This window comes from Lygodium microphyllum, chromosome 17 (genome assembly GCF_053477565.2).
Source record: "Lygodium microphyllum isolate KBCC chromosome 17, Lygodium_microphyllum_v1.1.10, whole genome shotgun sequence".
Classification (NCBI taxonomy): Eukaryota; Viridiplantae; Streptophyta; class Polypodiopsida; order Schizaeales; family Lygodiaceae; genus Lygodium; species Lygodium microphyllum.
The window spans coordinates 10,611,607-10,683,695 of NC_141151.1; the positions used below are offsets into that span (position 1 = coordinate 10,611,607).

The 72,089-nt window shown below is 40.5% G+C and overlaps 1 protein-coding gene and 1 pseudogene across 1 annotated transcript; one reads left to right on the plus strand and one right to left on the minus strand.

Moving 5' to 3' along the window:
• The first annotated feature begins 3,296 nt into the window (after window positions 1–3,296).
• On the plus strand, window positions 3,297–60,388 carry LOC148021564 (deneddylase). The gene is made up of 8 exons (XM_087696990.1): window positions 3,297–4,078; window positions 4,196–4,381; window positions 4,559–5,035; window positions 23,565–23,675; window positions 23,778–23,948; window positions 24,034–24,381; window positions 59,513–59,633; window positions 59,711–60,388. Exons 1-8 carry the CDS (start codon window positions 3,527–3,529, stop codon window positions 59,827–59,829), a joined length of 2,085 nt encoding a protein of 694 aa, XP_087553116.1. The 5' UTR covers window positions 3,297–3,526; the 3' UTR covers window positions 59,830–60,388.
• On the minus strand, window positions 36,204–37,626 carry LOC148021565 (uncharacterized; annotated as a pseudogene).
• Window positions 60,389–72,089: the final 11,701 nt, after the last annotated feature.

Consider the following 72,089-nt stretch of genomic DNA (forward strand, 5'->3'; position numbering starts at 1 on the left):
AGCACCTCTAGACACACACATGAGCACGTGTGTGCACACACGCACACATACACACAATGCCTTGAGTTGAATCCTTTATGCTACCAATATGAACCAAAGCATTACTTCACTTAAAACATGCCTAAATGTTGGATACCCATCTTTAAATATAATTTTGAAAAATGCAAAAACCATTGTGACACCAATCAAAATTTACTATAACTAGTGGCATCAAGTACTATACATAGAGTTCAAGGATGCACAATGCCAAGTATTTGTTTGAATCCTAAGAAAATATGCATATGTTGTTTGCAAAATCTATTCCATTCGTGTACGATGAGAATATCAAAGTGGACCTAGTTTTGGTAATGTTGACATACAATTGCTAACAAAGACTTCTTGGTGAACCATGAACAAACCATTAGACACATTTACATCCCCGAACTTGCTCTTAACATCCTTCAACACTATATCTTACTACTATATTATTTTCATTGTAGGTTTGGAAAGCCTTGAACCTCCAGAGGGCTTCCCGAATCTTTTTTTTTCAATTAAAACCCCCTCCCTTCCCCTCCCCTCTCCTCTCTCTCACATGTAATCTCTCCTTTTCTATTCCCCCTCCCCTTTTTAATTAAAAGCTGATTTTCCCCCTCCTCCTATCTCTCTCTCTCTCTCTCTCTCTCTCTCTCTCTCTCTCTCAAATTAAAACCCCCTCCCCTCTCTCTCACTTATAATCTCTCTCTTTCTTTTCCCCCTCCTCTTTTTAATTAAATTCCTCCCCCCTGCCCCCCCTCCTCATGTGTAGGGCCTAGGTTTTCTCTCTCTCTCTAAATCAAAAGTTTCACTCACTCACTCACTCTCCCTTAGATTAAACTTTTTAATTTAAACTTTTTATTTAATTAAATATTTTAAAAGTTTTTTAATTTAAATATTTGTAGATAAATTTTCGCACACTTTGAGAGGGAGATAAAAAAAGAAAGAAGGATTAAAAAAAGAAGAAAAAGAAAGAGAAAGAGACGAAGAGAGGGGGCAAAGTGAAAACAGAATAGTCTTTTTAAAATTAAACACCAGTTAATATAGTTTTTGACTTATAGAGAGAGATAGAGAGAAAGTATATAATTTGAAAGAGAGAGAAAATTAGGGGAGAGAAAGAAAATTAGAGAAAATAGAGTGAGAGAAAAAAACTTGAAAGAGAAAGAGAGAGCAAAAGAAAAATAGAGAGAGAGAGAGAGAGAGAGAGAGAGAGAGAGAGAGAGAGAGAGAGAGAGAGAGAGAGAGAGAGAGAAGGAAAACATAGAGAAAGAGAATTATAGAGAGAGAAAATATAAAATTTAAGAGAGAGAGAGAGAAAAAGAAAAAAAGGAAAAGAGATGAAAGAGAGGGGAGAAGAAAAGGGGGGAGAGAGATAGAGAGAGAAAAGAAGAGAGATAATTAAAGAGAGAGGAAATATAAAATTTAAAAGAAAGAGAAAAGGAAAAAAAAGAGAGAATGAAGAGGGAGAATAAGAAAAAAGGAAAAAACAGGAGAGAGAAGGAAAAGAGAGGAGAAAGCGAGGAGAGAGAGAAGAAAAGCACAGAGAGAGAGAATGAGAAGAAGAAAGAGGAAAAGAGATAGGGAAAAAGAAGGAAGAGAAAAGTCTTTTTTAAATTTAAATATTTTTTGAGAAGGGGGGAAAGAGAGAGAGAAAATATAAAATTTAAAAGAGAGAGAGAGAAGAAAAAATAAAAGTAAGAGAAAGGGGGCGGAGAGAGAGAGCGAGAGAGAGAGAGAGAGAGAGAGAGAGAGAGAGAGAGAGAGAGAGAGAGAGAGAGAGAAGGATAAAGACGAGAAGAAGAGAGAGAACATGAACATAAAGAGAGAATTATATATAGGGAAAAGATGAAATTTACATACTTTAAGAGATACTGAAGGGAGAGAGAGAGAGAGAGAGAGAGAGAGAGAGAAGAAAACAAGGAAAATTAGGAGAAAGGGGAGGAGAAGAAAAGGGGAGAGAGAGAGAGAGAAGAAAAGGGGAGAGAGAGAGAGAGAAAAAAAAGGAGAGAGAGAAGAAGAAGAGAGAGAATATGAACATAAAGAGAGAGAATTATATATAGTAAAAAGATAAAATTTACATACCTCAAGAGCGTGAGAGGGGGGAAAAAGAGAGAGAGAGAGAGAGAAAGAGAGAGAGGTGGAAAGAGAGAGAGAGAGAGAGAGAGAGAGAGGTTAAAGAAAAAAAAAAATAGAGAGAGAAAAATGAGAAATGGATTGTTGAGCAAAGTTGTGCGATAGCATGTCAACTTTGCTTCCTGCTTCCAAGCAACGAAGCTGCCGTGAAGCGGCCTAGCGTTTCATGCATACGAAGCACATGCGGAACGGTAGTCAATATGAATACATGATCTACACATTTATACTAACCAAAACATAGTATGATGAATATGCTATTGCTACCAACAATATAGGCCATTTGTGAAAGACCATGTTGCATGGCCTCCCATAAAGGAATTATAAACTTTGCACTAGGGATATAATACTCAATATAAACAAGTTATACATAACACAACAACAATCAATTATGGATAATTTGTGTGCAAATGAAAATTAATGTGTATCAACCACCTCCTAACTTGACAAACATTGTACAAATACTAAATAAAATTCTCAAGAAAGTCTTCATGGATGATGAATGTTTCATTGCTTCGAGTGACTTGAATATTAGCTAACTAGCTTCATCAGTACACACAACACCTTAGAAGTTATTGTCCCAATATAAGCGGTAACTAATCACATATGGATTACTGTTCTAGATCATTTTATTGATACATGTCTTCAATAATGAACACTTGATTGCATGTGTGTGAGTACAGACCATCTATCATGGTTTCATACAATGAAACCCCAAACTAAAGAGGAGAAACTTTGAAGAATTAAGAAGTGTCTCGATTTGCTAGGTAGCTTCATCGATACCACTTGTAATATTTTTTTAAAACCATATTTTAAAACAATGTGTCCCCTATTTATTAATTCTTTAGGTACCCTCTTTATAGCCCATACAAGAAGAGTTGATTTGCTCTTAAGAATTGAAGAGCCTATTCATATGCAAATAGTGGTGCAATGGATGCTTGCTGGAGTTTCTTCGCAAGTCTTATGCTCGGATGAGCATGATTTAGCAAACTTTTCCTCAAAGGGCAAAATTGATAGCCAAGAATATGAAGACTTTAGAAGCGAGCTTCTCATGCAACGCACCTTGAAAGTTGATGCCTTAATAGTTGCTCTAAAATGCCTTTCAGTTCTAATGTGTGAATACCGCTATGGCAACACCTTGTAACTTAAAAGCCTGTACCTTAAACGAGAAGAGAAACAATTGCGAGTAATAGGCTAGATTGGTTAATGACATGCTTTGTAGGAAGGAGCAATGGCGGCCTCTCTCCTCCTCGTGCATGTGTCCCTCTGCACGTTACCGAGCTCCATGCATAGGTCAAGGTCAGATGGAAGTCACGCGATAGCCAGGCCTCCTGCAAAATCATACACACAGTAATGTCCGTTTGGACAGTCTTCGGAAGGAGCCATGGTGGCCTGCGTCTTCCCTGCGCATGTGTGCCTCTGCAGGTTACCAGGCTCGGTGCAGCGTGGAAGCATCAGAACTGCTGAGAACAACCACTGCGTTGTGGAGACTTCTCAGCATTTGTTAGTGCACTCAAGGCCTCATCGCCTAGCAAGGAAAATCAGGTGGCATTCGCATTGTAACCGAGCAGCAACACACCCTAATCCAGCTGCTGCTGCTTGGAATAGTGACGATACGCAGGATTTGTCCGATACAGAGAACAGCGCGGACTTCTCCGGGTTCGTGGATGGCACATGGGATTCTGGAAATGACGACGAGATGCTCGCATTGATCACAGGACTTGGAGATTATCTTCCCATAGTGCGGACTTACAGAAATGATTTGTGCACACTGGAAATTTGTGGCTGTGCCGCACGTGCACGAGTCCTTGCTGCAATGGCATCCGATCGAAGCTTTACTGCAGCCAGAGATTTGTTTGTGGGGCGTCGCTTAACTGTATTACAAACCGTTCTTCCTGGTACTTCGGGGGATCATAGTACTGTGTCCACAAAGCTTGTAAGCTGCACTTCTGTCTGCGTGTATTCACCAGAATTGGTGAAGGATGAAATTAACGTAAACATTTCTTCTTTCAATGGTCTTTCAGCCGAAAAATGAGCTCTCATTCGTTTGCAGTTTGCTCCCAGTCTCTCTATTGTGGAAAAAGCCAAGAACTTCTCACTGCCAAACGGGGTTGATGCTGGGGAGTTTGTGCATAAGTTCTTTGAAGCCGTCCAGATGGTGGAGCTTTCAAAATTTTACATTGAGTTTCATTCTCCTGGTACAAGGAGGGATATGAGTGCACTTAAGCAGGAAGAGATGGTGAGAGCATTATCTGATTACGTGGTGAAAAGAATAAAGGACTGAAACTCTTTACATAATCATTCTGCTTATCCTTTGTTTGCGACTTCTCATTCTCTGTCCCCAGCCTTCAAAAAGAAGTGGTTGTAAAGTGGTGCCGTTCTTGCTAATCAAAGTTCTCTGTTTCATAAACCATAGGTGCAAACGATGTGCAGTTTCGAGGCCTCAAGTAACAGTGCTCTGGATGCATTTGGCAAAGCCATTGCAACGTATGCCATCTTTTGTAAGAAGAAAAATGCTTGTGGTCAGGCTCTTCCTGGCATTTTCAGAAAGCTGTGGAGGAAACCAGAATGGGTTCCTAGTTCGAAGGCACCTGTGAAGCTATCTATGCTTTCGGCTGAAGAGGTGCAAAGCCAAGTCAAATATATGCTTGAGAGAGTCACTGGAAAGGATGGGGGCAGATACACTAAGCCCAACCACTCCTGGTGGCCAGCTCCTGCTTTGGCATTGTCCTCTAGCAAAGGTCTTCTTGATGGTGTTACCGAGAACTGGATTATCGAGAATGTGCCTATGCATAAACTACATATTGACCTGGGTCTGTTGGATGGGAAGCTTACAAGAGATTCTCAAAGTACGGAACCAGTAAACGAAATTTTGCTGACTCATGCACAATTGGTACTTTCTTAATAATCTTGGCTCAAATCTAAACAATGATTAGAGATTGGATAACAAATGCTAATAGTATGACTTCTGTTTGCACCTCATTTAATATGCTCAATTTAGGTGTTTGTTAGGGTAATTACATTTTCTTTGTCGTCTAGAAAGTTCAGCTGCAAAATTGACAGACTTTTGGCTTGTAAGCATAATAATACTTGTGCAGGCACGTGTGTGGAAGCTAGGGCAGTTAAAATATTTGCCTTCTTATTGGAGATAAGGGTTCAAATCCCATGGGCTGCTTCATGGGTCCAGAAACTGCTTTCTTTGAAGTAAACCGATGAACATCTTAGTGGGTAATATATCAGAAATTACTATCTACACGTAAGCATCATTATTACCTTGTAGCAACCTGGGCCATATCTGTAGTATATGAGTAAGTATGCTCTGGAATTCATCACTTATGTGCTGTGCTATTGACATGTGGCAGGCTTTTCACTAGAGTGACTTGAATAGCTACGCATCAGTGGAGGATTGGGTCTCAGTGCATATTGAATTGGAAATAATCTCTCATGAATGTGATGGCCACCCATTAGTGGACAAATATGCCTGCCTTGTACATTGAATCTCTGGAATGGCTTGTGCAACTTCCAGTGTTGACTTGATGGCCAGCCCTGCAAGGGAAGAGAGAAAATTTTCTGACCTTGGTTTCTCAAATTCATATGCAGGGCCCAGGCAGTTCTTTGCCAAAATCTCAACACAGTAAAGTTAGCTGCATACAGTGAGCGAAATTATTGCAGAAATCCTTCTAAATTGCAATGGCAGTAGATGAAGTTGCCTAGGGCTGTTGAGGTCCCAAGCGACTTTGAATACAGAAGTAGATGGCTGAAGAGGCTGTTTCTAGCTGAGATGATGGCTGACGTGGCTTTGGGATGTATCACTTCACCTCTGGATGCGTGCAACTGCTGGTTCTGGTCCTTGCTTTTTGCACTCAAACTTTCGAGTTTGGCCTTCCAACTTTCTAGTGTTTGTCAGCATTATTTCATGAGTTTAGCTTCTCACAAAACTTTTTAAGTATAATAAATTTTCTTTAAAAAATAGGGCTTGGACAGTGTCTATACTACATATATGGGATCTCGAGACTTAGATGCTTCTTTGACCTCCAAAGATGGGGCTTGGATGTTGTCAAAGCTACATAGATGGAGTCTTGAGACCTGAAAGTGTACGATCCAATTCATGCAAATGTCCCCTCCCTTTTTTATGGAGACTTGATCAAATATCTTCTTTGACCTCCAAAGGTAGGCCTTAGATGTTGTCAATACTCCATATATGGGATATTGGGACTCGAGATCGTACTATCCAATTTATGCAAATGTCTTCTATTCAATTTTTTTTTTTTTTTGGGGGGGTGGGTTGATTTTCGTGGGGGAGAGATCGAATATTTGACCTCCAAGATTGATTCCATCTAGAATCAAAAATTGAGTGAAGAGTCGCAAAACATAGATGGATCACTTAGCCACAATTTCAGGTTTATGCATAATTTATGATTAGAGTTTTTGCTTGGTTTTCATGAAAAAATCAACCCTAAGACAACACATGCAGTAAAAGGTCAAGCATGTCTTTATGAAAATATATGATCCCTTCAGCCACTTAATTGTCATTCAACTCCACATGTGGAAGTCCAATGATGTGAACATAAATCCTTTAGGCCTTCCAGGATTGATTCATAATCACACAGTCCAATTGTGCACAGCTCGTTCAATGTTGGGCAAAACAATCCAAAGCCATTATTAGGGTTTGCTAATTAGGCAGTCCATCCATATCTCACCTAATTTGTGTGCGCGATGAATCAATCCTTTCAAGACATTTTTGCAAACAACACACCTTACTTTCTAACCCTTTTTGGACAAAACATGGATGTTTTGTTGCTAGGCCACATAACACAACACATTATGGCATCAGTGTGTGAACTATCCCTTCTATCCCAGCCCTAACCCTAACTTATCCCTACAAGAGGTGCTGTCCACTTTCAGTTACTAGATTGCTACCAATCTCCATGCCCTCTTGCTGGTCACTCCATGCCCACTGCTGCTGATCTCTTCACCTTCCTGCTGCTGCACCAACATTAGTGACTGTTTGCTGCACTTTGCCATCTTCAGTGGCCTGTCCTCTCTGGTTGCTTCTTGATGCCATCATATCCAGCCATTGCCATCATTTGCAACATGTCCTCACCTTCAGACTGCCGTTACAGCAGTGTTCCTGTTGCAGCACCTGTTATACATTGTAATCACTATCATTCACAGCCTTTCAACTGCTGGTTGCTGCTTAGCGCTTCAGTTGCAGCAGGTTTGACACCAGCTGCTATCATGACAGTCACGTTTGTGTGTATCAGCAGTCCAGCAGTTGTCTTGGACAACACACCCTCTCCATCAGCCACTTGACGCCTGCATTTGGTAGTCCAACCTCTCCTCTTGCTTGTGGGCAGCTTTTGAGTTGCTGCAGTTGCTTATTTTAGTCAAATCTTTCTGAAGGTCTGTTGCGTTTGCTGTCAATTGCCACATTCCCTCATCCTCGGAGACTTCACCCTTATTCTTTGGCATTGAGAGATGGTGTCACGGTGGTTTGCTGCGTTTGGGATCTGTTTGGAGGAAGACATACTCTTCAGCATCCCTCAACTTGCTCCAAGAAGCAGTGAGTGTTAGACAACTTCTGCTCTATTGGGCTTGTTGGTTGTACTGGGCTTATGCTCATTATACTATCATGTCATTCTTTGGGTGATTGTGTACTTCGCTGTCAACCAAACTGTTTGAGCTCATTTGTTCGTGAGAGTTGGCTGACATAGTATTAGAGCTAGATACTTAAGGGCACCTAACTCATTGTGAGCACTAGGTTTACTAGCAACCATGGACTAACTCATGATGTCCCAGCTTGAATCACCCAAGCTCTCACCTTTTGAGCAATGGCTATCAAGATTTGTCATAAGAGAGTGAAATGACACTAAAGCAGAGGATGGATATCCTTGTATCTGAGTTGCTTTGGGTAGATGTCTAGGGGGCATGAGGGGGATACCCAACATTGCCATCTTGGGGGGAGACAGGTGTGCACACTTGCAAGTGGGTGTGAGGTATGGTTGCATATGGTTGACATTTTTAGCAATAGAGTATTGGGGTGCAACTGAAGATGTTCCACGCAGGAAAGCATTGCCTATATATGTCGTCTCAATGAGTTATGACATGCTGGCCATGGTGGTCTTTATGGAAAAATCTGGGATTTCCTTGACCAGCCCACAACAATACTTCTCAATTTGCTTCAAAAGGGGGACAGCACAATAAGAAGTGACCAACAACAATAACTTCTTATTGTATTGCTCCAAATTCTTGCATTGTGATGTATCCAACTTATTCCAAGCAGGCATAATATCCACTTCAAAGGTGCTCGCCAACTAATTAAAAGCGAACAATTGCTTAAATTGTACCCACGTTGATGATGCTCCAGCTTATATCAAAATTGTGAACTACCATTGCAATGCATTCCCTTCTAAAAATGTGACTGTCTTTTGGATCTTAGAGGATTTGGTGAAGGTACCTCTTGAGTATGTTGCATCAAACTACTAATGGCTGCAAAAAGGGTGGTACATTTGCTGTATTTGCAGTATGAACAGCACCATATGAAGCATTTGCATGACGAGCATTCATTCCTTGAGCCCCATACACACTAGGGGATACAAATGCATTACCATACATGCTACATTGTGCCCTAGGCATCATGCTAACATTTCTATACAGTATGTTGCATCGAACTACTAGTGGTTGCAAAAAGGGTGGTACATTTGCTGTATTTGCAGAATGACCAGTTCCATATGAAGTGTTTGCATGACGAGCATTCATTCCTCAAGCCCCATACACACTAGGGGATGCAAATGCATTACCATACATGCTCCACTGTGCCCTAGGCATGATGCTAACATTTCTATACATAGGGTTTTGCATTCCAATTGCCAATGCCCGGAAACATTGGGTTTTGCATTCCATACATTGGTTGCTGCATACCATATGGATTCATACCATACATCCCAATATTTAGTCCTTGGCGAGCCATTGTATGGAAGATAGTTACACCACCAAAGTATCTTCTATTAAGTGAAGAATCATTACCCACTGATTACCTCTAAAACAGCCCCACTGTAGTAATTTACCTGAAGTTTCTTTAAATGGGGAGCAATTCTAGAGAGTTTCTATGTCCCACATTCAAAAACCTAATTTGGGAGGATCCTTTTGTATCTTCAAATAGATAGCATATCTACCATTTAACTCTATCCTTGTGAAACCAACCTTCTTTCTGTGGATGGATGGTAATTTCCTAATTACAACTTAGTTACAGCAGTAATATTTATTACAAAACTGAGAAATGCAAATTAACTTACAATCTTGGACAATGGACATCTTGTTGGCTCAAAAGTAGCGCCCCTTTCGGTATTTATTTAACTTAATTGAAGAAGAAGTTGATGTACAATGGGATTCTCCCAATCCCTTTTGGTATTCCAACTCTTCTTATTATCTAAAATGACCAGCAAGTCTTCAGTCTGATATGCCCCTCGATTCGGGCAGTCAATTGGCCTTCATTTGCTTTGATGGAGATGGAAAATGCCTCAAATCCATTGATTTGTTGGTCCCTCCACTTGAATTTGACTAAAAATAGCTTCAACCTTGTTGAATCCAAGTCTTGGAGCTTCCAATTTTTGGCACGCTTCCTAAGGTTGTTGCTAAACCCTAATTTCTACTGCAGATTAGGGTTTACAACAGAGAAATCAGAAATTTCTCAACTCTTGGTGATCTCAATGTTATAATCTTTGAAGCAAGGTAGTAGAAAGGTTGGGAGATGAGAGAGAATGTTGAGGAGAGATAATTCAGACTTTCTTCGCGAAAAACTGAAGAAAATCTGTCATTTACTGTTGCTGCACTGTCTCAACAGCTTGTAGATGCAAAGAACTGAATAAAATCAGTCATTTACTGTTGCTGTCCTGTCTCAATAGCCTGTAGATGCTGTCACCTGTTGTTGATTGGTTTTCTCAATAGCCTGTAGATGCTGCCACCTGTTGTTGATCGGTTTTCTTGTGCCCTTGGCTGTCTCACGTCCTCCAATGGTTGTAAATCAGATCAGCAACATCTCCTCTCTCTCTCTCTCGCAAGCTAAATTCACTCAAATGTCTCAATCCAACCTCTAAAGACGTTTTTTAGTCTTGTATGGGCATTTTTGATAAATGGCAAACTTCTCAAATGGTTTTTCTAGCATTATTCATAATTAAATATTAATTTTCAGTCTTTAAATATTTAAAATTAATCTAATCATTTTTGTAGTGTCTTGAAAAATAATCTAACAGGCCAATAACTAAATTAGGTAGGTAATTTCCATTCTTGAGTATCTTTGGGCCATTTTTGACCATCAGATTGACGTTAGGTACCATTAAACGCCACTTCTCTAGTGTCAGTGGCCAAATGAATGACCTAGGCTAACAACTAAGACTAGATATAACCAAGTACGTGTGTGGCATAACTTACAACAACTTTTGCCTTTGACACCCCGTGATTTCCTTGAGTCCCTTGGGTCTCGGGCGGCTTGTAAACTTACTCTAACCCCAGTTACACCTCACGTGTGCAACTTTTACTTAAACATGTGGTTAGAAATTAATCCACATGTTAAGTGAGTTTCAAAAATACATGTCCTCATGACACCAGGTTTAGAAATTAATCCACATGTTAAGTGAGTTTCAAAAATAGGTGTCACGAGGACATGTATTTTTGAAACTCACTTAACATGTGGATTAATTTCTAACCACATGGTTAAGCAAACACTGCACATGTGAGGTGTATCTTGTGTTATGAGGACATGTATTTTTGAAACCTCACTTAACATGTGGATTAATTTCTAATCACATGGTTAAGTAAACGTTGTACACGTGAGGTGTAACTGGGGTTAGAGTAAATTTACAAGCCTGGGATCTGAAGAAATCACGGGATGTCAAAGGCAAAAGTTGCTACAAGCTATGTTGCATAAGTACTTGGTGGTATGCGGTGCCAGTTATTGGCCTAGGTCATCCATTTGGCCATAAGTGTCAGTTGGTGACACTAGAGAAGTAGCGTTTAATGGTACCTAACGCCAATCCGATGGTCAAAGATGGCACAGAGACACTTGGGAATGGAAGTTGCCTAGGCAATTTAATTATTGGCCAGTCATATTATTTTTCAGGCATCGAAATAATCATTAAATTAATTTTAAAATGCCCATGCAAGATTGAAAAACGTCTTTAGAGGTTGGAGAGAAGCATTTTTATAAATTCAGCTTGCAAGAGAGAGAGAGAGAGAGAAGAGGTTGCTGGTCTAATTTGCAGCCATTGAATGACCTTTTGAGGTTACCAAGGGCAGGAGAAGACCTATAAACAGTAAGAGGCAGCCTCTATAGGTTGTTGAGACAGGGCAGCAGTTGTAAATGATCGATTTTCTTCAGTTTTTTGCATCTACAAGCTGGTGTGGCAGGATAACAGTTGCATTTAACTGATTTTTAGTCATTCTTCGGGACAAAACTCTGAATTTTCTCTCTCTATAGCTTTCCCTCTCATCTCCCAACCATTTCACATTCTTGCTTTGAAGATCTTAGCATTTGGACCCTTGGAGGCTGAGAAATTTCAGATTTATCTGCTGCAAACCCTAATATGCAGCAAAAATTAGGGTTTAGCAGCAGCCTCGAGAATTGTGCCAGAAATTGGAAGCTCCAAGACTTGGAATGAACAGGCCTGAAGCTGTTTTAGCCTATTCAAGTAGAGGGACCAACAAATAATTGAATTTGGGACATTTTCCATCTCCATCAAAGTGAGTGAAGGCCAATTGAGCGCTCGAATCAAGGGGAAAAATAGATTGAAGACTTGCGGGTCACTTTTGGACAGCAAGGGGAGTTGAAATAACGAAAGGGATTGGGAGAATCCCATTGTAAATCAACTTTTTCTTTAATAAAGCTAAAGAAATATCGGAAGGGGCGCCAATTTTGGGGCCAATTGGGTGTACATTGTCCAAGATCAGTAGATAAATTTGTATTTTCAGATTTGCATTTATTGTTTGTTGCTGTAATTAAGTTGTAATTAGGGACTTACCACCCATGCCCGGAAGGAAGGTTGGTTTCATGGTTCTATCGGCGGGATACCATCAAATCCTTTGAATTGGTGGGCTTGTGGTACTTGATTGCAACTTGGGACTACTGCATTATTGCTGAAATGGTTCTTAGCAGTGAATTACAGCAAGCATGTCTTCACATGGTGATATGGGATTAAGCGGAGAGGATGCATCACTCTTTGGTCAATCACACGGTGAAGGGGAAAATGCAATGACTGATGTTGGGTATGGTTCTCAGCATGGACAGCATGCTGAAAATGTGGGAAATGACCCAAATGTTGGCACTTCAATGCATTAAGAGGCTGATGACCAGCAAGGGGCTGAAGAATTTGATGATAGCTTCAAGGATCGAATGCGTACTTTCACTGCAGCTTTGAAACTGTATATTTGCATCCGTTATGCTGGGGGTGTAATCAGTTATGCTTGTTATGGCATTGGTTTGGCTTGGTGAAGCATCAGTTAATGATCATCAGGGGCTGATTATTGAATGTTGGTTCTTAGCGTATGATCATTAATATTCAATGGTATTTAGATCAGTTTTTGATAAGCTTGAGAGCCGTTTATGGTGACTTTTTGGATCAGTTGTGCATCAATTTTTGCAGTGATTTTGCTGGTCAGTTTTTGCAATGAGTTTGTGATCAGTTTGGGGTCACATTTGCAGCAGTTTGTGATGAGTGCTCAGATCAGCTAGTGATCAGTTGATGATAAAATTATGCTTAGTTTTCAATGGTTTACATCTAGTTCCATGGACAACAGCATATGTTATGATGCCATTGATGTTTTAGCCATGGTTTATGCTCGGTTATGCTATGCTATGGTTTGATATTGCCAGATGAGTTGTGCTCATGAGGAATGGACATGTCACATGATAATCTGGCAATGTTTTTGAGATTCTTTGCGAGTCTTATGTTATGTTATGTTGGCTAGTAATTTTCAGCATATGTTAGGCATATGAAATGGTTGCACAGTAGTGCGCAATGTTGTGTTGACTATGATGCCCTATGGAAAATTCCAGTGTAGTACTTTGCTTTTGATGCATTTGGCAGTGCAATCGAGGACGATTGCAACAAGGGGGAGGGTTGTCATGAGGACATGTATTTTTGAAACCTCACTTAATATGTGGATTAATTTCTAATCACATGATTAAGTAAACGTTGTACACGTGAGGTGTAACTGGGGTTAGAGTAAATTTACAAGCCTGGGATCCGAAGAAATCACGGGATGTCAAATGCAAAAGTTGCTATAAGTTATGCTGCACAGGTACTTGGTGGTATGTGGTGTCAGTTGTTAGCCTAGGTCATCCATTTGGCCATAAGTGTCAGTTGGTAACACTAGAGAAGTTGTGTCTAATGGTACCTAACGCCAATTTGATGGTCAAAGATGGCACAGAGACACTTGAGAATGGAAGTTGCCTAGCCAATTTAATTATTGGCCAGTCAGATTATTTTTTAGGGCACCAAAATAATTATTAGATTAATTTTTAGTATTTAAAGACTGAAAATTAATATTTAATTATGAAAAATGTTGGAAAAATCATTTGGGAAGGTTGCTACTTGTCATAAATACCCATGCAAGACTGAAAAACGTCTTTACAGGTTGGAGAGAAACGTTTTTATAAATTCAGCCTGCAAGAGAGAGAGAGAGAGAGAGAGAGAGAGAGAGAGAGAGAGAAGAGGCTGTTGGTCTGATTTGCAGCCATTGGAGGACCTTCTGAGGCTGCCAAGGGTAGGAAAAGACCAATTAACAGTAAGAGGCAGCGTCTATAGGTTGTTGAGACAGGGCAGCAGCTGTAAATGACCGATTTTCTTAAATTATTTGCATCTACAAGTTGGTGTGGTAGAGCAGCAGCTGCATTCAACTGATTTTCAGTCATTCTTCGCGACAAAACTCTGAATTTTCTCTCTCTACAGCTTTCCCTCTCATCTCCCAACCATTTCACAGCCTTGCTTTGAAGATCTCAGCATTTGGATCCTTGGAGGCTGGGAAATTTCAGATTTCTCTGTTGTAAACCCTAATATGCAGCAGAAATTAGGGTTTAGCAGCAGCCTCGAGAATCATGCCAGAAATTGGAATCTCCAAGACTTGGATTAAACAAGGTTGAAGCTGTTTTTAGCATATTTAAGTGGAGGGACCAACAAATAATTGAATTTGGGGCATTTTCCATCGCCATCAAAGCGAGTGAAGGCCAATTGAGTGCCCGAATCAAGGGGCAAAATAGATTGAAGACTTGCGGGTCACTTTGGACAGCAAGGGGGGTTGAAATACCGAAAGGGATTGGGAGAAGGCCATTGTAAATCAACTTTTTCTTCAATAAAGCTAAAGAAATACTGGAAGGGGTGCCAATTTTGAGGCCAGTCAAGTGTGCATTGTCCAAGATCAGTAGATAAATTTGTATTTTCAGATTTGCATTTATTGTTTGCTGTTGTAATTAAGTTGTAATTAGGGGCTTACCATCCATCCGCGGAAGGAAAGCTGGTTTCACCTTGTCTTGCAAGTTTTAGCCATCAGCTCTCTTTCATTAGCTGTCTAGTTTCTAGCGTGTTGAGAAATATGCAAGCACACTTCTAGGATAGCCTCTTGTATGGAGCAGTAAGGTAGGGAACATGCAACAGCCTAGAAAAAGTGCCTTGTATCCCATAGGCATAGTGAGGAAAAGTGGTACCATCTTGCAACTATAAAAGAACGTACTTGACAATCATTTGAATATGAATGCTATTGTACTTTGTACTTTCAGTCTTGTCCATATCTACTCAAGATTGTGTTTATGAGTTCAAGCTAATCTATCTTGGTACCTAATTGACTTGAGTAATACTCTAAGTCATCATGCTTCTTGTCCATGAATTCCAACCACCATAGCTGAACCTTGCTCAAGGATCTGTGTTTTTCAACATGGTATCATAGCTATGGTGAGCATGGTTCAGCTTAGCTCATTGCTCCTCTAGCTTTTCACAACCTAAGCTCAGCTTAGTTTCAATAAAGTCTTCATCTCTTTACTTCATCTTTACTCTACACCTCTTGACCTCCATAGCCAACAGTACCCACCTGTATTGGAGTGTGTGGATCTCTCCATACAAAGCATATATCTCAACGAGTTTCTTTCTAGATATCTTTCCCTTGACTTCTTGTGCAACCCCTTGTCACATCACATCATAACATTGGCCTCTCTCCTGCTCAGCATTTCAATTTTTCTAGCTTGTTGTAAGATTTGCGTCGTCCACTTGTTGCACAGCTTGCATCATCTACACACTCTGCGATTCATTCTGTGAGCACAGGACAATGGAAGCGTGCTATCTGAGCTACCTTCTCACCAGAGGGTTCAATAGATAATTGCCTCCTTAAGCTACTGGAATCGAAGATTCAGACGGGTACTGAAACCCTAAAGTAGGCAGCCATAGCCATTAGTCTTCAAGCTCATAAATCTCTTTATTCTCTCACTTCTTTGACCTCAACCAAGTCAGTGCCACTCCGATCTGGTGTTTCACTCAGTTTCCAACAAATCAAATTAGCATGGAGGGGAAGTTCAACATCAAGTTGAACAATATAAGCAAAGATTCACTGTCATGCCGCTTGAAAGGAATAGACTTCAGTCTTCCACACATGGTAGACAAGGATAAAGTTAATCTTCATGAAGAAAGGTCTATGGTCAATAACTAGTGGATAGGAGAAGAGACCTAGAAATGCTACTCTTGCAGCAATATGGGAAAAGAGTGATGACAAAGCCCAAGCAATCATCAAGCTTGAGCTTGATGATAGTTATATCCACTATGTAGACACATGTGATACATCTTATGCTACTTGGGAACAGTCGGACACATTGTTTGGTGTCCAATCCAAATCTTCAAAATATGGATTGAGTTTTTCAAGTTGGATATGAAGGCTAATACATCCCTTGCAACTCACCTTAATTATATGGAAAGTCTGCTAACTTAACTTGCAGGGATTAACTTAAAAATGGAAGAAGACATATGCATTGGAGTCTTGCTTAAGAGTCTTCCTCGAGAATTTGGTAATGTCTCCACTACACTAATTAATATGCCAAATCCAAAGTTGGTAGACATTAAAGCATCGCTCCTTGAAGAAGAGAAGAAGCTCAAAGGTAAAGAGGAAGTAAGCACTTCAAAAGTAGAATAGGTGCTCTATGTTAACAACAAGTACAAAGGGAAGAAAGACATTGTTTGTGACTTTTGTAAAAGAACTGGGCACATTGAAAAATTTTATAATGCTAGGAATAGATCATAGAAGACTTGCCTTGCAACTATCAAAGAAGAAGAAGACCATAAAGAAGAAGAAGAAGACACTCGAGCAGAAAGACAAGCCTCATTAGTCCTTCTATTTCCACTACTTAGACATGCTTTTTTAAGCCTTGTATATACTTGCATTAATGCTCCAATCATAAGCCTTGTAATCCTCATGTAACCTCTACACTATAGGCTCTACACTCTTAGTGGGGCCTCGTGACAGCCTCTAGCTTTATATGGTTTTTTTTTCCATGTCTACACTTAGTAAGGTTTTACTCATGTCAACCTCTATATACTCAGTCTTTTTATGGTTGTGATTGAGGAGGGGTGTTGAGAAATATGCAATCACACTCCTATGATAGTCTCTTTGTATGGAGTAGTAAGGCAAGGAACATGCGATAACCTAGAAGAACTGCCTTGTATCCCTTAGGCATAGTGAGGAAAAGTGGTACCATCCTATAACTATAAAATAACGTACTTGGCAATCATTTGAACATGAATTCCATTGTGCTTTGTACTTTCAGTCTTGTCTATGTCCACTCATAATCGTGTTTATGAGTCCAAGCTAATCTATCTTGGAATCTAATTCACTTAAGTAATACTCTAAACTGTTAGCAGAGTATTTGTCAGCTCATGTGTGAGTCTGAGCTTGATCTGGGCTGGGCATTTTTATTAGGTATTTTAGGTATTTTTCTGGTGTGGCATTTTATGCCATTGGGGCATTTTATGCACCAGTCGGCCAGCATTAAATGCTGTCCGACCAGCATTATTGCTCCCCACTTTTTCAGCCTATTTATACTCAGTGGCTCCTCCTCAGTTAGTCACTTCATCTTCACCATCTGCAGACTCTGTGGAGAGAGGAGCCAGTGCTAGTGCCCACGCAGCCAGTGACTCACTGTTGTATGCGACTGTCTCGTGTTCAGATATATGGATTCCATTTCCCGTGCATACATCTGAGTTCTCATCTGTATTGTGTTCTTTTCTTTTTCTCTTTTTGTCTTGTGTTTCAGCAGTTTATTTCAGCACATGTTTGTGCTTTCACCGCTGCTCCACTTCTGACATGGTATCAGTTTTCAGGATTTGTGTTTTTGCTGTGTTTTCTTGCTGATTTCAGGATTGTTCTGTACCCCTGCTGATCAGACGATTGCTGTTGCAGCCAGGCGACCTGTTTTGGGGCTGTTTTCAGCCTGCGTTTTTTGCAGTTTTGCCATCGCCTGCTGCCTCCGCACTCTCTGCTGCCTACGCACCCTCTGCTGGCTGCGTTTTTCATCTGCAGCTGCTGGCGACAGTTTTCTACCTGTTTTTCTCCAGTTTACAGCCTGCGTTTTGCTGCTTCAGCATCTCTCATGGCTGGGTGACTGTTACTTCAGGCCGTTTTTACTGTTTTTGGCAGTTTTTGATTGATTTTTTGACTTTCTGCAGCAGATTTTGTCTTCTATTGATCAGATTTTGGGTTATCTTGCATGTGAACTCTCTTTTTCTGTAGTCTGTGCTTGTGTTTTGGCTGTGTTTCCTCTCTAAATTCCATCTCTTCTCTACTTTTCTTCTTCTCCTCTCCATATGGCTCCTCCGTGCACTTCCCCTGATGATAAGTTGCATGAGACATCCTTGAGATTACAGGGGCGGCTTCCGGCACATTATGGAGGTGAGGCTTATGTAGCTTCAGAGAGGGGTGACGGGAATAAGAAGTCGAAGGCCCAGTGTTACCACTGTGGCAAGAAGGGACATTTGCGGAAGGATTGCAAGAAGTTAGCGGCTTCCAGGAAGAAGGAGCAGAAGACAAAGCGGGATGCTGACTCTACCGATGAGTCCTCTCCTTCATCAGACTTCGACTCCGCTCCTCCGACCAAGGTGAAGTCCAAGGTGCGGAAGGGCTCCTCTTCTTCGGATCACGGGAAGGGCTTGGTGGCCCCTTCCTCGGCTGCTTTCTAGTGGTGGTGATGAGGTCATCCCTCACGACTCTCTTGTGCCAGAGAGGGAGTGTGAGCGGGTGTTCAGATGGGGCAGCCGCATCTCATCTATATTTTTAAACAGGTGCACAGGTTCCAGAGAGGGACGTCCCTGACGCATCGACTTCAGTCTGGCGGAATCAAATCCTGGAGCTGGGATTGACATCCAGGTTCATGATGAGCTGGTTATCTGACAGAGAGCGGGAGGCTTTCGTCTGGAGCTCACATGAGGGGACACTTTGGCGGTCTGGCCAAAGGCGGGGAATCCATGTTCATATATGTTCAGAGGCATTTTTGACAGGCTGGTCTTGTATGCTACTGAGAGACATTGGTGATGGACACAGAGACATGCTATGATCTTCTCTATTTTCAGGTGTTTGGTACGATCGACATCGACATCAGGTTCTCTCCGAGGCACCATGGTGGTGACTTGATCACCCACTGCTTGGGTATCCATGGTTCTACTTGGTGGTTCTATGTTGTATAGTTTCTTATCCCTTTTCATTGTACTATTGTATTATATTAGATCACCCATGATCTGAGAGAGGGTGTTAGCAGAGTATTTGTCAACTCATGTGTGAGTCTGAGCTTGATCTGGGCTGGGCATTTTTATTAGGTATTTTAGGTATTTTTCTAGTGTGGCATTTTATGCCATTGGGGCATTTTATGCACCAGTCGGCCAGCATTAAATGCTGTCCGACCAGCATTATTGCTCCCCACTTTTTCAGCCTATTTATACTCAGTGGCTCCTCCTCAGTCACTCACTTCATCTTCACCATCTGCAGACTCTGTGGAGAGATGAGCCAGTGCCAGTGCCCACGCAGCCAGTGACTCACTGTTGTATGCGACTGTCTCGTGTTCAGATATATGGATTCCATTTCCCGTGCATACATCTGAGTTCTCATCTGTATTGTGTTCTTTTCTTTTTCTCTTTTTGTCTTGTGTTTCAGCAGTTTATTTCAGCACATGTTTATGCTTTCACCGCTGCTCCACTTCTGACATAAACATCACGCTTCTTGTCCATGAATTCCAACTACCATAGCTAAACCTTGCTCAAGGATCCGTGTTTCTCAACATAACGTCTATTGCTACATGGTCTATAGTTGTTGCCCCCAGCCTCTCAATACTATTGGTGATCAACTACCATCATCTTCACGTGGTTACATTAACAGTATTACTAGTTCCAACCTTAGAGACAATTGCGTTTTGGTTTCCACCTTTATGCCCTTCCATTTCTAGCATCAGCATGATTTGTAATTGCATCTATATTAGGCCTTTTTTTTGTATTTTTAATACTTTTCTTCTTTAACCTCTGCTCTGATTGGTGGTTATTGCACTCGGGATGTGTCTTCGGTGGACGACACACATCGATACCTCCCTCAGCTCACTTTCACGAGAGCCATTAGTTGTTGGATAGCTCTATCCTTGAGCATCTTGTACATTCTTTCCTTCATTCACAACATTGATTCATTCACTTCAGAGTTCTCTTTATTCTTTGTTTGTGTTTTGTGTTTTGAGTTTTGCGTTTTGCATTCGGCATTTTGAGTTTTGAGTTTTACATTTTGCGTTTAGGATTTGAGTTTTGCACGTCACTATTTGAGTTTTTGTGTTTCAGTCATGGTTCTTCTTTCTATGTTTCCTCAATGCAAACCATAGCATATCTTGACATTGTATTAGAGTTTGTGCTCTAAATAGTATCCTATGGCTATCGTGGAGTGCTTGGTTTTGTGTGAGATACATGAGTGTCGAGTGATATGTATCTGATTCATGATGGCTCAAACGACTCCATCTTCAGATCCTCTAATCCTTTCTCCAACTACTCCTTTAATGGAGGCTTTGAGGAGACATTATGGTCTTGATTTGGAGGACAATGCTCATATTGACCTAGGGTTAGGATAACTCAAAGACAATGAACAAAGTGAATCCACTGATTTCCTCGGGTCCTTGGCTCGTAAATATGAAATAATCTTAGTTGCACTTCACATGTGCAACACATACTTAAAACATTTGATTAAAAATTAATCCAAATGTTAAGTAGAGCAAACAAAATTTCACATCCTCGTGATAGGATACTTAAGTTGTGATACTTTGATACTTAAGTTGTGCACATGTGAGGTGTAAGGCGAGGTTAAGTTGAATGTGTATCATGGTGATAGATAATCTTAGCCTTTGTGTTGGAGGATATTGGTAGAAGTTGTGGGTAGGGACCAATGGGATATCTAGGACAAATCTTTGTCAAGAACATTGAATTTTCCCTTGGAAACAATTTTTGGTTCATGGGTTAGAGATTTAAATGATTTAATGTGCTAGACTAAGGTTTGTGGCACGTTCAAGCTCGAAGAGGTTAAAGTTATTAAAAATGAGGGTAGGGCCAAAGGGCTAGGCAACTCATTTTTGCATGTGAAGGCCCCAGTGAAAATGGAAATTTGCCAAATATCAAGTTTGGGGTTAGTTTTGGGTTGCATGCAAGTGTATCTTCCATGTTGGGCTGTTTTTCTCCCATTTTTGGACTGTTTGGGCCCTGGGGTAGATCTAATGGTGAAAAACTCAATTGCGAGTGGTGAGACTTGCTGAAGCTTCAAGATAGCAAGGCAACCTGATTTGTGGTTCTGGGGCTGTAAACAGCAGGAAACCCTAAAAACAAGGTCATTGAAAGTCATTGGCGTAGAAATTAGGGTTTCAGACAGCAGCAAAACTCTAAACCAGCATGTGACCTGATTTTCTCTCTAAAAGAGGAGGGGATTGCTGTTAAAACACTTTCTTGGCATCTGATTGAAGGTTTCTCTTTTGTTTGCTGTGCTTCTCCATCATCTTAGCAAATCTGAAGATATCTAGCACTGTTTTGCTGAATTCAGTGCTAAATACTGCTGTAGTTAGGGTTTAGCAGTTTTCTTGAGAAGTGTGCCATTGAATCCCAATCATTCTCAGCCATTCTCAGTTTTGCTCAGCTGTTTGAAGGTGGACAACTGGGCTTATGCCATTGAACCCTAATTTACAGCAGAAAGTATGGTTTCTCAGCCACCTCGATGTGCATGTCCATTAAACAGAAACCCAAAGATCAGAGCAGTTGCTGGAAATGAAGTATTTATAGCAGATTTGGTGAAGATTGGACATCTGCATTGAAGTTGGCCCGCATGCAAGTGTACTGGATTCAATTTGTACACAATTGAAGGTGCAAATTGGATCTTGATGCAGCTGGTGATTGGTGAAAGCCAAATGTATTGGAATTTGTAGAAAGATCAGTCTATGTCTCAGTGTACCACGAATTCAAGCAATACAACTCAAAGAAATACTGCACGGGGTGCCAATTTTGGAGCCAATCAGGTGTTGGCTGTCCCAGATTAATGTGGTAATATATTTATTACAGATTTGTGAATTTATTTGCTTGCTGTAGTTAGTGTTAAATTAGGTCATCTATGATCCTATCTTCAATAGGGCTGTGTTACAAAAGATAGCAAAATACTCACAATGTTGTTACATCCTACTAGCACAATAGGGTCTGCGGATGTTGCAGTTCTTGCTCGTGATATGCTTTGACAAGTGGTGCTTTTGCACCCCTAGTTGTCTTCCGTTGGTTATCCACCTTGGGGGTAGAGTACACCTACGTGGACTCATGGATTGCTGCATGTGTGGGCCATTATCTTGTTGAGGCTGATAGATAGTGTCCACCCACGTTGCAGAGTAGGGGAATGTAGGTTTTCTGTGATTGATTGTGATATCATGCTGGTAGGGCAGTTGTCAATGGCCACTTTGACTTTTCTAGACAGGGATAACTTTCCAAGTTAATGTGTGTTCAAATATCTAGACTATACTGTGGAATAATTCTCTGTTCTCTCTCTTTCTCTCTTTCTCTCTCTTTTTCTCTTGAAGCATAATTAAGTTTCAAAGCAAGGATTTCACGGATATGTTAGTTTTTAGCTTGCAAGTGTTCTGTGAATTCAGCTTCTTACAAGATTCTTTGGCACAACATATTTTTAATATAGGTAAAGCACAATGATACATATTTGAAACTCTATATTAAAGATACTGGGACAGAGATGCTTGTACCAATATCAAAATCTCAAGTTTTTGAGATCGTTGAAAAATATATTCTTTTTTGGACATCACATATCTGATTGCAAATCTAATTCTTTTAAAATTTAAGTAACACAGATTGAGTGCATACTTAGTATTACCTGCAAGATATACACTAGCTTAGTCACAAATCTAGGGTTTTGCTTGGTCATCACCAGAAACCTTAATCTTGCATTGGCCAAAAAGTTCGAGCAATGCCCATATCTTAAAGACAACGGTCAAGCATGTCTCATATGTATGCATATGGATGAATGTCAATTCAGTTGATTTTTATCCTTAAATATTTTAATTGTTCCTTGGTCTATCTGAATCTTACATCCAAGTTCACACGAGGATAAACTTCATTGCCTCTTAAGAATGTTGGAGCTCATCCAATGAAGGGCCTTGGACAATCTGTTCATTGTAAATGAGACAATCCGTCTATCTTCACTGATAGGGTCTCTCTCTAGGTGATATATATAATCCATCTGTAGTTCATTTATTGAACTGTTGGCTTGCTTGTTCATCTTTCTCGTCAACTAGATCAACCATCGATAGTAGGTTGGACCTACTGCTGTATTTCCTTCTTACTATCTGTCTATAACATCCAAAAAATTGTGGATTACTTTTTCAATCTCCTTAATAAGTGAGCTGAAAAGTAGATCATTGGTTGATAATTCATGTTCCAAGTCATGGGGGTGATGAGTCATTTGGCCACCTATTGGCTGCCCATTACTTTGTGGGACTTAACTTGTTAAGTAACCTTGTTAAATCTATACATAGGTGGGCAACTGCTTTAGGGTGTGTGATAGGTGGTGGTGAGGTGAGCGGCTGAAGAGCATGGGAGACCAGGCAGTGATGGGAGAAGGGAGCAGGTGATGGTAGGGAGACAGAGTAGGGTGGGAGGTGGATCAGACAGCAATCAGGAGTGTGAAGTTGGCACAGGGACTATGAGCAGCAACATGCAGTGAGCAGGGGCTTTGCAGCAGTCAATCACAAGTACAGCCAAGCTACTTAATGCTCTCAGTTTTATTTGTCTTTACTCAGTTTGTCACGTGTTTTGTATTACCAATGTACTCATAATATGCTTTCAACTGATGCACGGGGCTTTACAGGATGCTCTAACTTGATTTTTCCCTTTTAATAGGTGGATTTAGTGGGTGTTTTCGACTTATATTATGAGGACAGATTTACACTTTCAGAGAAAGACCTCGTGACAGACACCTTGTTGGATTTTCATTGCGTTCCTCGGAGTAAGGTGCTTTACCTCTGTTTCTTGTGGTTGATGATAAATAATGGCTCAGGAAATTGGATAGTCAAGTCTGCCCATTAAGATTTTTAATGTTGAGGACTTTTGCAGGCAGCAGTAATTTTACAGGCCGCAACAATCATTAGCATTTTTCTCGGTCTTGGCATATTTGGATGGCTTACAGCCATGCGCATTAGAAAGCCTGCTGAAATGTTTCATGAAAATCATTTCTCAAATTCTACCATGGTGACAACTGCAACAAATTTAGAGACAAAAACAGAAGTATGCTACAATTAGTTGCCTTCTAACTGCTAGCAGCCACATCATTATGAACCACACTATCTAAAATCATTTGTGCTGTTTGCAGTCATTGGTCCCTATAAATGAGCAATTACGTGCAGAGGAAATGGAAGCTTTGTGTAAGTCGGTCATTGCTGATTTGGTAGAAGCTTTTGCATGGCCTGTTGAAGTTCACAGTTCGAAAAAAGGTGCATGGACACAAAAGCATGGTAATGAAGTGCACAATTCACAAGTACCTGATGCATCAGAATTGTTATCTGAAACACCTCACAATGGCAACGAGAGAACTGACCCAGTAAACAAGGCACATGTTAAGATGGAGAAATTATCTGGACTAAATGTTGAGATGATCCATCAAGCTTTAGATGAGCAAAAACGCGACGTGAATGGCAAAAAGGAAGCACTGCTTTATCAAGTAAGACTTCTGAGCACTCGTATTTGTCTCTTATTGATCCTGTTTCTTTTGAGTTAATCAGGTGTCTGCCACTTGCAAACCTAGACTTGGTTGAGCTTTCTGAGTCAGATCTTTTAAGCGCCTTGTTGAATTCTCCTGTGACACTACCTTGATGGAATGAATCACAATCTTTTTGGTACAGACGTAACCCTAGCCTGTTTAAGCATTTTGGTGGATATAGTTAGAAATTGCCTGTTATCTAGAACTGTCCGGAATTCAACATGATTTAGTATTCACCATCCTTCACACTTTTTTTGAGTTCTCCTCTTAGTGTTTGCCATATACACTGTGTTTTTCCCCACAAACCCTTCCACTGTGACACCCTAAATGCAAAACACGAAACCCTAAATGCAAAACGTAGAACGCAAAACTGCATGTGAAGGGTTTCTCAACACCCCCTCTTAGGCCCAAAAAGGGGAACAAGAGAAGAGTGAGGTGGAGATGGAATGCTACATGCTGAAGAATGCTCATGCAGTAGGTGCCACTTGGACAGTGTCCCTCGTGAGAAAATTGTTCACTTGCCTAAGTGCCCTAGTACAAAGATGATGAAAATATGCAATGCATAGGAGGAATGCGAGACTTTGTGTGGTGTTGAGAACCATAAGGATATGCCCGTACTCGATATTGGGGGTTGGCTGCATGCTGACCAAGTGACCAAGGCAAGAAGAAGAGGAGGAAGAAGATGTAGAGGATCCCTAAGATCCAAGATTTCCATCTGAAAGGTAACTTGCAGTAAAGAATAGTAGACAGAGTGAATTGGAGAACCCGAAACTCCCCTCAAGAGAGAAGCCACTAGCTCCTTGCATCCATGCAAGAAGGAATATAAAGGCTTTTGTCACGAAGTCGCGGTTGAACATCCAAGGCCTCGATCTAGGTAGATCGTTGAGATCCTGGGTATCAATAGGTGATATGAAAATTGAAAGGAAGCCATCCCATCCAAGGGTAGAAGAAGAAGGTAAAAGACCTCCGCCAGGGTGTGCGAAGGATTGAGCGGGGGGTGGGGACCCCCTTTGAAATTGGAGGAATAGGAGTCCCCTCTGAACCCCCTTTGAAACTGGAGGAATAGGAGTCCCCTCTGAAGTCGCGGTAGATGTAGATGCTCCCTCGAAGAGCAAAGAAAGATTATCCCCCTCTGAGGTAGATAGGAAATCCAAAAACTCATGGATCACAGACTTTGAAATGTTTGAGGATAAAGCAAGTGCTAATGATCGTGCCGAAGAATGTATTTGGGGTGGTGAAGAACTCCCAGAGGCGGCCTCTCGAACTTGAGTAGGTGAGAGTGAAGGGTGGGGCTGAGATTGAGCAATGAGTGGGCAACAGTCACCGGGAAGCTGAAGAAGAGGAAGGAGTTAAGCAGCCACTCTCTTTCTCAGGAGTGGACTAACGAGGAGACGGTATTAAACAATCACTATCTCTCGATGGAGCGGATTGCAAAATCGCGGGCCGTGGTAGCCACTGTACCCGAAAATAGGTGGGAGAAGACTATCGTTGGCATTGCAGCAATCTCCAGGAGGTCGTAGTGCCAATCGATCCTCCATGTGCTTGAAAGGACTTGGTGTGTATCGGATGCGTCTTATTGCCTTGAGCATAGTACTCTAATAGCAGATGTAGAATGATCTTTGTGGCCTAGAAAGGAGAGGTGGCAAAGGTAGTGCCAGGGGGGAGATGCATATACTCCGGGGGGTGGGGAGCAAAGGTTGAAGTCGGCAAGCATCGGTGGTGTGTCTAGTGATGCCACAGTAGGAGCACCCAATAATCTGGTAATCTGTTGGTAAAGAAGCCATGGATACCAGTGTGCTTTGCTGAAAGAGGCCAACCACAAACCATGAGCTGCAATGTCCGCCTCAAGGGCTAGGAGGGTAGTGGAAGGGCCGGAAATGAGTTGCCAGTGGGAGAAGGATGCGACCAATAGTAAGAGGTTGCAACTTGTTGAAAAACACAGGGAGGAGAGAGAAAGACTAAAAACGCAGGCTGTAGGAGAGAGAAAACAGCAAATGTAGGTAGTGGAGAGAGAAGATCTGCCATGATAGACTGTGGAGAGAGAAAAACAGCAGCTAGGTTGTAGAGAACAGCCACCAGCAGCAGGGAGGAGCTGCTAGCAGTTTGGTTGAGCCGCTAGTTAGGATGTTGATGCAGTGGAAGAAGAAGAGAAGTGGATGCCAAACCTGCCACTGGTCTTTGCCTTCATTGGAGTGGAGGATCTTTATCGCAGTTTGAGCAGATCCAACTCTAATACCATGTCAAAAGATGACGTACTAACGAGATAGTAGGATTTGCGGGGTGGAACACGGAGTGAACTCGGCAAACATGGAGAGGAGAAGAGAAGAGAGAAGAAACTCTAATGAATGGAATGATGAAGTTTTGAATCATGGAGTGAATGTGATACAAGGGAACAAGGGTGCTGTAGCACAAGAAAGATGATGAAGACAACTATGAACCACAAACCACAATGTCCTCCTAAAGGGGTGTGAGGGTAGTGGAGAGGTTGAAGAGAAGAGATGACAGACTGAATGAATCAGCCATAAAGAATGAGTGACAGAGGCAGCCTATAAATAGGCAAGAGACTGTCTAGGGTAGCGCCGTAGCGCCTCCTGCTGTGGGTGCCCAGACCCTTTTTGGGGCCATACACAATGAAACCCTAAACGCAAAACGTGAAACCCTAGGGTGGCGCCCTGCTGTGGGTGCCCAGACCCTTTTTGGAGCTGTACACAATGAAACCCTAAACGCAAAATGTGAAACCCTAAACACAAAACACAGAATGCAAAACTGCGGGTGAAGGGTTTCTCAACGAGATTGTCGTCATTGACCTTTGCTCTCTTGGAGACCATTGTCGTGTGCTATGAAGGTTTTTCCCACCCATTTTTAGGTGTTGTGGCTTTCCGAGCTACCAGTTCTGCAGTTCGTTGCATTGAGAGACAATGGTTGTTGGATACCATCTCCTCATCAGTTTGTTCCTTCGAGAGATGGTCGCTATTGGGTACCATGACGCGTCTCCTCATTAGTTTGCTTCTTTGAGAGACAATGGCTGTTTGACTCCTTCCACTCCTTTGGCTCTGTAGTCCACTTCATTGAGAGATAGGTTGCTGCCCACCAATAGCTCCTTAGGAGCTACCTATTTCCTGACCTCCCTTATGTTGCTCCATGGACATCAACTCCGATGCAGGCATCAATGAATTTCTATGTGATACCCCTCCCTCCATTCCCTCCTCTACTTAAGTTCATGAGGCCTTCTTTGGGAGCTGCCTAGCTTCTTTTCCATTGGAGTCCCAAATACCTTCTTTGACACTATGGGTGGCATTTCCTTCATCATTAGACACTTTGGAGGCCGTGATCCATGAGTTTTTAGATTCCCTATCTCTCACCTAGGGGGATCTAGATGGGGACTATCTTTCTTCTCTTTTCAGGAAGGATCCCATTCCTTAGGCTTTAGAGGGTGTCCCTACTTATCATGCTGTTCTTCACACATTTCTCCATGCCATCTTACCCATTGATACCTAGGATCTACATGTTCTTCCTAGTTCGGGGCCTTTGACACCTTCACTACAAGTTCCCTTGCAAGTGGAGTAGTGGGATTATAGGGTGGATCTTCTCTCTCTCACACCTCTTAGGGCATATTTTTGGGCGCAAGGGGGTGTTGAGAAACACATTCATTAAGTTAATTTCATTACCTTAATTCCTATTTTGGTTTCCATTTACCACTCCAAAAAGGCTTTATTTGTATCATTAGTTAGTGTTTGGGCTCCACCTGAGATAGATAGGGCATCGCACTAGATACTTCAATGGGCACCACTTCAGAGTTTTGGGGCACCATTGAAGAGAGTTCATCGGCTCATGTGCCTATATATAGGGCATGGGCATTCATCTATTCTTCACTTCACTCCACTACACTCCACACTTAACTCTCTCATTCATTCTTCATCATTCCCCCTAGTACGCCCTCTCAATCCTCTTACCACTGGTGTCCACACCCCTACCTTGGTGGATATCTTAGCTCATGGTGTTGTCAAGTTGAACGTGACACCCCCACCTTGGCAGATATCTTACGACTGGTGTCCACACCCCTACCTTGGCGGATATCTTAGTTCATGGTGTTGTCAAGCTGAATGTGACGCCATACCAATAGTTGATTTCATTTTGGTGGTCTTCTTCACATCGCCATCAGACACTTGAGATTGCTGCGTTCTCAGTGTGGCAGCTTGTTCTTCATCATCCATACTATTGCATTTACTGTTTTCACTCCTCCCTGGATTGGTACAGCAGATCATCATCATCATTATTGTGTGTTTCCAGCTCTTGTTGCCACCCCCACACCCAGGCGATAGTTCCCAGCCAGCCATTTTATGGAGGCTGCGCTTGCAGCAGTTTCAGGCCATCTATAGTAGGTTACACCCTCTTTATCAGCCCTAAATCGGATATGTGTGTTTTCATGTTTTCTTCACTTTCGAAGGGCTGTCCAGCAGTTGCCTGTTTGCAGCCACTTACATGGAAAGATCTTTATTAGATATTGTTGCGTTTTCTTCTCCATGTGGCTGCCGTGCAGTCTCCTTGATAGCAGCCATCATCTCAAAGAGATTTCAGCATATCCTTCATCTTTAACAGCTCCTGAGGATTGTGCTTTGCTTCCTACTTTGCTATCCTTCATCTTTTAGCATCTAGTGCGATACTCTATTGCTCGTAGAACGGTGTTTTGCTCCCTTCACTGTGCAGATTCCTTACAAGTGCTGTCACGTGATTAGCTAGGACGAGGACGATGTAGTCATCTTTGAGCTTTTGCTTCATTGTATCAACACGATCCAATGTTCACCATTTATCATTCTTCACTCCTTTTCTAAGTTTTCTTTTCTCAAAGTTTGTCGTACACTTTGTGTTTCTCTCCGAAAACCCTACTGTCTCTCTGATATGATATGATTTCATACCATCGCGTTACTTTTCTTAATGTTAGTGATTTAGTTTACTGGTCATCATCTTCTCCTCTTTGATAGTATGTGAGGACTGCATTCTGCTTCCTCTATAGTTGTCCTTCATCATTCAACGTTTACCTTTGATACCCTACTGCTCGGAGGATTGTGTTTTACTCCCTTCATTGTGCAGATTCCCTATAGGTGTTGCCACCTGATCGGTGAGGACAATGCAGTCCATTTCAAGCTTTTCCTTCATTGTATCAACATGATTCATTGTTCATCATTCTTTACTCTTGTTTTGAGTTTTTTCCTTCTCTCAATATTTGTCGTACATTGTGTTTCTTCTTGTAAACCCTACTGTCTTTGTGATATGGTATGAGTGCATATTGTCCCGTCACTTTTCTCAACATTTCTGTTCCTACTCACCACTTTGTTTCGTGGTGTGATAATTATATGATTATCCAATATTGTTCCGGTGGGCACCCTACCATTTGTCATTTGGGTAGTTTGGCGTATGTGTTCATTTGTATTTGCCTAATGTAAAAAAAAAGAAGAAGAAAAAGAAAACACCACCTACATTTTGCATTAAATGCAGGCCATTTAAAAGCTAATTTGTTATTCCAGCAGCCAACAATTTCTCATATTTGATCTCTTGAACACTTGGTGCTTGAAATAATCCTTCTTCTCTCGCTATCTATGTTCTTCTCGAACACATGGCAGGCTGGCGATGATGCAAAACAACAAAACGTAGATCTAGTTGCCATGTGGCAGGCTGGCGACAACTCTGCAGGTCCAAATGCATGCTGGAAATGACAGATCTAGTTGCCATGTGGCAGGCTGGCGACAACTCTGCAGGTCCAAATGCATGCTGGAAATGACAGATCAGCAGTAAATGCATCAGTCTTGGGGATGGCAGCAGGTTGTAAATAGTTGCCAACAATAGTAGGGGGACGGGATGGTAGGTGCCTACGTAGATCTAGCTGCCACGTGGCAGGCTGGCGACAACTCTGCAGGTCCAAATGCATACTGGAAATGACAGATCACCAGTAAATGCATGTGTCTTGGGGATGGCAGCAGGTTGTAAATAGTTGCCAACAATAGTAGGGGGACGGGGTGGCAGGTGCCTGATGATAGGAAATAGTAGGCAACAACTTGAATTGAGATATCCTTCATGAGCAGGGTGTGGATAGTAGACAGAAGGCACTTGCAAGCTGAAAAAGGAGATTGGGGCTGGGTGGTGGGCAGCGTGTTTTTATAGGTGGATGGGTCCACTCTCTAGGATCATGTTTCTTTTTAATAAAAGTTTGGTAAATGTGCTCTTTGGGGTTGTTATTAAGAGATAATTAAGTTTAGATTGCATTTTTAGCTCAATACCCCCCTCTCAAGCCCAAAATTGGAGTTAGGAAAGAAATGTCAAGATAGCTCAAGCCCAATTTTTATTTTAACCCAAGATGTCCCACCCCAAAGCAGCTAGGGTACGGGCAAAGGGTGTCAAGATAATAGGTATGCTTTGATACCATGTCAAAATATGCGATGGTGCAGAGAGTTAGTAGCGTATGTAGGGAGAAACACGGAGTGCGTACAACAAACACTAAGAGAGAAGTGAAACTCAAAAACACAAGAACACGGTGATGATGCATTGAATCGTGCTATGAGAAGAAAAGCTGATACAATGGAGCCAAAGCTCGAAAGATGAATGCACGGTCTTGTTTAAATCAGGCAGCAGCACCTGTGGGTATTTGCACAATAAAGGGAATGAAACACAATCCTTTGGGAAGTGGGCTATCGAAGTAATCATTGGAAGGTGATGGACAATTGTTGAGGGAGCGAACCGTAGTCCTTTGATGTCTTTGGAGATGAGGAAGATGATCACAAGTTGTCCCTGGAGTAAACCATAGTCCTCAAATGTTGGGGAGATGAGCTAGACTTCAAACGCAAGTACATGAGCCCAAAATGGTGAAAAACGCAAATAGTAGAATGCTGACGCTTGTGTGGGAAAGGTCGCTAGATGTGGAGGCGATGCTTGATGATGGAAAATGTAGGCTGTAGGGGCCTCCTCTGTGCAAAACGTAAGGTAGATGATGATGCGAGCAGGTGGAGATTGTCACCAAGATTTGAGAAGACCCAAAATGCAAGCAAATTGTTGCTACTTGGTGGAGAAGAGAAGTTGCCAACTATCAAATGATGACTCCAGCATGGTGGAACCTCCAAACGTAGTTTGAAAGGTAATAGAAACAAGGCGCCTTAAGGAGAAGGGGAAGGGTGACCATGAACTGCGATGTCCTCCTGTAGGTGTATGGGCAATAGTGGAGTGAAGAGAGAAGAGTGTTGGAGTGACGGAGGAAGAGGGATGAAGAATGATTGAAGTGGTATATGAATGAATGAAGTGATTGCCTATTTATAGGTATAACTTGTCTAGGGTGGTGCACCACTGTGTGGGCGTCTACTGAAAAAGTGATCAAAATGTGGATACCAACCCTTCTTGAGACTGTCAATGCAAAACCCTAAATGAAGTGTGTAAACCGAGTAAGTGGTTTCTCAACACCCTCTCTCAGGCCCAAAAAGGGATGAAGAAAGAGGAGTGAAGAGAGATACAAAGAAGATGTAGAGGATTTTGGAGATCCAAGATTTCCACCTGAAAGGTAATGTGTACTAAGGAATAGTAGACAAGATGAATTGTAGAACCTAGCTCCACCTCGGGGGAGAAGCAACTAACTCCGTAACTCCATACCTGAAACAATTCGAAGGTCTCGTCACCAAGTTGTGTCTGACCTTCTAAGGCCTTGAGCCAAGTGGTACCTGTAGATCCTGGGTAACATTAGGTGAAATGATTGCTCGAAGACAACCATCCCCAAAGAGTAAATAGTAGAGAAGAACTTTAGGATGAGTAGGTGCCCCCTCGGAGAGAGGAGACGTAGGGGTCCCCTTTGAGAGCAAAGAGAGTATATCCCCCTCGGGGAGAGAGGGAATCTAAAAACTCATGGGTCATGGACTCCAAATTATCCGATGACGAAGGAAGTGCTGCCGATCGTATTGAAGAAGGTATGTGGGGAGTCGAAGAATACCTAGAGGTAGCCTCTCGAACTTGAGTAGTCGAGGGCGGGAAAAGGTAAGGCTCATGCAGAGCAAAGGGTGGGCAACAATCGATGTCTCTCAATGGAGTGGACTGTGGAGTTGAAGTAATGGAAAGTGTCAAATAGCCATTGTCTCTCGAAGGAGCGGACTATTGAGGGGACCATATCCATAATCATCTCTCTCAGGGGAGTGGATTGTATAATTGTGTTTTGTCGAGGTGGCATTCTTGGAACCCTAGAAGAAGTAGAAGCAACCTTCGTAGCACATTGTGGCAGTTGCAAGGAGACCATGGCGCCCGATGATCCTCCTTTTGCTTGATAGGGCTTAGTGTGCATCGGATGTGTCTTATTGCCTCAAGCATAAAAATTTGAAAGCCGTGGTGGAGAATAAACTCTGTGGCCCAGAAGGGAGAGGTGGCACAATGAGCGCTTGGGGCACATGTACATTGGTGTTGTAGGGAGCAAAGGTCCATGTTAGCAAGCATCGGTGGGAGGTTCGATGATGCCAGAAGAGGAGCACCTAGTGGTCTGTCCACTTGCCTATGGAGAAGTCATAGCACCGGAGTGTCAACTTGTAAAAAGGAAGGATGGGTGGGAGAGGAAGCGAAGGGTATCTCTGTCTCTTGGTGATGCAGTGGAAAGGAAGGGGAAAATCAATAGATAATATTGAATTCTCAACTTGTCTTTGCCTTCTATGATGAACAAGTCTTTAGCCCTCTGAGCTCATGCACTTTGATACCATGTTAAGCTAACAAGTATGCTCTGAGTTATAAAACTCATTCCTTCTACTGTTATACATAAACTTGGATCAAATCTTGCTCTTATCTCCTGAAATTTTGGGCTGAAATTAGCTGAATATTCAGCCTAATATTTACTGTTATAAAATACAGCATTGGTACTTGGCACTTTGTTGAATAATGGCCACTAATGATTCTAGCAGTAGTGACACTAAATCCCTTTTTGAAATCAAGGGGTTTGATGGCATTGGCTTTGACTTGTAGAAGGATAGGATGCAAGGCATTTTATTTCTCAAGGATTGTGATGGTGCTCTCTTGAAAATCAAGCCTTTTTGATGGTGTACTTACATACATTAAGCGTCTTGATACAACTTGTGCCATATGGAAAAAGTTGATAGACACTTATGAAAATACAACTCCAGTAAATCAAGTGCATCTCATGCACAAGGAGTTGGATGAGTCTAGTCAGCATTAGAGCATTTGAGTGCTAAGTCAGTTGCAAGACTTTGGTTTGTAGCCCTTTAATGATAAATTGAACGCTATTTTCTTGTTGATAACTTTGCTTGATAGCTGGGAGTATTTGGTTGTTTCACTAAGCAATAACCCTGCTTTAACCTTTGATGGTGTTAGGGGCTCTATTCTCAAGGAGGAGATTAGAAGAAAGTCCAGTGGAGAAAGTAATGGTTCAGCCTATCATCTTAGAGGCAGGTCAGAAAAGAGGGGTATTGCAAGAAATAAAGACCAAAGTAAGAGTAAAAGCAAGGGTAAACAACAGGATGTTACTTGCTATCAATGTGGACATAAAGGGCATAAAAAGCTTGATTGTCGATACTACAAGAAAGAGCAAGAAAGAAAGAAACATCAAGGAAAGAAAAAGAAGGATTTCAATAAAGATGATGACAACTCTCCCTCAAAAGAAGTTGCGAAGGCAAATGTTGCATCTAGTGTGGTCATTGAAGAGCTCTCTGACACTGGAGAGATACTTATTGTAACTTCATGTAATGATGTAGATGTTATGGTAGTAGTAGTCGATATGCACATCACCAAAAAGAGGTGATTAATGCCTTACTTTTAGCTCATGATAGGTTGTCCCAATCATGGATAGTGGACAATGATGCCTCTTTTCATGTTACTCTCTCTTTGCAATCATTTTTTGAATACATTGTAGGTTGCCTAGGCAAGGTTTACTAGGGCAACAATCATGCATGTGAAATAGAGGGTGTAGGTACCATTCACTTGGCCCTTGAAAATGGCCAAGAGCTAATTTTGTAGGATGTCAGATATGTAACTGGTATAAAGAAAAGTCTATTGTCAGTTGGGCAACTTGATGCAAGAGGACATTTTACTATCTTTGGTGGTGGATCTTGGAAGGTCCGCAAGGGCTTTATGGTGATTGTTAAAGGCAGCAAAAAGAGGACTTTGTATTATTTGCATTGTAAAACATTACTTGGAAAGTTTTTGGTTGTGGTTGAAGTTCATTTACAGATGGAACTTTGGCATGAAAGATGTAATATTCCCGCCATAATATTTTATATCAAGAAACAAAATCGGGTTTGAAATGTTTTAAAAATTACTTGTCGAGTTATCACATAAGTGACTGCACATAAATTTTTAATATCGAGTCTTGCATTAAATCAATTCCGCAATTTGACACGAGAAGATGCCTCAATGTTCTCGGCCAACAAGAAGCAAAGACTCCTCGTAAATAATATTACGATGGCTTGGTCATAATTTTTCTCGCGTTATATTTGGTTTAGAATTCCCGATTTCATTTAATGCATCAAAGATTGCATTGATTTTGTAACCGCAAGACAAATCACAAAAGCCTTAATTGATAGACAAAGAACATGCAAGAACGAGCATGATATTTAGTAAGTTAAGTATCAAAGAGTATGACATGACTTTAATAATTAGATAAGTCATAAGATAACTTGGCTGAAAACCACTAGATGAAGTCGTTTTGAAGAAAAAAAGACGTTTTGAAAAAATATGCAAAACATCACGACGTTTTCGATATCCGGAGGAAGAGAAAGCATTTAAAAATCATTCCCATGCCACCATCCAATAGGTAGACACTCAAAATGCATTTTTAATCAAGCTCACTTGGCTCTTGACAAGTAGCCAAAAGAATGAGTCAACTGTATGCTCCTTCTCATGGCTATAAATACATCCCCTCTTCTTCACAAAAAAAGCAAGAAGGAAGATCTCTTGATGATGAAAAAATTTCTCCACTTCTCTTTTCCATTGTAGCTTGAGCCTTAAAGGAGGAAAATACCCCTCTTCTATTTCATTTTCATTTTCTCTATTCTCTGTTACGCCTTCCTCCCATACAACCATATCGCTAAGCAAAACATTGGTGAAATTTTTCTGTATGACCACCGACTCTCCCTGAACTACCACATCAATTTCACTTGACATTCATGGCTCCACGAGGTCATAAAAATTCAAGAAGGCCATTCGAAGCAAGAAAAGCAAGAAACGCGGCCGATGGAGAAAATGATGCGGTAGGAATTGACGAAACTCCCATTAGTGCAAACCTGATAGAGGTAATATATTGTCGGTTTGGAAAAAAATAATGTTTTATAAGCTTATCACTATATTTGGCTTTAAATAATTATAAATGCATTTGAAAGAAAATGCATATGAAGTGTTGCTTAGGAAAATAGCCTAAGTAATATAATGATTAACTATTTAGTGAAAAGACACTTTCACTTGGAAAAGGATTATATGCCTGTCATTAAGAAAATATCGTAATTATGGTTTATTTCGTGATATTTATTTTTATTTCGTTAATGACGCATGTGATCATAATAACAGAAAAAAGATAGACGGTGTTAGGGAACTGAATATTTTATAATTTTTCCCTGAAAGTGACTATCTCTATTTTATTTTGCTAATGATAAACAGACGCATAGGCACTCTCATACTTATCCTCACTGATAAGGTTATTACCATCATCATCAAATGATGGCTCCCTAGGCAATGACAGTCTAGACTCTAACTATAGGCAAGGGGGGAATGTCATCATCAGGGACTGGATGAGAGCTACTAGAGTCCCGCCTCATATATGTCTACAAACCATCTAAACCACTCTTCGTCGATCTCGGAGGGCGCCGAATGACCATGCCCTTGCTGGCAACTCGAACTCCTCGCCCACGAGCACGTTGACTATGAGTGTCACAGGTGTCTGTTGCTATGAGCTCTCTGTAGAGCTCTGCAAAGTTTTGCTCCTCCTCATCGACCTCCTGATGTACACTCGCAAGAGTGTCACCCATCAACTTGAATGCATCAACATTCACCTACACAATGCACATAAGATAATAGATTATAAATACTAAATTGTTGAGTATAATACTATAAAGTAACAAGTTGAAACCAACAAATTTAAAAATTAAACTTAACTTATCATTTTATGGTTAGGTGTTTACTTGCTTTGGACTACCTATACTCATCATGGCCTTCATCATGTGCAAGTTAGTATGGCAATAGACTAGCCGCTTTAACTGTCGTGTGCTAAGACGATTGCGAATCTTCGTGTAAATGAGAGAATAGACACTCCGGTTTCTCTCACATGCACCCGAAGAGCAATCCTGCGCAAGGACTGTCATGGCCAAGGGCTGAAGAGTCTCCAGCGCATATTTAAAATTTTGCCACCAAAGTAGAGGCTTTACAAGTGACTCCCTTCTCTAACAAGTGGGAGAAGAAAATGCCACATGTCCTCTTTGATTTGCATAGCATCCAAGCTCCTCTAAGATTGTGTTGTGGTTATCTATGGGGACCACACGAGTCAAATATGCAAGCTGATTTGAGCGGAGCTCTCTGTTATCCATGATCGCCGGTAACTTGTAGGCCGGATGCACCAATGCTACAAAACCATGTATGGGCCTATGCATCCATGCCCATCTCCTCTCTGCTATCTCTATGATGTATGCATGCTGAGAATTTGTGATCACTGTGCAAGCCCGTATCTCCACCAATGCCGCTCTGAAGAAGTGAACGAGAAGACCCATGGTGGACCCCTCGCAATCAGTCATGCGCACCACCCTATAAAAGGGAGTCACGGCAATCACAATGGCACAGACTTTCTGCCAAAACTGCTCATCAAGGCACAGCCGCTACATGGCTTTCGCCTCCTCGGTCTTATGCTCATCCCACTCATTCCATAGAGTGGACACCACTGTTTGGTGTAGGGCGGACCGCACCTCATAAAGCCGCTCCAACAATAACCACATATAAGCAAACCGAGTTGAAGAAGGCTTCTTCAACTCAAGTTTGCTATGCTTGCGATACATTGCAAGCACCTTCACCTTCACCGTAAAGAAGGTGATAACAAATGTAGCCTTGTGTACCACCCTCTTCACCCATTTTAGCTTCCCGATGTCCTCCATGAGCAAGTCCAAACAATGACTTGCACATGGAGTCCACACGATCGAAGGAAACTTGGCCTCAAGCAAACGGCCCATGTGCTGACAATTGGATGCATTGTCGGTCACAACTTGCACCACATTCAACGGGCCCACCTACAAGTACATCATACATGGCATAAATTATAAAAGCTTCGAGGAGAGATGAATCATGAATCATGACTTGAAAATTCTAATTATGATTCATGAATAACGAAAGCAACTTTAAAAAGACAATGTGTACCTCAATGATAGCTTGCCGAATGTGGTGGTAGATGAATGGGCCGGTCGTTTTTCTTCCCCTCTTGCCGGTGTCTACAGCCCACAAAAAATATGTGCAAAGTGGACATGAAACGAGTATGTTGATGATACCCCGTTTCTTACGGTCACTCCATCCATCGGTGAAAATGGAGCAACCGTATTTTGTCTATGCGGCCCGAATAGGATCAAGGGCTTTATCAATCCTCTCCTTCTCTTCATCAATCTTCTTCGTCCTCGTAGCATTGTATGAGACGCCGCTCCATCTTTCACATGGGCCCACATGAGAATCATCTTCTTCCATTACTCATGCTTTAGGATGTTGAATGCAAGATTGCACTCGATCACCGTGCATGCAATCTCAACATTGGCTTGTCGTTGCCTTTCTCTAAGAAAGGCAACCGATCCACGTATATGACTGGGAGCTTGAGAGAGAGAGGATTACCTCTTCGGTACGGCATGAGCCTCTAACCTTTGCCTTTTGCCAATGCTGGAGCCCGAAGCGGATGTGGAGTCGGCACTACCAATGGTGGAGGCCTAACCCACATTGGTCGAAGATAGGCCTACATTTGAGGCTTCCTCATGAGTAGGCATAGGTGTAGATGCCGCCGCTGATCCGCCACCTCCTCCTCTAATGGATCCCCCTCTCATCTTGGCGAGAATCTCGTCCACAATGTGTTGAGGGATCGACTTGCATGGAGCGACTTGCTCCCCCCCCCCCCCCCCCCCCCTCTCTCTTGTAAACGCCTCGAACAACGTAGTATGCTTAACAATTATGATATTCGATTGTTTTCGAGATTTAATATAAAAGAGAATGAACACTTAAAGCTGAAAATGAAAATTACTCACAAAATTACAGCCATGAAAATGTAAAAGTAATGGAGACAAGATTGGGGGTTGAAGATGGGCAACCCCCCCTCCCCGAAGGAATGTATTTTTGCTCAACCCAAGTCCCTTAGGGAAGAGCTTAGTTACAATCAACCTGAGAGTGAGGAGAAGTAATTCTCACTCTCACAAGATCATGCAAAGATGTACAAACACACATGCATTATCTATTATGCAATGATAAGAACTGATTTCTTTACAGTATGAGAGAAGAAAGAGGGGAAATCAGCCTTTCTCCATCGTTGAACAGTAGTACATGGATAGGGCTTGCTTCTTGTTGCTAAAATGGAAGAAAGAGCTTGAGAATGAGGTGCTGTAATGAATTTACAGGCTTGCTGTTCTGTAAAACAGCAGTGATAGAAGAGGGAATATGGAGGAATTTGATAATGGAGAAGTGGGGGATGATGATGGGGATGGATGGGGCCAGTTTCTGGCTATCTGTGGGTGCTGTACATGAGTTTTCAGCAAAGAAAAATGATGCTGAATGAAGAAAAACGAGTTCTTATTTATAGGAGAGGGAAGAGCTAGTACAAAAGGGGAAAGTGGAGTAGCACAAGACAAGTATCTAGCCACATGTCATGAGATGTGACAAGTGGTGGGACACTTGGAAACTTGTGTGACAAGTGTCTTGACACTTGTTTCTTCTCTATGGCCTTCCTTTTTGGGCTGAATACTGTCAAGAATAGAAACAACCAAATTTAGTAAGCATAGTCAAAGTACTGAACTTACTATTTTTAGAATGACATCCCTATTTTTTAGGACTAGCATTTTTAGGCTAATTCGAGGCTCCTAAAATTTAGGGACCCCCTCAATATGGGTGTCATATGAAAGCTTTTTCCGTGTATATCGCAAAAACGGTATCAGAATCTTCATGTGACTTTCCTATGCAAAGAAATGTGCATTTCAAGCTTTTAGCCCACACATGCACATTATATAAGCATTTCATGATCATGCCATCTTGTTGATTGTAACTGTTTGTTCTGGTGGATCTAGCCCACACTTCAAGGCATCAATCTTTGGAGTCTAACCCTGATATGCGTGAGTTCTGGTCACAGGCGCCCAATCGGCCATATAGGTGGAAGTGTGAACTATCTTTTCTCTAACCCACCGCGTGGGTCCACCATAACCTGTGACCACTCATCAGTGGCCAGCTCCAATGCACTTTTCTTTATATCTAATTAGTGCGAAGGAAATAAATTTAATAAATCATTATATAGACAAATTAATGAAAAAGGATACAAATTCTGTTTCTATAGAGTTGTGACAGCCCTCTGGCTTTTATTCAGCTGTCCTCGGCTGAAAAGCTTCTTGATATGGCTGAAGAATGTTTGGGTAATCCTTCATGAAATTTTCATCTACCCACTGTGCATCTGTTGTGGATAGATTCTTGAATTTTAGTAAGAATTTTCGTGTCACAAGGCCACTTCTCGTGGTTCGATACTTGTGAAACAAAATCTGTTCAGGTTCCAAGAGTTGCTCTGTTTCTTCAACTTTTGGGGGATCTTAAGTAATGGGTTTCTTTGGTTCTGGTTCTATGTAAGGTTTTAGCAAACTTACATGAAAAGCATTGTGTATTTTCCAATGAGCAGGAAGCTCAAGTCGATAAGAAACTTCATTTATTTTCTCAATCACTTTGAAGGGTCCAAAGTATCTACTGGAGAGCTTTGGAAAAGATGAATTTTGACCGGAACCTTGTTTGAGCCTGCTTTTATCAAACTTTAGCAAGGCATACTTTGATAGTGGCTCAAACTTGATCCATTGCGGTTTTTAAATCTAAAGCGAACTCATCAGCAGGCAAAAATCTTATCTTTAGTGCAAATAATTGGAGGAGGAATCACTTTACCTTGTACTATTTCATTTGGAGCTTTCCCTGTGGATGAGTGCACTGTATTGTTGTAAGCAAACTCCAATAATGGAAGATATTTCTCCCATTGTGACTTATGTTCACTAACATAAGCTTTCAACATATCCAAAAGAGTGAGATTCATCACCTCTGTTTGGCCGTCAGTTTGAGGATGAAAAGCTGAGGAGAACTTTAAAGTGGTTCCCAAATTCTCAAATAAAGCACGCCAAAAGTTACTTGTGAATTTGGAGTCTCTATCTGAAATGATCTCAAAAGGCATACCATGTAATCTGAAGATATGTTGAATGAAAAGTCTTGCAGCTTGTGCGGATTTCAATGTTTTATGACATGGAATAAAATGTGATTGTTTGCTGAATCTATCAATTATGATCCAAATCATATCATGACATTGAGGTGTTCTTGGAATACTTGAGATGAAATCCATTGTGATAGATTCCCATGGATCTTTGGGCATTGGAAGAGGTTGCAACAATCCTGGAATCTTCTGCCTATCATACTTGGATTTTTGGCATACCAGACAAGCCTCAATGAAATTATGTGTATCTCTTCGTAATGTTGGCCAATAAAAGTAGCGCTCAATTGCACTTAGAGTGGCTGCCCTCCCTCTATGCCCTGCATAAGGGGGTTCATGACTTTCTTTAAGCACCTTTTGTCGAACAGGAAGAGTGACACAAAGGCGATTGTTCATGAGAAGGTCACCGTCTTTGATGGAATAATCTGGATGAGAACCTCCTTGCTGTAAATTTGACTAAATTGCTGCAAAATTAGTATCTTCATCATAAGTATTCTTCATCGTTTGAAAATCTTCATGATGAGTCACTGTAATAGTTGCAATGCGAGGCACTCTAGAAAGTGCATCAGCAACTACATTTTGTTTCCCTGGAGTGTACATAATTTGAAAATGAAACATAGACAAGAAATTTTTCCATCTTGCATGTTTCTCCTGCAAATGTTTTTGAGTCTTGAAATACTTCAAGCTTTGATGATCAGTTTTAATAAGGAATTCATTGCCTAAAAGATAATGTTTCCATATCTTTAAAGCATGAACCACTGCTAAGAGCTCCTTTTCATAAATGTCATACCTTTTCTCCACTTCACGACCTTACAAAGAAGAAGATCTCTTTCCAATGGAAGGAAAAAGAGAAGGCAGCCTTCACAAGGCTGAAAACAGCTCTTACTTCTGGACCTGTTCTTATCATTCCAGATCTGGTAAAGCCATTTATGGTGGGGCAGATGCTTGCGGTGATTGTATTGGTGCAGTGCTAAATCAAGAAGGCCATGCCGTAGCCTTTGAAAGCCGCCGTCAATGCCCCGAACAACGTAGTATGCTTAACAATTATGATATTCGATTGTTTTCGAGATTTAATATAAAAGAGAATGAACACTTAAAGCTGAAAATGAAAATTACTCACAAAATTACAGCCATGAAAATGTAAAAGTAATGGAGACAAGATTGGGGGTTGAAGATGGGCAACCCCCCCCCGAAGGAATGTATTTCTGCTCAACCCGAGTCCCTTAGGGAAGAGCTCAGTTATAATCAACCTGAGAGTGAGGAGAAGTAATTCTCACTCTCACAAGATTATGCAAAGATGTACAAACACACATGCATTATCTATTATGCAATGATAAGAACTGATTTCTTTATAGTATGAGAGAAGAAAGAGGGGAAATCAGCCTTTCTCCATCGTTGAACAGTAGTACATGGATAGGGCTTGCTTCTTGTTGCTAAAATGGAAGAAAGAGCTTGAGAATGAGGTGCTGTAATGAATTTACAGGCTTGCTGTCCTGTAAAACAGCAGTGATAGAAGAGGGAATATGGAGGAATTTGATAATGGAGAAGTGGGGGATGATGATGGGGATGGATGGGGCCAGTTTCTGGCTATTTGTGGGTGCTGTACATGAGTTTTCAGCAAAGAAAAATGATGCTGAATGAAGAAAAACGAGTTCTTATTTATAGGAGAGGGAAGAGCTAGTACAAAAGGGGAAAGTGGAGTAGCACAAGACAAGTATCTAGCCACATGTCATGAGATGTGACAAGTGGTGGGACACTTGGAAACTTGTGTGACAAGTGTCTTGACACTTGTCTCTTCTCTATGGCCTTCCTTTTTGGGCTGAATACTGTCAAGAATAGAAACAACCAAATTTAGTAAGCATAGTCAAAGTACAGAACTTACTATTTTTAGAATGACATCCCTATTTTTTAGGACTAGCATTTTTAGGCTAATTTGAGGCTCCTAAAATTTAGGGACCTCCTAAAATTTAGGGACCCCCTCAATATGGGTGTCATATGAAAGCTTTTTCCGTGTACATCGCAAAAACGGTATCAGAATCTTCATGTGACTTTCCTATGCAAAGAAATGTGCATTTCAAGCTTTTAGCCCATACATGCACATTATATAAGCATTTCATGATCATGCCATCTTGTTGATTGTAACTGTTTGTTCTGGTGGATCTAGCCCACACTTCAAGGCATCAATCTTTGGAGTCTAACCTTGATATGCGTGAGTTCTGGTCACAGGCGCCCAATCGGCCATATAGGTGGAAGTGTGAACTATCTTTTCTCTAACCCACCGCGTGGGTTCACCATAACCTGTGATCACTCATCAGTGGCCAGCTCCAATGCACTTTTCTTTATATCTAATTAGTGCAAAGGAAATAAATTTAATAAATCATTATATAGACAAATTAATGAAAAAAGATACAAATTCTGTTTCTATAGAGTTGTGACATCCCTCCCCCCCCCCACCCCCAAAGTCTTGGAAAGATGTTGGAGAAGTCGGGTCGCACCACTTGTGTAGCTCTTCTTGCAATACTTGCATATTCAATTGTGGGAGTTGGACTTCTTTGTGTCCCTTTCCACATGGATGGCGTGCAAGATGAAGGGCTCATGCTTCTTGCGTGTCATGGTGCTGAGGCGAGGCCAGAGTCTTGATGAAGAGGAGAGAGTCGAGCCTTGTCACTCCGATCGGCGGTGATGCTTGAAGAGGGAGGGGATGGGGGAAAGAGGAGAGAGTGAGATGATGCTTGAGCCTTGAAGATGGAGGGGATCGGAGAAACTTGGAAAGTTGGAAGAAGAACGAACTTTGAAAAGGGAGAGGATGGGAGGAAGACTCAAGAGAAGAGGGGAAGAGGAGAGAGGAAGAGGGAGCTTGGAGGGGATGGGAGCTTGATGCAGCCTTAGAGTCTTGGAGACAAGAGGGAGGGCTGAGGAGAGACTTGCAAGAGTGTGTATGTGTCGCAAAGGTCAATCATGCCCAGTTTGTGTCTTTTTCCCTAGCCCGTTTCGCCTGGAAACTCTCTGGATAGCTCGCCTTGTCCCATAGGATACATGGCCAAAACACGTCTAAAATCTCGTACAAAATAGTACGGATACGTACCATACAATTCATATGGTACGAACCTATCCGTTCGACATACGAGTGCAACCCTGGCTACAGCCGGAAGATAATGGACGGCAAATAGATGCACATGATGGAATAGGACAGCAAGAAGAGCATGCTGAAAACAGGTTATAGCGGCAAGAAAATGTTGAAAATCAGCCACCAAGTGATGGTGTGCATATACTTGAGGATGTAGGCCCATTGCCTAACAATACAAATCATTGGGTAAGAAGGTCTACTCATATCAGAAGGCAGCCACAGTGGTTTCAACCATCTTTGGATTGCATTTTATTGACTGATGAAGGTGAGCCTTTGACATTTAGAGAGGCATAGTCATGTGAAAACGAGAGAAAGTGGGAGCTCGCTATGTAAGAAGAGATGAAGTTTCTATATGTGAATAACACATGGGAGTTGTACCTTTGCCCAAGGATAGGAAAGCTATTCCTAATAAATGGGTTTACAAGGTGAAATGTATTGATAGGAAACCCAAGTACAAGGCACGTTTGGTTGCTAAGGGCTATACACAGAAGGAAGGCATAGACTTCCAAGAGGTTTTTTCACCCGTGGTAAAGATGACTATACTCCATGTTATGTTTGCTCTCACTGTATCCTTGGATTTAGAGTTGGATCAGATGGATGTGAAGACTGCTTTTCTTCACGGTGACCTGGATGAAGAGCTGGTACATGAAACAACCCGAAGGTTTTGCTATTCCAGGGAAAGAGCATTTAGTTTGTAAGCTAAAACATAGTCTATATGGGTTGAAACAAGCCCCTAGACAGTGGTATAAAAAATTTGATACTTTTATGCTTAACTAAGGATTTAAACTCAAATCATGCTGATCACTGCTTATACACAAAATGCTGATAATGGAAGCCTTATTGTGCTGGCCTTATATGTGGATGACATGCTACTTGCAAGAAAGCATAAGAGTATTTTAAATGCTTTTAAAAGGCAGTTGAGTTCAGCCTTCTCAATGAAAGATTTGGGAGCAGCTGAACACATTTTGGGCTTGCACATTAAAAGAGATAGAGGGCAGCACTTGTTGTTTCTCTTACAGGACAAGTACATTAGCAAAGTACTTAACAGATTTAATATGGCTGATGCTAAGCCTCTTGGTGTGCCTTTACCGCCATATATAAAGCTTAGCAAAGTTGATTGCCCAAAAGATGACGCAGCTCATGTAGTGGGAGTTGTTAGTAGATTTATGTCTAACCTTGGCAAACCGCATTGGGAAGCAATGAAATGTATCTTTAGATACTTAAAAGGTACATGAGAAAAGTGTATATGCTATGGAAAGGGTACACTAGGTTGCAAGTATTCTATGATTCGAACATGGTAGGAGATCTTGACACTAGAAAATCTACCAGTGGGTACGTCTTTAATTTGGCTAGTGGGACTATTTCTTGGTGTCAAGGTCGTAGAAAATTGTAGCACTGAGTACTATAGAGGCTAAATATATTTCAGCCATAGAAGCTTCTGAGGAAGCTATTTGGCTTGACCATTTGGTCAAGGATTTTGGTTTTTCTTCAGGTACTCCAATGCTTGGTTATGATAGCTAGAGTACCGTATGTCTGGCTAAGAATGCCATGTTTTATGTATGTACCAAACACATAGATGTTTGGTACCACTTCATTTGACAGGTTTTGGATGATGGTCTTATCACATTGACTAAGGTTAAAACCCAAGATAACCCTGTAGATGTTCTCACTAAGAGTCTTGCAAAGGCTTAGCATGAGCATTGCATCCAATTAGTGGGAGTTGGCTAGCTTAAAGGTACCACTTCGGGCCTTTAAGTGGGAGGTTGTTGGGTGTAAAGTCCCTTTAATCTCTGTGTATAAACTTATAGGTGTGAACACACCCTTATTTACCTTTCATTGCATCCCAATGCTTCTTGCCAGGGTTTGCCATGTATTTGCTAACCACTTCCACTGCAAAGGCAATGTCAAGACGTGTAGCAACCATATCATACATCAAACAACCAACAACTGAAGCATATGGTATCTTGGCCATTTCAGCCTTCTCATCATCAGATGTAGGACTGTCCTTTGCACCGAGTTTCACATATGGAGGCAATGGAACCCCAATTGTTTCCCCCCCCTCCATATTGTAACGTTGCAAAACCTTGGAGACTGCTGAGATAGATAGAGTGATTCTTTTGACCTATCTTTGAGTATTCGCATGCCAAGAATGTGATTTGCATCACCAAGATCCTTCATGTCAAAGTTGTCATGAAGACTTTGCTTCAGTGAGTCCAAGGCATGAGTATCCTTGCCAGCAATTAGCATGCCATCAACATATAAAACCAAGATAATCAGGCTGCCATCTACTGCCTTCTTGGTGTACAAGCAACGATCCACTTGACTTCTTTGAAAGCCTTGGGACTGCATGAATGTATCAAACTTATGATACCATTCTCTTGATTCTTGTTTCAGTCCATATAAGCTTCTTTTGAGTTTACATACCATCTTTTCTTTCCCTTTTTCCACAAACCCTTCAGGCTGTTGTATATATATGTTTTCATGCAGATCACCATGTAAAAATGCAGTCTTTATATCCATCTGTATGAGTTCCATATCCTCAAGTGTGACCAAGCCCAAAATGGTTCTCAATATAGTCATTTTGATTATAGGAGAGAAAATCTTATCAAAGTCAATTTCATGCTCTTGCTTGTACCCCTTTGCAACCAATCTTGCTTTGTACTTTGGTGAGAAACCAGAAGTGACTTTCATCTTGTAAACCCATTTGCATGGAAGTGTTTTTTGTCCTTTAGGCAATTGCACCAAGTCCCAAGTGCCATTTTTCTCAAGAGATTCCATCTTTGACAACATGGCTTTATACCATTTCTTGCTGTCCTATCTGTCCATTGCTTCCTTGAAGCAAGACGGTTCACCACAGTTTGTCAACATGACATAATCAGCCATTGTTTGCACCAGGAACAAATCTGTTCGGTTGTCTAGTAACCCTAGACTATCTCCTAACCCAATGATCATGGTTTGCTAGCTGTTTCTACAAATTTCCATTTTCAGCATGTTGTCCTGGCATTTCAGCCTACAAATCAGCATTAACAGCTTGCCGTCCTGGCTGTTCTTGCAGATGTGGTGGCTTATTATCATGGGCAATAGCTGGCTGATCATTTTCAGCATCATTTTTTGCATTTACAGGTTTATTTACAGCAAGTGTTTGCTGCTGTACAACGGGCACATTTTGCTGTCCAAAATGTATTTCTTCTCGGAATACAACCCTATGGACCTCCTCTGTCTTTTCGGGCTGTTTATGCATGCGATCTTCCCAGAAGATAACGTCATTGACGCGTATTACTTTCCTTTTTTGGGGATCCCACAATCTATACCCCATTTTACCCTCGTCACCATATCCTAGGAAAATGCATTTATAGGATTTTGACTCAAGTTTGTTACGTTTTTCTTTTACGAATGTGCACAAAAGCCTCGCAGCCAAACACTTTCAGGTGAGCATTTGAAGGTGGCTTGCCCGACCACGCTTCTTGGGGAACTCCTTTCGCCCCCCCCCCCGCCCCCCTCCCCGAAGTGTTTGGTGACCGATTAATTAAGTGAACGGTTGTCATAACAGCCTCTGCCCAAAAACCATGGGGTAATGCTTCATGAGACAACATCGTACGGTTATTCTGTATGTTCCGATTCATATGCTCTGCAACTCCATTTTGGGGTGGATTATGAGGGGTAGTGAGCTCCCTCTTTATCCTTTTGCTGTCACAAAATGCCTGAAAGACCTTGGACACATATTCCCCACCATTGTCAGAGCGAAGACACTTAAGTGTCTTATCTGTCTGATTTTCAGCCAATGCCAATAATATTTTGAACTTGTCAAGCACTTCATCCTTGCTACGAATAGGATAAACCCATACCTTTCGTGTAGTATTATCGACAAAGGTGACAAAATATTTTTTTTCCCTAAAGATAATCTTGGCATCTGACATACATTTGAATGTACTAACTCTAGAGGAGAAGATTTCAAAGAAAGACTTTTTATGAGACGTTTATGCATGTTTACCATAAATACAATGATCACAATGTTCAAAATCAGTATAACAAAGACAAGGCAAGTAACCCAAACGAGAAAGCACTTTCATTCTTATTTGACTCATGTGTCCCAACCGGCCTTGCCACAAAGAAACGCTTGGTTGCTCGGTCACAGCAACAACATGGTCTCGCATACTAGATACATGAAGTGGATACAAAGTATCACTCTTGCAACCTTTAGCAATCACTCTAGATCCCTTACAGATCTTTCATTTTCCATTACCAAAGGTGGCATGAAAACCATCCTCATCTTGTTGCCCTGTGCTAATCAAGCTCTTTTTGAGCTGAGGTACATGCTGAAGTGTAAAGACAGAGCCATATTGAAATTGTAACTGCACACTGCCAATACCTGCAATTTCACATGCATAGTTGTCCCCAAGATGGACAACACCATGTCGACCCCCTGTACAGTCAGAGAATCACTCACGATGAGGGGTGACATGAAAGGAAGTACCTGAATCGAGAATCTAGGTATGCATGTCATCATCTATATCTGCAAGTAAAGTATGTGTACCAAAGTGTGAAGAGACAAAGAGTACGTCACTCCCACTATCAGTGTCATGAGTGACTACATTCACCTCTTCAATTTTTACACTGCTCTTCTTAGGTTGGGTGTCTTTCTTCTCTTCCTTGCTATCATCTGTCTTCTTGCCTTTTCCTTTCTCTTTCTTCCATTTGTAGCAGTTATGTTTAAAGTGACCCTTCTTGCTACAATGATGGCATTCAACATATTTGCCATGTGATTTATTGCGTCCCTTGTTATCATATTTGCCTTTCTGCTGTGATCTGCCCCTAGTATGCAAAGCACTGGAAGACTTATTGGATGCATTGTTCTGCCGATTCATTTCTTCCATGAGTAGAGCACTCTCTACATCAACATACAAAAGGATCACTTCAGAATTGCTCATAGCAGTCATGAATGTATCCCAACTCTCTGATAGAGTGCAAAACAAGAAAGTAGCCTTAAATTCCTTATCAATCATGATCTTCAAGGCAACAAGCTGGCTGAAATAGAGTTAAACTCACTCAAGTGAGTAGACATTGCTGTACTCTCTTTCATACACAAATCCATAAGCTTTTTTAGCCAATACACTTTGCTTGCAGCACTTTTTTGCGCATATAGTTCTTCCAGTCTAGTCCATATAGAATATGCAAAATCCAAACCTTCAATGTTAAACAACAAGGCATCAGAAATTGATAGCTCGATGGTTGAGCGTGCAAGCTCATTTAACTCATCTCAATCGTCTTGTTCCATATCTGCGGGCTTTGCCCCTTGTGTTTTGATCGGCTTTGCCTGCTTCTTTTGCAACAAGATATTGTAGCACTGCTTTTGCCAAACTGCAAAGTTATGTGCTCCTTCAAGCTTCTTTATGTGCATCAGATTGTTGCTGTCATTGCTGCCAGCCATGATTTTCAGCCCAAATGTGACAAAAAAATCAGCAAATGCAGGCCCAAAACTGTCACCCAAGTAACCAAGGTACAAACAAGTACCAACCAGCAATAAATGACCATGTAGAAGCACAGATTTCAGATCTGTAAATAAATTTTCAGAAGCACCAAACCATGTGCTACAGCATTCCACAACTGATTACAACTTTTTCAAGGGCATATACATCACATTACATGAGAAATCCCAAATTTTACCTGCAATTTCTGTTGTACATGTACCCACGGGCATAAGATTTGACACGAACGGTCAAAAGCCCCAAAATTTTTGTGCTCAAAGCATCAACCACACATCTGCATTTTCTCTGTCATGCGTAGATCAGGTCAATTTTACCAAAATAGAGCAATTTTAAAAAAACCCCCAAATTTTATCAAGTGTTGATATCCAAATTGCGTGGAATTTAACCTGCATGTACATAAAATGACCAAATGTTGCACAGATTTTGCCCAAACTGCAAAAGCCCCAAATTGCATGGGGTCCAAATGTGCATCAATGTCGAGAAATTGGGTAGATTTCAACCCAATTTGTGCATGTACATGAAAAGCCCCAAATGTCGGGGACAAAATGTCATAAATCCCTGCAATTTTGAGACAAATTTGTTTGTCTTGCATCACATTTCCCAAATCTGGGAAAAGCCCCAAATTTTCTGGACCACAATTGCAGAAATTTGGCCTTTTGTGCCTGGCGCACGAAACCCTGCAAGAAAGGGGGGGATAGAAGTTGAATTTTTTCTGTTTTTCTTAAAAAGAAAAACGATTTTTAAAAAATGTGACGAGGGGTCTGTTGACCTATGGGGTAGGTTGCGTGACCTGACGTCGCTTGCGCCTGCCAGCCACGAGCCCTTCGTCATGATTGTTGCCCGACACGCTAGTGCATGGTCGCTGCTCCTTGCAGATGTCACTTGCGAATGTTGCTTGTGCTGCCTGCTGGTCCTGTCCGTGAGCCCTGTTGCTGCTCGTCACGCCCACTAGTCCACGCTGAACCTGTTGTCGCCTGTTGGACTAGCTGTGATCTTGCTTGCCTCAACCGACTGCTCGATTGTCTACTGACGTTCTTGACCTATGCATGCAACTTGGAAGTTTCTTGTCTGCCGACGGTCACACACTCAGTAGTTGTATGCGAGCTGCCTTTGACCTCGGGGAGCGTGTACTCTGTGCTTTGATACCGGTTTGTAGAGACGAGTTAGGCACGAAGGTCGAGATAGTCAGCCTTTACGCGCAATGAGAGACAGAGAGAGTGAGATAGAGCAGAGTAGAGAGTGAGTATGTTTTTAGGTACAATGACGAGTGTGTACCTTTAGGTTTTTAGATAGATATATATGTGTAAGTACAAGTGCTAAGGGTGTGTTCACACTCGAGCACATTTAAAGGCACGAGGGCCTTTATTCCCAACATAGTCCTTAAATGCCGGGGAGATGAGCCAAATTGCGAATGCAAGTACCTAAGCTTAGAATGCTGAAAAATGCAAAAAGTAGAATGTTGACACTTATGTGGGAAAGGTCGACATATGTGGATCGATGTGTGATGATAGCAAATGTAGATCGTAGGGGCCTTCTTTGTGTAAAACACAAGGTAGATGATGACGTTGGCAAATGGAGATTGTTGCTAAGATGTGAGAAGACTCAAAATGCATGCAGATTGATGTGGCTTGGTGGAGAAGAGAAGTTGCTAACTATCAAATGATGATGCTAGTAGTGTGGAGCCTTCAAACGTAGCCTGAAAGGTAGAAAGAATTGGACACTTGAAGGAGAAGGGGAAGGGTGACCACGAACTGCGATGCCTTTCTATAGAGATATGGGTAGTAGTGGAGTGAAGAGAGAAGAGTGTCGGAGTGACGGAGGAAGAGGGGTGAAGAATGATTGAAGTGGTATATGAACGAATGAAGTGACTGCCTATTTATAGGCATAACCTGTCTAGGGTGGCGCATTATTGTGTGGGCGCCTACTTAAAAAGTGATCAAAATGTGGACACCAATCCTTTTTGCGGTTGTTAGTGCGAAATCCTAAATGAAATGTGTAAATTGAAGAAGTGGTTTCTTAACAATGGGTGCTCGTCAATTGACCTACCAAGACTACAAAGGTGATGGTTATCTTACCAAGGGAGCCCAAGTGATCACCTCAGACTCCAGAGAGACTAAGGTATTGGACAAAGGGTGCTCGTCAATTGCTCAATGGCTTACCATAACCTGCAAAGGTGGATGAAACTTCAATGAACTCTTTTTTTTGGAGGGGGGACGCAGAGAGTGTTTTGAATGATACTTTTTGTTCTATTGAGTAATTTGTGCCCCTAGGGGAGATGGGATGGTTAAACCCAACACATTACAAAACGGACATGCTATCATGACCACCTGTGGGTGTCGATGATGAAGAAAACTATGGGGGATATGTGGTGAGAAAAACAAGGAGTTTACCATGGGAGCTGCCTTGAATATGGTTGATCCAAAGCCTACCACTCTTTGATTGAAAAGGGATACATGTGCACAGATGTACGTTTACAGGAACATTGTCAATGCATGGGGTAATGCAAGTTGTCATGCTCATGCAAAATGCTATGCAATGGTGCTACTTGGACAGTACCCTCGTAGGAGAATTGTTCACTTATCACAAGCACCCTTTTACAATCATAACCATTGTAATGATATGGATCATGACACAAAGTACAAATAATAATGTCTTTGGAGTAATCAAAATCTTGTAGACATTAAGAGTAGAAGACTACCTTGTCTCATTGTTGGACGGTGGAAGGAGAAGTAAGCACCACATCTCTTCCCAAGATGTTGATGTCGATGGGGGAAAGGAGAAGCACCCAAGGAAGAAGAGTGAACTGTATGTCTAGCTGAAAACTTGTGAAATGAATGGCCTCCAATGTGCCTCAGGGAAGGTAAGAACTTGGCCTCGAGAGGAAAATTTCCTTTGCTGGTCCAAAGTGTAGAACCCCATTAAGGAAGGGCAACCAAGGTAAGGACTGCTGAACAACCCAAGTCTCCACTTAAATCAACCGTCCTGTAAAGTAAGTGCCAACTTGCCAAAGACAAGTTAGGAGTAAAAATATCACATATGACCATAAAATATTCATATCTCAACTTTGATAAAAAGTACTTGAGTGCAATGTGTTGGGTTTTGAGACGGTTCCACTGCCAAAAGATAGACATGCTAAAGAAGTTGGAAAGTAAAAGTAGGAATGTGTAGTAGAATAGCTAAGGTAGACTATCAATAAGTTATGAAGCCCAATTTTGCTTGGTTATTAGCATAGGATGTTGTGGAGATTGAAGTCGTAGAGTAGTGTTTGAAGTCATCTTACCTTTGTGAATGTGTTTCTGATCACGAGCTCTCCAATTGAAAGCTTAGGTTTCTTTGAGAGTATCTAGCTTTGATACCATAGAAATACTTATCTACAAATAACAAACACAATTGTACGACAAAGTACAGATTGATAAAGAACACAATTAGGGTTAGGGTAACTGAGAGGCAATGAATACTAAAGAAGATAGTGAATGAATAATGAATGTATATAATGAATGTATATATGTATAATGTATTAATGCTCAATGCAACAAACACACTACAAAGGTGAAATATTGACCCTTGAACTCTTGTGTCTCAAGGATTGGGGTAGAAAGTATGAGCAAGAGAGTGTATTGTACTTTGATGGATCTCAATGTCCGGGGACGTGAAATTTTTGAGATGCTTTAATCTTGCTTGAGGATGCAATGGGTATTAAAGGCAAAAGGTGTGATAAGTTATGCCAACTTAGTTTTGGTGGTCAGTTGGTGCTAGTTTGGACCCTAGAATAGTTGTTTAGCCGTTAAGTATCAGTGGTGACACTAGGAACTAGGCATTAATTAATAAATTAATGCCAGTCTAAGGGTCAACAGAGATTTGGAACAACTCTAGGTTGCAAATGGCCTAGCCAATTTAATTATGGATGGGCACATTTAATTTTGGGTAAGGTTAGGATGGCTAAAATTAATTTTCAGCCCTTTCGAGAATTAGCTTTGAAAATTAATTTAAATAAATTTAAAAATTAATTTACTAGTTGGATAATACTGAAATTGGGTTTAGAAGGCTGCCACTTCGCGCAAATACCCATGCAAATGGAGGAAACGTTTTTGGGCTTGGTTTGAGCCATTTAGTTCAATTTTCAGCGAGAGAGAGAGAGAGAGAGAGAGAGAGAGAGAGAGAGAGAGAGAGAGAGTACTGCTGGTCCAATTTCTGCAATGCAATCAGTCATTGGAGGTAGGGAATAGCAGATAGGAGCCATCTTGCAGCTGGCAACAACAGATTGAGGGTTCTTCAGGGCTGGCGATAGCATTCGACAACATGCGACAACATCCTCGATGCTCTAGGCCTTTCTAGTAAATTCTTAGAAGATCTCAGCATTTCCCAACCATTTGGAGCAGATCTTAGTCAGATTTGGTGGACAGTAGGGATAATTTTGCCTATAAGCCCTAAAATTTTGCAGAAATTAGGGTTTAGCAGCCACCTCGGGACTTGTGCCATCAGTTGAAGGCATCGTACACTGAAATCAGCGCTTGAGATCCATGGAATTGTTAGTGATTTCAGATGCCAGCCCATCCATTGTGAATTTGGGACAGCATTTGGCCAATTGGGATTCCATTAGAGCATGTTCTGGATGAAATTCAAGGGGCAAATTTCCCAATTTATTTGTTGATTGTTGGAACAGCAAAGGGGCTTTTGATCAACTAGGGAGATTGTGGAATCTTGGCTTGTAATTAATCCATTAGCTATTAAAGTTAAAGAAATATAGAAAGGGGCACCAATTTTGGGGCCAATAGGCTATCCACTGTCTAAGATTATCAAGATAAAGTGTGTATTTTAGTTTATGCTTATTTATTGATTGTTGTAATAAAGTGCTTAATCATGAATTATCACCTTGTCCAAGACGGAAGGTTGGTTTCATGGTTCCATTATCGGGAGACCACTTAGTCCTTTGATTTGGTGGGCTTAAGGCACTTGATTGCAAGCGAAAGCTTTGTGCTAGTACTGATTTTTGTATCCAACCGAGAAATTATAGCAATATGTCTTTATACAGTGAGATGAAATCAAGCCATGATGATGCCTCTCAATATGGATATTCACATGGGAAAGAAGAAAAGCATTATCTGATCTTGGACAAGGTTCACATGATGGACAACAAACTAAAAATGTTGCTGTTGGGCAAGATGCACAGCCTTCAAGGCATAACGAGGCTGATGACCAGCAAAGTGAAAGGAATTTCATGACTAGTTCAAGAATTGGATAAGGATAACAACAAATCTCTTTGTTGAATTGGCCACGGATCCTCAGTTCACTTGATTTTTAAATGCTGCTAAGAAGAACAACAAAGGCAAGAAGAATAAGTCATCTTCTATACCTTCGGGACAACTTGGTGCATTAAAGGCAATACCAAAGTCTTCGCTTGAAGCTCCCAAAGAAGCCAATGAAACAATAAAATTGGTATCTATGGGTCAAGGTGTGCAAATACAAGGCCATCATGGAATTGCCAATCCAATGGATGTTGGACAATCAGGCATGCATGCAATGATGGGGCAGCCAAGATACTTTGGTGGTAGCATGATTTTTCATGCAATGATTGAATATGGACCACATACGGGAATGTACAACACAAATCCCTATGGTATGTAGTAGCCAATGCATGGTGTGCAAGGCCCAATGTATTCAAGTATGATTGGAAATGTGAATAATCCTATATACGGCAGCATTGATTGGATACATGGGGCATAAAGTGGCATCTTTGGAAATGCAATTGTACCCCTGAATGCTTATGGGGCTCAAGGAATGAGTGTTAGTCATGCAAATGCTTCATTTGGGTTTGATAATGGTGTAAATATAGCAAATGCATTCTTTTTGTAGTAGCCAGTATATGATGACTTGACTCCCAAAGGGACAACAAAAGACTATGACGAGGGTGAAAAGGCAATGAAGTTTGAGTCTCAGTGGTGCACAAGATAGACTGAAAGCTTTTGACTTTATTCAATAGTTTGATGTAGCCTATTTAGGGGAAAATTTAGTCGAATCCTCAAGATTCAGAAGGTAGCCACTTTCTTGAAGGGGAATACATTGTAGTGGTGGTCCACGCTCTTGATGTAAGGTAGAGCACCGTCAACGTGAGCACAATTCAAGCAAATGTTTGCATCGAATTGGTTGACAAGTACATTTGAGGTGGACATCATGACAACTTGGAATAAGCTAGATGCCAAAGAATGCAAGAATTTGGAGCAATACAAAAATAAGTTTTGGGATGCATTGCTGCTCATTACTTCTTATCGCCCCATACTCCTTTATGAGCAAGTGGAAAAATATGTATGTGGTCTGCCTAAAGGAATCAAGGATTTTTGCATTAAATCCACCATATCTAGCATGTCTCAACTCATAGAGACTGCTACTACAGCCGATGCTTTGTTGTGTGGGAAGGATTCGGGCTTCCAAGAGAGTGGGGAAGAGCCCAATAAAAAGGTTGTTTAAGATTGAGAAAAGGGGCAGATCTGAAAATCAGCTTGAAAAGAGGCCAAAACAGCCATTGGCACAATGTAGGAAATTGATGGCTGCAAGTAAATGCTTCATTTGTGAAGAGGAAGGCCATATTGCAAAGGACTATCCCAATAGGTAGCAATCTGGAAATGGTTGATTTAGCCCAACTCATCTCCTTTTTTTTTCTCCAGTGCTATTGGTACAAAAAAAGAATGGTTCATAGCATATATACATTGACTATTGTCCTTTGAATAAAATCATGATAAAGAATAGGTTTTTGATTTCTTGGATTGATGATGTCATGGATAGATTGCAAGGGGTAGCCATTTTCAGTCATATAGATTTGAAAAGTGGATATCATTAGATATGCATTAGATCAGAAAATGTGATTAAGATAGCTTTCACGTTCTATTTTGGGTTGTATGAGTTTTTTGTTATGCCTTTTGGACTTACAAATACTCCTACCACTTTTAATTAGATCATGGATTGTATCTTTAGGCTACATACGATATTTGTGGGTACTTTCTTTGATGACATGATTGTCCATTCAAAGAATGAGATAGAGCATAGAAAGCATTTGGACATTGTGTTCAATGAGCTACATAAGCATAGGCTAGACATTCACGACAAGAAAAGTAAATCCTTTTTGCATGAAATCCACTTTTTGGGGCATATTCTATTGGCTGATGTATTCGTATGGACCCTGCAAAGGTTGAAGCAATATGATCATGGCCACCTTTGAAGAATGTACATGAGATCCGTAGCTTCTTGGATTTATGTTCTTATCATAAGAAGTATATACCAAGATTTGTTGAAATTGCATTTCCATTGCACACTTTGCAAAAGAAAAATGTGCCATTTAGATGGACAACAGTGGAAATTTTAATATTTGAAAAGTTAAAAGAAAAGATGACTTCAAATCCTGTGCGTCATTTGTGGTTTAGTGTGATGCATGTGGAAATAAAATTGGGGCTATATTAATATAGGATTACTAAGTTGTGGCTTCTAAGAGTTGTTTTTTCCATGCTGTAGAGAGAAATTTATAGGTCTATGAGAAAGAGCTCTTGGTTGTAATTCATGCATTGTCTATATGGAAACATTACTTGTTAGGGGGTGATTTTACAGTACAGACAGACTATCAAACTTTGAGGTATTTTTTTGCATATAAAGTTGTAAGAGAAGCATATGAGATGGACAAATTTTCTCTCTATGTTTCATTTTCAAATTGTACATATTGAGAGTGAAAAGAATGTTGTGATTGATGCACTGTCATGTAAGCCACAAATTTTAGTTGTTAGCATGGTTTATCACACTGAGTTGGATACTGTGAAAGAGGAATATGTTGTTGATTTGGACTTTGCTTATATTTATGATTAACTTTGCAATGGCCAGAGGCATGAGCACTTTGTGCTAAGAGATGGATTTCTGATGATGCATGGATGATTGTGTGTGGCAAAGTAGCTAAGGCCTAGAGTAATCACTAATGGTCATGCTTCTCTGTATGCAAGACTGAGAGGTATTGATGCCACAGTCAAGGCAGTGGAGCATTTCTTTTATTGGCCAGCTTCGAGACATGATGTAGAGTAGTTTGTCAGGACATGCCTTATATGTCAGAAGGTTAAGCATGATAGGCAAAAGATGCTCGGTTTGTTGCAACCCTTGTCTATTTTAGATAGGCCTTGGCAAAGCATTGCTATGGATTTTATTTTTGAGCTTCCTAAGACACCTATAAGGAATGATGGGATATAGACATCCTTTGCATGTTTAGCAAACATGTCCTTTTTCCAGTGAGGAAGTAAATAAAGTCAGATCATATGGCATGATTATTTTTACAGCACATCTTTAAGTACCGTGGTATGCCTGAGTCAATCGTCAATGATTGAGATTCTCGGAGGACTAGTTTCTTTTGGTAGGGGTTGCTTGAGAATATAGGTACTATGTTGAAATACTCATTATCCTTCCATCTGCAGATAGATGGTTAGTCGAAGAAGTACATTTCATAGTGTTGGATTTTTTGAGGTGCTATGCTTTTGACCACAAGACATAGTGGGAGGAATTTTGAAACTTTACATTCTTGGTAGGTTTTTACAAGTGCATCCATGGCAGGTACTAGTGAAGTATAAAATGATAGAATGCGACTACTGGCCCTTCATCAAAGGGATCAAGGTTATTGAGCCATCAAAGCCACTTGATGTAGAAGATGATGAAAGAGCCCAAGCCATAATTATGCTTCATCTAGATGAATCCTTAATGCATCACATTGACCAACTCTCCACTGCTAAGGAGAAATGGGATGAGCTTGAAAAGCTTTATGGTGCTTAAGGAAAGAAGTTTAAAATTTCTTTAAGATCAAATTTTTTAGTTTGGAGTATAAACAAGGAGAAGACCTAGGTAATTTCATTTCTCATATGAAGGGGCTTATTACACAATTATCCTCAGTTTAAGCTCCAATTCATGATGAAGATGCCATTGCAATTCTCTTGAAAGCTGTAAAGAAGGTATTCCCAACCCTTGTTATGACTCTTACAAGTATCCCTAATCCAACCTTGGAAAGCTGATTGCCATAAACGTGCTTTGTAGAGGGCACTTATACATTGTTGTGTTTTGAAAAGGCAAGGTTGAAAAAAAGGAAAGGACGAGAGAGGTTGTATCGGAAATTGAGTATAGATTATGGGGATGTGAAATTTTTGAGATACTTTAATCTTGCTAGCAACATTTGATTAAGTTACTAATCAAATGGGCAAGGTTGTTAAGTACACGCGTTTCACATGGCAGTTATTTCATGATAATAGGTTGAGGACCCCAAGGATGTAGTGGGTGCCAAAGGCAAAAACTTGTGATAAGTTATGCTAGCTGGGTTTTGGTGGTAAGTTGATACTAGTTTGGACCTTAGGATAGTTGTTTGGCAGTTAAGTATGAGTGGTGACACTAGGGACCAGACATTAATTAATTAAATAATGCCAGTCTAAGGGTAAACAGAGGTCTGGGACCACTCTGTGTTGCAAATGGCCTAGCCAATTTTGTTATGGATGGGCACATTTAATTTTCGGTTGGGTTAGAAGGGCTGAAATTAGTTTTCAGCCCTCTCGAGAAATAATTCTGAATAATGGGATCTATGATTGGTGGAGGTGATTGTAGCTCACAAATTTGCCTACATGCCTCATAGTGGATGCGCTAGAATCATTTACACGATTCCCAGTTTGCTCAATCTAGTATTGCCTTCTTTTATGGCGAGTCAGAGCTAGGTCTTCAGCATGAAGATCTCCCTGGATGCTAACCATCTGAGACATCATATATGAGACTTATGACACTTTTTTGGGGAGGGGAGGGGGGGTTTGTTTTACGGGGAGGTCAGCAGTATGGAGGATTTTAAAGCTTCTGTTGTTCGGTTACAAACAACTATGGCTTCAGATTTCTTATTAATATGCAGTACTTGTAACCGGGAGAATGCCTGTCTCCTTGTGAGGGCCAGGGATGGGATGTCTCACTTATTTGGGATGCATTGTTTTTTTTTGGGGGGAGGGGGGCAGAGAGAGAGAGAGAGAGAGAGAGAGAGAGAGAGAGAGAGATGGTTTGCTTCTGTTGCTGTTGAAGGTCGTACTGTCAAGAAAAGGGAAGCTTTTGGGCTTTCAACCGCTAAATCAAGAAGCAGCCTCCATGTGGTCCCAAATGCCTTATGCACACCGGCTACATAGGCAGATGAGACTGGCCTCAGGTGTGGCTTTATAAGACTTTTTTTGGGTCCTGCAAGTTCTGCTATTTGTATCTGATGTTTCTGTTTCTGTTTTGCAGGATTCTGGGAACGACCTCTCAAATACGAAGAACCTCCAGTGGATCCAGTAGTTATAGAGCTACGTGTATTGATGGACCAAGATCCCCCAGTTGCTTCTGCCAGGCCATATCAGCTTTAGTGGATGACTATTTGGATTTTGAATGTAAATCTAATCACCTATTATTAATTTGATTGAGTAGGACTCTACACGAGGATTGTACCTTAGTCAACTATTTTCCCACCTTAGAACTTATACCTCACCGTAAGCTATGAGAAGCTATTTAGTGTTATGCAATGAGCAAAAGTTCTATGTGAAGGCCCAATGTAGGATCTCTCTCTCTCTCTCTCATTGTCTGTCTGCCTGTCTCTCTTTATGTGGGCAGGTAATGAGCAGCAGAAAATAGAATTAAGATGGATGGGAAAATGATCATCTCTGTAGAGCCGATGCGGCTCTCATATCCCAAGCACGTCGCTAGCATGACTTGTTCAGATGTTGAAGTACCTTGATTTGGTATCCCATCTTTGCAAAAAAAAAGAAGAGAAAAGGTAAATTTGTGGGCCTGAGTTGTCAATGCATCGTATTTTGGCATGCTTTGGGCACTAAAACGAACTCCATCATAGAGAATTGTTTTTAGAAGATGGTTCTATGTGTTTAGTCCATGGGTGAAATTATGGGCCTGATTCGTCAATGCATTATATTATATTTGGGCCTGCTCTGGGCACTCGAAGGCACTCCACAGCAAAAATTGCTTTGAAAAGATGGTTCTTGTGTTTTGTCTTTAGCACGAAAATCCTAAGCCAATTTTTGACTTTTTAGACTTTGGCTTATGTTCACTAATGATCAAGTTTCAATAGTTTTACTTTTTTCTTTTTGGGTGGGTGTGCGCTCGTGTGTAGGTAGTGTTGAGAGAGAGAGAGAGAGAGAGAGAGAGAGAGAGAGAGTGTGTGTGTGTGTGTGTGTGTGTATGTGTGTGTGGTATTATGTTCTTTTAGATGCCTCAAGGGTGTACAAGGCAAAGAGACATCAAAGTTTTAGTTACAAAGATGCCATTGTTACAAAAAGGAGACCTATTGCTAGAGTCTTAAATAAAGTTACAAAAATACATGATGAACCAAAAGTACGTAAATGCTCAGTTTTTTTGAGTTTGTGTTATGGATTTGCTACTTCAGAAATTGCCCATTTGATCCCCTTAGCTGCCTTTATTTCGGTGATTTCATTGGTCATGCTTTGAGTTGTGTTGGTGCAAGTACATTTGTGATTCATATTTTTGTTCCCTTGAAATAATTTGATTGCTTTAATTCCTCGACTTTTTCTCACATGCATCTTAACTCCAAAGTTCTTCTATCTATGAAACTATAGGCCCTTGTGTGAAGCCCTAAACATGCTATTTTTCCTATATAACCCCTTTAAAACATCTACTATTTCTTGCTTACACTTCATACTATGCAATGAGTGAAACTTTTTAAACCCTTGAAATACGATCTCATTTTGATATTCAAAATGTTCGAGGGATACCTTCTGGTGACTTCTAACTCCAAATTTGATCTATTCTTTCTTCACTTGATGATTTTTCATGGCATTATCCAATTGAATCCTTTTCTTTTGGAATTGTCCTTAGTCTGGTCTCTAGTTGAACATTCTTGATGATCTTTATTATCCTAATTGGTTAAACATAAAGCAAGCTACATCACCTCTTACCGAATTAGTGAGGAATACTATGTAATATTTTAATAGGAATGTTGCATAACTCATCTATGTGGATAATTGTGCATAGCATAAATATCATAAGCAATATGTTTAGAATTTAATGCTCATATGTTTAGATTGATACATTGTTATATCACATCCATTTTATGATGGCTTAATATGCCCTACCCAAGAGGCATTCACTATATAGTTTTGAAAGAGGATATTTGGGAGTTTGTGTAGGAGGGATGTGTCATTTTTTGAGGATTTTAATGGTAAGATAGCTTACAATTACGTATCTTTCTTTGGCACATTGGAGAACATGCAACGGGAGCAAGATCTTCATAAGCTAAGGATAGAGCAAACTATGGGAGGAATACACGAGCACACAAAACATGGTTTGGACATATGCAATGGTCTAGCTAGATTTCATTGTCAAGTGTATTCACATGCTATCCACACTGTCATAGCACCAACAAAATGGACCATCTACTTGCCTCTCTTATGCTTATCCCTCATATTGAGGATTTCATAGGCCCCATTAGGGTTATGTTAGACCATGCTTGCTTATCATTCCATTAGACTTCCAATTCATTCATGAGGAACAAGTCCCTCATATGGGTTGTCAGCACTCAAGATATCATATCTTTAGAGAGACATGGGGTATTTTCTTAAAGGTCTTTAGATTGCTATACAATGGCAACCCTCATATCCCATTATCTAAGCTTGCACAACATTTTAATGAGGCTTTGCATGTAGCAAGAATTGCACTTTTTTCCACTCAACCCATAGAGATGGATTGCTCCAAGTTGATACATTTGGATATCTCATAGAGGCTTCTCTACATTAGATCATATCCTTGCACTTAAAGTTATTATTAAGGAGGGAAAACTTGTGGGAGACGGATTGAATGTCGATTCATGGATTTTTGTAAGCTTTCGATATAGTTTCAAGAGCCAAATTATGCAAGTCACTTTGAGGATACATGAGAGGGTGATTGGGAGAGTACAAACATACATGGGTCTTTCAACATTCTTTCATTTTACTATAAGAATGAAACAACGATGTCCTCTCTCCCTCTCACTATTTGGATTATATATGGATGGGATCTTTGATCATACTCTCGATGAAGGGATAGGGGGGCTCCCTTAGCAAATACTTGTATGCCCCTCTTATTGTATGGCGATAACATTATGTTTTACAACTAACTTCCAAAAGGGCTACAAAGACATTTGGATGCACCACATTCATACATAGAGGAGATAGTAGGCTTTTAATGAACCTTGGTTTTTATAAAACCAAGATTATGGTGTTTAATACTATATCACGATGGTTTAGGAGATCAATACTTGTGTGGAATAAAAAAGATGGATTATATGAAATCTTATGTATCTAGGGGGTTAATCATAGGGTCTAGCAACAAAGGACATAAGGATACACATCATTAGTGTGATTTGGAGACGATGTGATCATATATGCAATTTTGGAAGCTCCCCACCAAGTTTTGGCTATTTGATAGTCACATCCATGTCATCAGACGGAGTATGGGTATGGGATCTTGGCCTTAATCACTACACTTGATCAGCTTGCACATATAATGAACGGAGATCAATTTGGGTGTTATATCCATGATTTACAAGATTATTAGATATAAGGCTTTGTTCTTGCATGAGCCCATCAAATTTGAGTTGTGGTGTGCACCAACTATGGTAGCTTCCCTCACTAGATTAGCATCACTCATACATAGCTTGTAGAAGCTACCTAAACACATATATGTATGATAGGCTCTTGAGTCTTCTTGTGAACTTATCAATAAGGAAGATATTTTCACATTGATAATGCCTAGGTATCATCTTAGTTTAAGTTAAATGGTTTTAGTATGAACAGGAAACTTATTCAACTTGCTACTGAACCAGGGCTAACACTCGTATACAAGTTGGAGACAAGGATGGCATTCTACTAAGAGCATACTTTCCAGCTAAATAATGAATTGTTCAACTAGAGCCAAAGACAAAAGCAATAGATTTGCAATTAACCAGCCTCTTATGAGATTCCACGGTCCTTTTACTATATGAAAAAAATGGGTTTGAACCACTATCAAGAATCATGGATTACACTAATGGACTATTCTCCACCTTTATCTCCTTAAGATAGAAGGTTTAGAGACATTCTGGAGGAGAAAATCCCACTACACTAAGGGCATATCTAGACACCTTGCTAATTTCTTCATGAGTATCCATGTGGCTTCTCTCTATCTGCATCCTCAAGGAGTAGTGAGGAGGCCCCATCACAACCGCATCCCACATCTACATGAGGAGTACTGAACGATCAAGAAATCCAACTGAATATCTAAATATCCTAGATCTCAATCCATGAGTCAATATGTGCATAGGATACAAAAGATTACTACTCGAGTTGGAGCCAAGAGTTACATGTTTTTTAAAAGGTGCCTTGAGGCAAATTGACCAAAAAATACTTCCTTGTGGGAGTATAAAAACTTCTTCAAGTTATAGTACATTTATATACTTGACATATTCAAATTAGCTATGTAACCTATATTTTACATGCGCAAAATCTCATCTATTCTTGAGCAAACTCAAGTTAGTTGCCTAGACTTACATATTCCTTCTTACTTGGTACAAGGAAAAACTAAAGAGGCTTGCATCAAATACTCTTATTTCAAATTTTGTAGGTTAAATATGCCTATGCACACTACGTTTTTTGAGAGATTAATTCTTGTAGAAAGGGGTAAATTTTCAAAGTATTAACATATGACAAGTTTGATATTAGCATTGCTAAGGACTCAAGCTTTCTTTATTGGTTTTAGCTCGAGAAATGGAATTATCCATAGAAAGTAGCATATGATAATGTATAAAGTGTGCTACTTGCCTTGAACTCTCACTCACATGTGCTTGGCTTGCTTATATTTACAAACTCCATTAGCCTTTGGGTAGAACCATATCCCTAAATGGAAGTGCATTTGAACCATGACTATCATGCTTGTTTCCCTCCTATATGCTAACATCCATTTGTACCCTATCACTCATGGAGATGTGTTGTGTGGGATCTAATGTGTATGTGGAATAATATACACTGTCTCTTTCTTTGAACGTCTCCTCAAATGCACCAATGTTATCACTCATGGAAGTGTACTGTAATGGTCTTGAAATATCCATGAATAAAATAAAATGCCACTTTCTTTGAATGTCTTTGTTGGGGGTTAAAGGCCGCTTGTGCCTAGTCACCTGCATTTATTTGTATATAGACCTACACACTTGTACACTATAGGTGGTAGGAGGCCATCATTGTCACTTTATTCTTTTTCTTTATTCTTTTAGAGACAAATAAAAAAAGGGAAGGCAAGTCACACATTGTGATTGTTAGAGTTTCCACACATCAGTCTCTCTTATTCTTGCTTGAAACTCCATAGCTCTTGCACTCATCTTATTTTCACTCGTTCTTCAAACTCTCTCTCTCCTTTCAACTAGTATTAGAGGGTGGATTTGAGAAACTTGTTCATCAGTGGATTCAAAGCTTCATTTATTATTTCTATGGTAATCATTGCTTCAGCCCTTCAAGGTATGCTTTGAGCTTCACTCTTTTAGCTTGCTCCTAGCTTGTCAAGGCCTATTTCAAGGGCTTCCCAAGGCTTGTTTGGAGCTCTCCAAGTGCCTTATTAAAGGCAAAGGCCATCAACATTGATCCTAATAATAAACACATTGGTTGTGCCTAGTATCCAACCCCTTTTCTTGACCTACAACTCCTGTTTGAGCCCTCAAGCACTTGGCAATCATTGGATAGTTCCTTGGCATTGGATCCTTGCTTTTGGGTATCATTTTGGAGCTCCTCAACTTTTGTCATTATTGTCATATATAGCATACCTATTGTATATAGGTCTACGATTGTTGTCCTTCAATGGGTTGGAGCTCACTTATGCTTCTATTGGAGCTCATATGCTCATGTATTGTTGCCTAGATGCTTGGAGGATGTATTAAGGTGCTTTGGGACACATTTGATCATGCATAGCTCGATATTAGCAGGGGTTTCACAACTCCAATAGCGTGGACAATAAGCTATTTCACAAGAAAAGTTAATGTCTATTATATCTACACATGCTTTGGGTATGCTACTTGGTTACAATTATGCTTAGCATTGATCAACATGCTTGCATGTGCTTATGATATGCTTTGAGGGTTGGCTTTGACCTACCTTTGATGTACTTGGGCTTTGGTTAGTTGCCTTGAGCTTCAAAGATTATACTCACTTATGTGCATTGAAGATTCATTGGATATTGCTTCGGGATGTATCTTTGATGCACTTGGGCTTCTTGGATGCTTTGATGTATATATCTTGAGCTTTGTTTGCTCACTTATCATTTTGAATTCGCTTCCAGTGGGAGACACTTGTATTTAGTTAGCATAGCTTTATTCTTTGAGAGAATGGGACTCTATGCTCTCATGTACGTTACTTGATGTAATTAATTCTGCTTGCAGGCTAATCAGATTTCAAATGCTTTGGACACTAGCAATTACCTTTGTTAGCAGTTTGTGAGTGATGTATACATGCATATTGGTTATGTACTGAGTGTAATTACTCTTATCTCATTTCATTGCACATTTGGAAAATCTATGTAGTTGCTATTGAGATCTTTTACATGCATGATGTATATGCTTATGGGATGTATGGTTTATTGACACTTTGAGTTCGTGATAGTCTTTGGTATCGGTGATCTATGCCTATTCATTGATAGTTACATTTTGTTTATCCTAGTTGCTACATGGATATCCCTAGCAGTGGGAGCTTGTTATCTTGTCTATTTGCCCACGTAGACTACTGCATTTATTATAGTACTATTGTAATTATTATTTTGAGCATTCTTTTGGAGAGTAGACACTTTGCTTTGGTATTTGATTGCAATTTTTGGATAGCTATACCCTATCTTGTTCTTTCTCTTTTGCATGTACTTTCGGATTAGTTTTGGGACTATTTTGCCATAATTACAACAGTCCATACTCTTGTCATTTGTAGTCCTTTGGAATCATTATGGTAGGTACTTCTCATGCATTAATTAACATTGCTATTTTCAACATTCAAAAGCTTGATGACAACAACTTCCAATAGTGGAAGATGCAAATATGACAAGTCTTGGTGCAGAAGAAGCATGTTAAGCCATGGAAGTTAGAGGGCATAAAGCTAAAGCTTCATGATGTGGAGGATTGGAAAGAGCTTGATGAACTATGCAAGTCCACTATTATTTTTTCATTATCAAAACATGTATACTTCGATGTCATTGACATTGAGGGTGGTGCTTATGCATTATGGGAAAAGATTTGGGATTCTTATGAAAAGTAGAGCCCAACATCTCAATTTTATTGATTGAAGAAGCTTATGAACCTGCACATGAAGAAGGACATACTTATCCCTACTCATTTAAATGATTTTCACTTTATGTTTAGCTAGCTTATTTCATAGGACATTAGGTTTGAGGATAGCATAAAGTCTTTGTTCTTGCTTGTCACACTGCTTGTATCATGGGATAATTTTTGTATTGCTATGAGTGTTAATCCCCTTCAGGGTTGTTTTAAATGCAATGATGTAGAGAGTATCTACTCTTCTCATGCATTGATTGTTTTAGGTGGAAATGGTAATAATAATCATGGTAGAGACTTGTAACTCAACAAGGGTAAGTGTTAGTCTTGTGGTGGGCAATCTTGAAGTAAGTCCCGTGGGTCATAAGTCCTCTTTGACATGTCATTATTGTAGACAGTAAGATCACATACTGTAGTGTCATAAAATATGCAATGATTTGTGCAATAAGAAAGGCAAGCGGAAGGTGTATGACAATGCAAGGCCCATTGAGATTATGCCTAAGTCCAGTGTGAATATAGAGGAGATAAATACCTTGGAGTATAGTTTTAATGATTATATTCTTACTGCTTCATCACTTGATGCTACTCAGTTGGTCTTCTTAATCTTAGTGCTAGCTTCTTGATTTGGGGGCTTCATTCCATGCTACCTTGCATTGTCATTAGTTTCATAGCTACCATACTATTACAGGTTCTATTAGATTGAGGGATATCACTACTTTGGATATCATTGGCATAGGTGATGCCAGTAGTTTGGTAATTGTACTTCTTTTATGTTTTATGATATATGTCATGTCGGCTTTTACTAAAAGCCTTATCTCAGCTAGACAATTGGATGATGATGGTACCATGTGTCTTTTGGTGAATCTTCATGAAGATCACGTGTGGTAGTATTGTTTTTGCTAAAGGTGCCAAGGTTGGCAACCTCTACCCTTTGCTTGTCTCTAGGTTTGTTGACTATATTTTGGCTGTGATCGATCTTCCCCATGTATCTTTATGGCATCATCACCTTGGGCACATGTCTTTGAAATGAATGAAAATAAGTATTAACTTGTTTGCAATATCTTTCATCTCTTTTGTATTCTTGTTTTGATTCATGCGAGCATGTTTGTATGATAGACAATAGTCGCATAAGAAGTCTAGTTCTATACATGTGGGTGAGTGTTTGACTCTTTTGCATTCAGGTGTTTGAGGCCCCATGCCTTGTCAATCATTTTGGATGGCGTGAAGGACTTTGTTACATTTATAGATGACTATTCACATAAGGTTTGGGTCTGTCATATTAAGCAAAATTAGGATGTTTTGCCTATACTTTAGCACTTTTTGGCCATGCTTGAGAACTAATTTGGATATAGGCTAAAATGCCTATGGTCTAACAATGGGGGTGAATATGTCTTTAAGGCTTTTTAGAAACTTTGTGATCAGAGGGGTTTTAAGTGTTAATTGACCACACATATAATCCATCCCAAAATGGTGTTATAGAGCACATGAATGGGACTATTCAGAAAAGAGTCTTTATTATGCTTAGTCAAGTAAGATTATTGCAATACTTTTGGGCTGAGGCAGTTATTATTGCTATGAATCTCATTAGTAGATCCCCATGCACTACATTGGTGGTAGAGTTGAAAGGAGGTATGGTCTACTAAACCTCACTCATATGTACAATTGCAAGACTTTGGACATGAGGCTTTTTGCCATGTTCCAAAAGAAGAGAGTAATAACTTGGATTTGAAGTTTGTCAAATACAACTTTTTTGGATATGGTAATGCAAATGAGATGGGCTCTTGTCTTTGGGATTTGCAGGCTTGAAAGGTCATTTGCAAACATGATAATATCTTCCACGAGAATAAAATGTATATGATACTTAAGTAGGTGATTGAGATATGTAAGATGATATTTCAAAAGGAGCCTCCAGTTAATGTAGCCCAAGTGAGATAGCTTGTTGTAGTTGTTGATGATGTAGTGACCGAGGATCTACATGCTGTGTATGATCATGATGTTGGACAAATGGACAGGCCCCAGAGCCAGCTTTGAGATGCTTCTTAAAGGCTTCATGTCCTCTTGATCGTTATGAGCCCTCTATGGATTATGTCATGGTGATAAACTTTTCTAAGCCACTTATCTATGAGGAGGCTATGCATAGAGGTGATTCTCATTCATGGGGAAGGGCTATGAAATCTGAGTTTGATTTGCTACAAAAGAAGCATACATAGGATTTAGTTTCCTTGCTTGATGGAGAGTGTGCATTGTCATGCACATGAGTGTACAAGTTGAAGAGTAACCCTAGTCACCCTAAGCTAGCATATAAGGCTAGATCAGTTGCTAAGGGCTTTAAGTAGGAAAAGAGAGTTGATTTTGATGAGATATTCTTTTCTATAGTGAAGATAACTACCCTACACTTAGACTTGGCCTTGGTTGCTCTACTAGATTTGGATATTTATCAGATGGATGTTAAGATGGCTTTCTTATATGGGGACTTGCATGAGGACATTTATATGCATCAACCTAAGGGCTATGTGAAAAAAGGTAGAAAATGCCTAGTGTGTAAATTGAAGAAGAGTCTTTATGGGCTTAAGTAAGCACCTAGGGAGTGGTACCAAAATTTTGATGCTTTCATGCATTTGTAGGGATATTCTCGCAGTGATATGGATTCATGTCTATACACAAAGAATGCTTATGATGGTAGCTTGATTATCTTGGTTCTTTATGTTGATGATATGATTATAGCTAGGAGTGCTTATGATGAGTTGGATGATGTAAAGACTCAGCTCAGAAGAGCTTTGAGATGAAGGACATGGGATAGACCTCACATCTACTTGGTATGCACATTATGCGTAATCGCTCTTAAGGGATTTCTCTACTTGTCCCGAAAGGAGTACATTCACAGAGTGCTTGAGTGATTCCATATGCAAGATGGTAAGCCTGTTTACTATCCTTTATCTTCTCATGTGAAGGTTAGTCACAAGCTGAGTGTCCACAATCAGATGATGAGAGGGCCGAGATGGACAAGGTTCAGTTTGCATACAATTTGCATACACAGTGGGCAATTTGATGTATGCCATGATACCTACTCATCTTGCTAACATAGAATTTGTAGTGGGAGTTGTTGCATGTTATATGGCTACAACTAGGAGAAAACATTGGGATACTGTGAAGGGTATCATGAGATACCTTAAAGGCACTACAGCTATGTGCATTTGCAATGGTAGGCATGACATTGGAGTTGTGGGTTACGCTAAATTAAATTATGCAGTACATGTAGATAGTAGGAAGTCCATCTCTTTGTATGACTTTACTTATGCTAGAGGTGCTATCTCTTGGATGTCTATGGTACGACAATGCATGACCTTATGTACTACCAAGGATGAGTATATTGCAACCACATTGAGGCTTGCAAGGAGGCTGCATGGTTAGGCCATCTAGTTGCAGAACTTGATATGACTATGACTACTACAATACATTTATATTTGATGATTGCCATTCAATTGGCCCATAATTAGGTCTTCCATGCGAAGGCAAAGCACATTAAGGTGCACTATCACTTCATCAAAGAAGTGGTGGAAGACAAGTCCATTGAGCTTGTCAAGATACCCATATATACAAATCCTATAGATTTGCTCACTAAAAGTCTCCCAATGGAACAAGTGCCTTCCTTAGGGGGTTGATGGGCATAGGATGAGATGACGTCTCTCCTTATCCTATTGTACTCTATGTATGTGTATTTTTCCTCCTTTTTCTTTCATTCCTCACACTAAGGCACATTCACCTTTAAGTGGGAGCTTGTTGAGGGTTAAAGGCCGCATGTGCCTAGCCACCTACATTTACTTGTATATAGACCCGCATATATGTACGCTATTGGTGCCGAGCACCTTTCACATACATATACACTATTGGTGGTGAGCACCCTTCACTATCAATTTAGTTTTTATTCTTTTAGTGAGAAATAGAATAAGAGAAGGTAGGTCACACATTGTGATTGTTGGAGGTCCCACATAATGGTCTCTCTTTTTCTTGCTTGAACTTGGCATAGCTCTTGCACTCTTCTTGGTTTTGCTCATGCTTCCACCTTCCATACCCATTTTAGTCTTCTTGAAATGCACCAACATAAATTTGTAATGATATATTGAAATTTCAAATTGCTACTATAAGGTTGGTCCCATGGTTCTTACACCATCATTTGGCATACTTCTCCATGATCATAACTCTTTCTTTATGGAAAGCTGTCTTATCTTCTTCCCTATTGCTATGATTCTTAGCACGCACTCCCTTGTTCTAACTAAAACTAAGTTAGTGTGAGATCATTAGTTAAGAATACACATACTTCCTCCAATTCCTTTCATTGTGCCAAGAAATCATTCTTAGCATCCACGGTGTGAAAGTGTATATAAGTATACACTTTTTTAAGCTCTGTTCCAATTTACCCTTCTTATCTAATTTCATTCCCAATCTCCAAGCTAATGAATGCAATGTTTTCTTGATGCTCACCTTTGTATACAAGTCCTTGGTGTCCTTATCCACACTATGAGGTACTTTAGCCCTATTATTCACACACATAGTGCTCATATCTTTCTCCTTTGTTCCTCTTCCAAGGTATCATTCTTAATTGTGGTGGTGCGGTAAAGTTTGAGAGGTGGTTTTTACACTTCTTGATCACTCATAACCATTGCTTTGCTTTATCCACCTAGTTTTGGTGGGTCTTCTTGAGCATCTCTAGCCAAGAAATAGTCTCTACTCTTCTTTCTTCTGAGGAGTGGGCATTACCTTCTTGATCGTGGATATTTCTTTTGCAATATTAGGTTAGATTCTCCCTCTTCTAGCCTAGATCTTCCCGCGTCTCCTCTAACCTATTCTTTGGCATTGGAATGTCTTTGTCTTAGGCCTTTAGTTTTGCCTTTGGTGAAGCACAATTTATCTCATGTTTTTTAATTCTCTCTATGAGTTGCATGTTCACTATATTAAGAGTAGTATGTACTTCTCTTTTGTTTTTCTAATGGTGTGGCATTAATAATCTAGTAGTTCAATGTTGATCCTCTCTATCCTTTATGTTGAAGTGAGTGCCACTCTTACTCTTGCTCTACTTGTGACCGGTGGGATAATGCCCATATTTGAACAAATCAAAATCTCAAACTATTTGGCATGTATGAGGATGACAATCAAGTGTTTGAATTTTGACTAGGATGGTATTTTTTTTTCTTATTAGGACATGAAGAGGTTATGGACTCTTTGTGCTTGAGGTGTAATTATTCTTAAGGCATTATAATTGTCCCACTATTAAAAACATCTTATTAGCCACTTTATGCTCCTCTTGATGGAAGACCCTTTGACCATCAAAGGTGATAATGCCTC

What these genes read in the sequence shown, in the direction of transcription:
- LOC148021564 (XM_087696990.1), top strand. Translation starts at nt 3,527, where the DNA reads ATGGTGGCCTGCGTCTTCCCTGCGCATGTGTGCCTCTGCAGGTTACCA. An exon ending in TGCTGACTCATGCACAATTG is followed by an intron (nt 5,036 to 23,564) that starts GTACTTTCTTAA and finishes CCCTTTTAATAG; the next exon opens with GTGGATTTAGTGGGTGTTTT. An exon ending in GCAGATGAGACTGGCCTCAG is followed by an intron (nt 59,634 to 59,710) that starts GTGTGGCTTTAT and finishes TCTGTTTTGCAG; the next exon opens with GATTCTGGGAACGACCTCTC.